This window comes from Ranitomeya variabilis, chromosome 2 (assembly GCF_051348905.1).
Source record: "Ranitomeya variabilis isolate aRanVar5 chromosome 2, aRanVar5.hap1, whole genome shotgun sequence".
NCBI classification, from domain to species: domain Eukaryota; kingdom Metazoa; phylum Chordata; class Amphibia; order Anura; family Dendrobatidae; genus Ranitomeya; species Ranitomeya variabilis.
In genome coordinates, this window is record NC_135233.1 from 187919911 (window position 1) to 187991999 (window position 72089).

The 72089-nt window shown below is 45.2% G+C and overlaps 1 protein-coding gene across 1 annotated transcript; it reads right to left on the reverse strand.

The window, feature by feature from the left end:
- Positions 1-13859: 13859 nt before the first annotated feature.
- Positions 13860-50456, reverse strand: ERCC6L (ERCC excision repair 6 like, spindle assembly checkpoint helicase). Its single transcript, XM_077283322.1, has 3 exons — positions 50253-50456; positions 19872-22443; positions 13860-15231 (listed from the first exon to the last, which is right to left on the reverse strand). Exons 1-3 carry the CDS (start codon positions 50345-50347, stop codon positions 13966-13968), a joined length of 3933 nt encoding a protein of 1310 aa, XP_077139437.1. The 5' UTR covers positions 50348-50456; the 3' UTR covers positions 13860-13965.
- Positions 50457-72089: the final 21633 nt, after the last annotated feature.

A 72089-nucleotide genomic window follows, 5' to 3' on the forward strand; every position in this document is an offset into this window, starting at 1 on the left:
AAAAAAAAAGTTAAAAAAAGTGAAAAAAATAAAAAAATATAAAAGTTTAAATCACCCCCCTTTCGCCCCAATCAAAATAAATCAATAAAAAAAAATCAAATCTACACATATTTGGTATCGCCACGTTCAGAATCGCCCGATCTATCAATAAAAAAAAGCATTTACCTGATCGCTAAACGGCGTAACGAGAAAAAAAATTGAAATGCCAGAATTACGTTTTTTTGGTCGCCGCGACATTGCATTAAAATGCAATAACGGGCGATCAAAAGAACGTATCTGCACCGAAATGGAATCATTAAAAACGCCGGCTCGGCACGCAAAAAATAAGCCATCAACCGACCCCAGATCATGAAAAATGGAGACGCTACGAGTATCAGAAAATGGCGCAATTTTTTTTTTTTTTAGCAAAGTTTGGAAATTTTTTTCACCACTTAGGTAAAAAATAACCTAGTCTTGTTAGGTGTCTATGAACTCGTAATGACGTGGAGAATCATAATGGCAGGTCAGTTTTAGCATTTAGTGAACCTAGCAAAAAAGCCAAGCAAAAAACAAGTGTGGGATTGCACTTTTTTTGCAATTTCACCGCACTTTTTTTCCGTTTTCTAGTACACGACATGGTAAAACCAATGATGTCTTTCAAAAGTACAACTCGTCCCGCAAAAAATAAGCCCTCACATGGCCAAATTGACGGAAAAATAAAGAAGTTATGGCTCTGGGAAGGAGGGGAGCGAAAAACGAAAAATCCCACGGTCATGAAGGGGTTAAAGTAACTTAATCAATAATGCTTAATCAGGTCCTCCATGCTGTCTGATTTTGCTTCCTGGTTCACTGTCAAGTTCACCCAAGACATGCAGGTTATCCAGACCCACCACACGCACTCCCTGGGGAAGTTGACTGCATTCTCCACAAAACATAGTAGATCGACTCGGCTTCTTAAAGAGGTAGACACAGGAACAGTTTTTATTTTAAATCTGGCTGGTTTATTGAAGTTCTCAAACCACATCACCAGAAAAATTAAATATAGCCTTCGTCTGCCACAAGGTGAAAAAAAAAAAGTCCACACAATAGCACTGGTTAAAGGGAACCTGTCACCCACAAAATGGAAGTGGAGCTAAGCCCTCCAGCATCAGGGGCTTATCTACAGCATTCTGGAATGCTGTAGATAAGCCGCCGATGTGTCCTGAAAGATGAGAAAAAAACGGATTACTTACCGGTAATGCTCTTTTATAGAGCTCACGACAGCACCCAGTGAGAGAGGGGATCCATCCCTAGGAACAGGAAACCTACAGATAGATAAAAAGGGGTGGCCCCCCTCGCTCTTCAGTTGTATTACAGAGAATAGGAGGAAACGCCACCAGGTTTTAGTTAACAAGTTCAATTATATACATATTTACAACCTTATTATATACAGTCTATCATCAACTCCTCACCACCATGTACCACGTGTTACTACAATAAGGTAGGGATGTGAGTGGGTGCTGTCGTGGGCTCTATAAAAGAGCATTACCGGTAAGTAATCTGTTTTTTTTCTATTCGTCACGACAGCACCCACTGAGAGATTTACAGAGACAATCACCTGGGTGGGACCACCGTGTCAAGAACTGATATTCCAAAGGCTAAGTCAGAAGAAGATGACAAGTCTAGCCTATAGTGCCTATAAAAAGTAGAAGGCGAAGACCAGGTTGCAGCCTTACATATAAGATCTATTGGCACATCCGCCATTTCTGCCCAGGAAGCTGACATTGTAGAGTGTGCTCCCACACACATTTGCTGGTGGATCTCGTCCTTTAGCTTTATATGCCAGTATTATGGCATCTCTAATCCAGTGGGATAACGTATTCTTCGGGACCTGGGCACCCTTCTTATTACCCTGGAATGATACAAAGAGAGCCCTGCTCTGCCTCCAGTCCTTGGTTCTAAGTAGGCCAAAACAGTTCTCTTTACATCCCGGGCATGATGTTTCTCCTCCTCTGGAGTCGAATGGTTCTCATAAAAAGTAGGAAGAAGGATTACTTGGGATCTATGAAATTTAGTAGCAACTTTGGGAAGATAGAATAGTATTAAAGACGGACCCGTCCTATCAGGTTTTATTAATAAAAATGGATGATCTATTGACAAAGCTTGGAGATCGCTCACTCTCCTAGCACATACCAGAGCTACTAATAATACGGTCTTTAACGAGATATACTTCAATTAGGCCATATGAAGAGGCTCAAAGGGGCTTTGTGTTAACGCTCCCAGAACTAAATTTAGATCCCATGGTGGGATCTTTAACGCGCGGCTTTGATCTTTGACACACGGATATAAAATGAGACACCCATCTATTACCTGCAATGTCATAATTAAAAAGAGCTCCCAGAGCTGAAATCTGAACCTTCAGAGTGTTTGCCGAGAGACCTAATTCAAGTCCCCTCTGCAGAAACTCTAATATTGGAAATATGGGTATGTCTGTAGATACCTGTACTGTATGAAACTCAAGAAATTTCCTCCAGACCCTGGCGTAAATTCTTGTAGTGGATGGTTTTCTACTTTTCATGAGGGTATTTATTAAATCTTCAGAGGACCCTCTAAGTTTCAATAATTGCCTCTCAAATTCCAGACTGTCAAGTTCATACCCTTGACTTGAGGGTGGAAAAAGGGGCCCTGTGACAGCAGGTCTCTGGACTGCGGAAGAAGATTCCATGGGGGAAAGGCATACGCCAGACTGAATGTCCATGGAATCTGCAGGGCGTCGAATACATCCGGATTGTCCTGCCTGCACAACGAGGCGAATGTTCTGACCTGTCTGTTGGATCTTGTTGTAAATAAGTCTATCTGAGGTACTCCCCACCAGTTAGTTATCATCTTGAATATCCGTCTGCTGAGCATCCATTCTCCTTGATGAAGGGTGTGGCGGCTGAGATAATCTGCATGAAAATTGTCTATACCCCTGATATGTATAGCTGACAGGGACAAGAGATGTCTCTCGGCTAGATTCATGGAGCTTCTTGTAACGTTCATGAGACTGTTTGACCGCGTACCTCCTTGATGGTTTAGGTAAGCTACTGAGGTAGTGTTGTCGGAAAGAATTCTTGTATGTGAGCCTCGTAGCTGCGGAAGAAAGTGGAGTATGGAATAATATATCGCCCTCAATTCTTTTACATTAGAAGAGTCACTAGTCTCTGCCTTAAACCATTGACCCTGAACTACCTCCTCAATAAAATGTGCACCCCAGCCCCATGGACTAGCATCTGTGGAAATTATGTTTGAAGGGACTACTATCCAAGGGACTCCACCCGAGAGATTTTCCCGGTCTAACCACCATATAATTGAGCGAACTACGTCTGATGAGAGGAATATTGTGCGTTCTAACTGTCCCTGCATTCGGATATCTTCCTCTAAGACCAATTTTTGTAGTTTTCTAGTATATAATTGTGACTAGCGTACTGCACGGATACATGAAGTTAATGAACCTAACAAAGACATGGCTTTTCTTAATGACATACTTTTTCAACAGCTATGCTCACTTTATTGATTATGGATGTCTTCTTTTCCTCAGGAAGCAGACATTTCTGGCTTACTGAGTCTAGGAGTCCAAGGAACCTTGGACATGTCAATGGCTGGAGTCTGGATTTTTCCCAGTTGATAATCCAGCCAAGTGTTTGCAAAGAAGAAATAACATCCCCCAACCTCTGTTCACATTGAAGGGGGGCTTTCCCTACTATTAGGAGGTCATCTAGGTACGGAATAACTAAGGCATCTTTAACCCGCAGTTAGGACATTACCTCTAATAATTATTTGTTGAAAATTCGGGGGGCCATAGCCAACCCGAAGGGCATTGCTCTAAATTGCAGATGACAAATCCGGCCTCCTATTGAAACGGCTGCTCTAAGGAACTGTTGATGTGATTGGTGAATAGATAGATGGTAATACACATCTTTAACATCCAAAACCACCATATAGCAGCCAGGAAACAGGTTTTTAATAGCTGAATGTATAGACTCCATTTTGAAGGTTTTAGATTTTAAAAAGGTATTTAATTTCTTTAAATTTATTATAGTCCTGAAAGAACCATCAGACTTGGGAATCAGAAACAAAGGAGAGTAAAATCCTCTTCCTCTTTGAGACATCGGAACTTCTATTAACCCCTTCCCGACATTTGACGTACTATCCCGTCGAGGTGGGGTGGGCCCGTATGACCACCGACGGGATAGTACGTCATACGCGATCGGCCGCGCTCACGGGGGGAGAGCGGCCGAGTGTCGGCTGCATATCGCAGCTGACATCCGGCACTATGTGCCAGGAGCGGTCACGGCCCGCCCCCGGCACACCGCGATCAAACATGATCGCAGTGTACCAGCGGTATAGGGAAGCATCGCGCAGGGAGGGGGCTCCCTGCGGGCTTCCCTGAGACCCCCGGAGCAACGCGATGTGATCGCGTTGCTCCGAGGGTCTCCTACCTCGCTGCAGGTCCCGGATCCAAGATGGCCGCGGCATCCGGGTCCTGCAGGGAGAAAGGTGGCTTACCGAGCGCCTGCTCAGAGCAGACACTGGTAAGCCTGCACCGATGTAAGTGAGATCGGTGATCTGACAGAGTGCTGTGCACACTATCAGATCATCGATCTGTAATGTCCCCCCCTGGGACAAAGTAAAAAAGTAAAAAAAAAAATTTCCACAATATTATTCCCATAAATACATTTCTTTATCTAAATAAAAAAAAAACAAAACAATAAAAGTACACATATTTAGTATCGCCGCGTCCGTAACAACCCAACCTATAAAACTGCCCCACTAGTTAACCCCTTCAGTAAACACCGTAAGAAAAAAAAAAAAAACGAGGCAAAAAACAACGCTTTATTACCATACCGCCGAACAAAAAGTGGAATAACACGTGATCAAAAAGACGGATATAAATAACCATGGTACCGCTGAAAACGTCATCTTGTCCCGCAAAAAACGAGCCGCCATACAGCATCATCAGCAAAAAAATAAAAAAGTTATAGTCCTGAGAATAAAGCGATACCAAAATAATTATTTTTTCTATAAAATAGTTTTTATCGTATAAAAGCGCCAAAACATAAAAAAATGATATAAATGAGGTATCGCTGTAATCGTACTGACCCGAAGAATAAAACTGCTTTATCAATTTTACCAAACGCAGAACGGTATAAACGCCTCTCCCAAAAGAAATTCATGAATAGCTGGTTTTTGGTCATTCTGCCTCACAAAAATCGGAATAAAAAGTGATCAAAAATGGTCACGTGTCCGAAAATGTTACCAATAAAAACGTCAACTCGTCCCGCAAAAAACAAGACCTCACATGACTCTGTGGACCAAAATGTGGAAAAATTATAGGTCTCAAAATGTGGAGACGCGAAAACTTTTTTGCTATAAAAAGCGTCTTTTATTGTGTGACAGCTGCCAATCATAAAAATCCGATATAAAAAACGCTATAAAAGTAAATCAAACCCCCCTTCATCACCCCCTTAGTTAGGGAAAAATAATAAAATTAAAAAAATGTATTTATTTCCATTTTCCCATTAGGGCTAGGGTTAGGGCTAAAGTTAGGGCTAGGGTTAGGGTTGGAGGTAAAGTTAGGGTTAGGGTTTGGATTACATTTACGGTTGGGATTAGAATTATGGGTGTGTCAGGGTTAGGGGTGTGGTTAGGGTTACCGTTGGGATTAGGGTTAGGGGTGTGTTTGGGTTAGGGTTTCAGGTAGAATTGGGGAGTTTCCACTGTTCAGGCACATCAGGGGCTCTCCAAACGCGACATGGCGTCCAATCTCAATTCCAGCCAATTCTGCGTTGAAAAAGTAAAACAGTGCTCCTTCCCTTCCGAGCTCTCCCGTGCGTCCAAAAAGGGGTTTACCCCAACATATGGGTTATCAGCGTACTCGGGAAAAATTGAACAACAACTTCTGGGGTCCAAGTTCTCTTGTTATCCTTGGGAAAATAAAAATTTGGGGGGCTAAAAATCATTTTTGTGGGAAAAAAAATATGTTTTATTTTCACGGCTCTGCGTTGTAAACTGTAGTGAAACACTTGGGGGTTCAAAGTTCTCACAACACATCTAGATAAGTTCCTTGGGAGGTTTAGTTTCCAATATGGGGTCACTTGTGTGGGGTTTGTACTGTTTGGGTACATCAGGGGCTCTGCAAATGCAACGTGACGCCTGCAGACCAATCCATTTAAGTCTGCATTCCAAATGGTGCTCCTTCCCTTCCGAGCTCTGTCATGCGCCCAAACAGTGGTTCCCCCCCATATATGGGGTATCAGCGTACTCAGGACAAATTGGACAACAACTTTTGGGGTCCAGTTTATTCTGTTACCCTTGTAAAAATACAAAAGCTGGGGGCTAAAAAATCATTTTTGTGAAAAAAAAAGACTTTTTATTTTCACGGCTCTGCGTTATAATCTGTAGTGAAACACTTGGGGGTTCAAAGCTCTCAAAACACATCTAGATAAGTTCCATAGGGGGTCTAATTTCCAAAATGGTGTCACTTGTGGGGGGTTTCAATGTTTAGGCACATCAGGGGCTCTCCAAACGCAACATGGCGTCCCATCTCAATTCCAGTCAATTTTGCATTGAAAAGTCAAATGGCGCTCCTTTCCTTCCGAGCTCTGCCATGCGCCCAAACAGTGGTTTACCCCCACATACGGGGTATCAGTGTACTCAGGACAAATTGTACAACAACTTTGGGGGTCCATTTTCTCCTGTTACCCTTGGTAAAATAAAACAAATTGGAGCTGAAATAAATTTTGTGTGAAAAAAAATTAAATGTTCATTTTTATTTAAACATTCCAAAAATTCCTGTGAAACACCTGAAGGGTTAATAAACTTCTTGAATGTGGTTTGAGCACATTGAGGGGTGCAGTTTTTAGAATGGTGTCACACTTGGGTATTTTCTATCATATAGACCCCTCAAAATGACTTCAAATGAGATGTGGTCCCTAAAAAAAATGGTGTTGTAAAAATGAGAAATTTCTGGTCAAATTTTAACCCTTGTAACTCCCTAACAAAAAAAAATTTTGGTTCCAAAATTGTGCTGATGTAAAGTAGACATGTGGGAAATGTTACTTATTAAGTATTTTGCGTGACATATGTCTGTGATTTAAGGGCATAAAAATTCAAAGTTGGAAAATTGCTAAATTTTCAAAATTTTCGCCAAATTTCCGTTTTTTTTCAAATAAACGCACGTTATATCGAATAAATTTTACCAATAACATGAAGTACAATATGTCACGAGAAAACAGTGTCAGAATCGCCAAGATCCGTTGAACCGTTCCAGAGTTATAACCTCATAAAGGGACAGTGGTCAGAATTGTAAAAATTGGCCCGGTCATTAACGTGCAAACCACCCTTGGGGGTGAAGGGGTTGAACACCTGTTTAGCCAAGAGAGATTTAATTTCTAGCTCTAATGCCTCCTGCTGTGCCTGAGATTTTAAGGAAGTCAAAAGTAAGGAATCCAGACGTCTCCGGATAAGGTCAAGCCGGATGATACGATATTAATGGCCCAGGAATTAGCCGTTACTTTTTCCCATTGGCGACTGAAATGTAGCAATCTACCCCCTACTAGCAGGGAAGAACTAGCGGGATATATTAGCAGGTTTGAAGGGACGTCTATTAAACAGGTTCCCCTTCTGTCTGAAATCTTTGTTATTCCAGCAATCTTTAAAGTCTTTTCTTCTGCCAAATGCCAGCTTCCTGAATGCCCTTCTGTAGGAGGGAATTAAAGGATTAGGAAACCCTTTTTTCCTCTCACCTGCTTTAGTCAGGATATCGTCAAGTACAGTCCCAAAAAGGTACTCACCCTGACAGGGTATCGCACAAAGCTTAGACATGGATTGGGCATCACCTTTCCAATTTTTTGCCAGTTTGTTCCATTCTCTTTTAACCAGATCTTTTAATAGTCTGAATTACAGGGAAAACGCGACCTTTCCACTGGGAGAGACCTGCAAACATAACCTCTTGAGGAGTCTGGGGTTCCTTAGATTCTGATAGACCCATTGTGTCTCTTACAGATTTAATTAGATTATTAATAGCATCTGTTGGAAAACATACATAGTTCTCTTAATCTGAAGAAATCGAAGCTTGTGAAACATCTGAATCTATTTCCCCACTCTCCGAAGATGTTTCTGCTCTGGGTGGGGATCTTTTACTAGATTTCTTCTCTAATTCATGGAAGGGTTTCTAAAGGACTGTAGTTCCTGCCGGATCATTAGGCGAATGTCCTCCATTTTGACCAACCCCTCTTCCTGCAAGGTACTACTTATAAAAAACTGACAATCTTTTAGGATAAGTATCAGGCAAAGGTTCAGAACATAACGCACACTGCTTATGCTTGGTCTTCCCCGTTTTTTTGGCCTATGAAACTAATAGGAACAAATAGGCGACCATGAGCTCAGGGACTGCCCCCCGAAGAAGCCCGCAACGCAAAACGCGCGTCGGGGCATGCTGTATACACGGTGATTGCGCTATCACCCCCTGACATGGGTAAGTGAGTACTATAATCTACCATCGCTGCATTGCACAAATTGCACTTTTTGTACTGGCACTTTTTTCCCTTGGATAAGCATGTGAATGATTATGTGCAATTGGTAGTGGCCAGATGTCTGCAGATATCCGGGCTGTCCACCCGGTCTGCAAATATACTTCCTTTTCTGACTTCTGGTCTCTTGGTTAATTGAAATGGGTTTGGGACCAATATTATGGTTACAAGGATTTTTCCCTGACCTATTTTTTTAGGTGATTTGTTAGCAAATACCGTGTATATTGTGTCTTTTTGTTCCTTATCCCCTCTGTGGATACTCGTCCATAATACTTTCTGTATGTATACTGGGTCCCCTTTTTTTCTTTTTGTATGATGTTGTATATGTTTGAATAAAGATTATACATTTTTTAGTAATGCTTGTTTTGACCTCAGTAATTGAATGGGTCCCGTACTCCTTTTTTCTTATGTAGGAAATAGACCATGAGCTCAGTGTAGTTTTAAAACAAACTTACCCGGCTGTATGACCGTATAAAATACCGATTGAAGGGATGTCTGCTTAGCCTGGGGTGTGGACCGGGATGATTTTCTGTCTTTTCCCCTGATTTCTCAGTGGAATCACTCAATTTAGAGTGTCCACTACCTTTTTTGCTAGTATCACGTGCCGGTAATATTAGCTCCTCCAGTGGGCGCTCCATACTGTCACCTGGGGATGACATATTGGCGCACACACTTCCGCATCTGAGTGACTTATATAGTGGAGGTGGACTCATACGCCCACACCTGCACACCCCCTATTTTTATTTTTTTTTTTATATTACCATAGCGAATCCCCTTCTGGATAGGACCGCTTTGGAACCGCCGCGCTGCATCCAGTAGGATATCATTTTTAAAAACAATTTTTTTTTTACTTTTACCATGCTTCAATAGCCTCCATGGGAGACTAGAAGCTGGCACCACTCGATCGGCTCAGCTACATAGCAGCGATCTGATGATTGCTGCTATGTCTGTAGACTGAGCCCTCGTGGGCAGGGTCCTCTCTCCTCCTGTATTTGTGTGTGCCTTGTTTTACTCCTGTTTATTGTACTTGTCTATATTTGCCCTGTTCACATGTAAAGCGCCATGGAATAAATGGAGCTATAAAAATGTATAATAATAATGTAGCTGAATTGCAGGCTTGCTATGAGCGCCGACCACAGGGTGGCGCTCACAGCAGGCCGGCATCAGTAACCATAGAGGTCTCAAGGACCTCTATGGTTACCATCCTGATGCATCACCGACCCCCGATCATGTGACGGGGGTCGGCGATGCGCTCATTTCCGGCAACGAAGCGGTAGTTAAATGCCGATGTCAGCGTTTGATAGCAGCATTTAACAGGTTAATAGCAGAGGGTGAATCGCGATTTCACCCGCCGCTATTGCGCGCACATGTCAGCTGTACAAAACAGCTGACATGTCGCAACTTTGATGTGGGCTCACCGCCGCAGCCCACATCAAAGGGGGAGACATGACATGCGCAGCACTAAAATGGCGCGTGTCAGGCTGTCCATGGGCTTGAATATCAGTACTGACAATCATAGGGATCTATGATGCTGTTAGTTCAGTTTGGTAGATTTACAGTCGAGCCAAGACTTGAAGATGCAATATGGATGATAAAATGTATCTGACTCATGGCCAGCTGAATGAGGCCTCACACTGAGCGTCACCAAGTAGGACAGCCTTTATATTCATTACCCCAAAGGGAATAAGTTACCAGGTTTCTGCTACCTACTGAGAAAAGACAGACTAAATTCAGCTCTGAGCATGCTCAGATGTTTAGCAACTGGGCATGCTCGTATATCATGTCCGAGTCTCTGCGGCTCCATAATTTGTGGCTATTAGACAGCCTCAACACATGTGGGGACTGCATAACAGGCGATCCCCACGTGTTCAGGCTGTCTAGCAGCTGCAGCAGAGACTCGAACATAATATACGAGCACGCATAGGTGCTCGGATAACACTCGAGTGTACTCGGATAAGACATTATCCAAGAACGTTCACTCATCACTATTACTGGACCATGCTGTAGTTCTCATATCAATTTTATTTGCATTTCTCAATAATGAGCTTGCACTGGTTGACTGGTTGATGCCTACACTGGACACATTAAAAAAAACCTGCCAACCAAGCAGGCCACATAGCAAGAGCTTATCACTGAGAAGACTAGCAGCGTTGCATCATATAAAACAGTGACCAAAACTACAGCAAAAATCTCCATAATTGATACTACTTTGTGCTGTCCTCAGGTGGCGAGGAATAAAGCTGGTGACAATCTTGCACGACAGCACCTTCACTGTATGAGAGGACTTCAAAGCAGGAATATTTCAATTACAAAGGAGAAATAGGATCAAAAGGACAGAAAGCAACTTTAGAGCCTTACCAGTACCAGTAGAGCTTAAGAAGGACCCATATAGTAGTGGCCTGTACGCACTTTCATGAGAATTAACCCCTTAGTGACCTAAACCTACAACATAATGCACAACTCAAGATTATATTCAACAAGATTCCTTTATTAACAATCATAAAAAATGCGATGTAACATGTATAAAAGGGAAAACAAAACACAAAAACCAGGTGGAAAAAAGTGCGGGACCGCAGAGACCAATGATGGTATATCTTGTAACTAATAAAGGCAATATTATATCCAAATACAACGTTTATAAATGTTAGATTATGAGTATACAATATTTCTCATATTTTATATCCACAAAATAGAAAAAAATAGTACATTTATTAAATGGATACCTATGTGCTGAAGTTATGAGTCAGATCACTTGTTCATGTGTCACAGAGTATCTCTATCAGTACACCAGTATAGTATGATTCGTTCATGTGACAACATAATGTTTGAATATAATCACAACATAGTGAGACTATCAATGCACCGGCACATTGCAAATGGAACATAGCATAGTTTTGCATAGTCAATAACATGCTCAAATATTTGTAGATTCAAAAGTCCATGTAACAGATTAAAAAGTAAAAAGACTATGTAGAGAAATAGGATACTTAACCATATAAGAGGTCCTGTGACAGGCCGCACCTGCCCGACGCGCGTTTCGCCTGAGCTTTGACGAGGGAAGTGATCTGACTCATAACTTCAGCACATAGGTATCCATTTAATAAATGTACTATTTTTTTCTATTTTGTGGATATAAAATATGAGAAATATTGTATACTCATAATCTAACATTTATAAACGTTGTATTTGGATATATTGCCTTTATTAGTTACAAGATATACCATCATTGGTCTCTGTGCGGTCCCGCACTTTTTTCCACCTGGTTTTTGTGTTTTGTTTTCCCTTTTATACATGTTACATGCCATTTTTTATGATTGTTAATAAAGGAATCTTGTTGAATATAATCTTGAGTTGTGCATTATGTTGTAGGTTTAATTCATATTTCTAATGCATACTTTATACTTACTTTTGTATATATGTGTATCCCTTAGTGACCTAGCCACATTTTTCAAATCTGACTAGTGTCACTTTATGTGGTAACTCTAGAACACCTGGACGAAGCTTTCCTTAGCAAAACATGCGTCGGGTGTCGTGGGTCCCTGGCTGGTGGTCTATACTGGGTAAATATGTCCCCTTTACTTGCTTTTTTCTAATGCTACTATTATATCCTCTGATGCTTCGGCTTACAATGATTCTGAACCCTTAAAAACGTTTCCATTTGTTGATACTTATATTTATTCTTAGCTGGTACTTTGCACTTTATCTTTATATAAACTATTATTTTATCATATATATGCACTGGCTTTGGGTTCATTGTCATTGACGGCTGTGGTATCAGGTGTATTATTAATGTTTTATATACAAGTCCTTTGAATATGTGATTACTTTGCTGTCATTAGGATGATGCTGATATTGTGAAGGTTACTCCATATTGACTGTTACCACTTTTTCCAGCCATACCTTGTGGTTTTTCTGTATTTTTTGGTTCCCCTTGGTTATATATGGTATTTACTTGATTGATTTTATTGGTGTTATAATAAAATTTATATATTTTATTATTTTTTCGCTTAGTGCTTTTTCTTTGGTGTATTTATGACTACTTGTCTGGCGTAATAATGATTTAGGTGCGGTTTAAATTGTTTTTTTTCGTGACACATTGTATTTTTTGCTAAATTTGTTGATATTTTCTTCTTTAACTTATAAAAACATCAGAAATTTGTCAAAAAAAATTCTAAAAAAATTGCAATTTTCAAACTTTGAATGATTACTGATGAGTGAGTGTACTCGTTGCTCGGGTTTTCCTGAGCACACTCGGGTGACCTCCGAGTATTTATGACTGCTCGGAGATTTAGTTTTCATTGCGGCAGCTGGATGATTTACAGCTATTAGCCAGGCTGAGTACATGTGGGAGTTGCCTGGTTGCTAGGGAATCCTCACATGTAATCAAGCAGGCTAGTAGCTGTAAATCATTCAGCTGAGGAAAACTAAATCTCTGACCAGTCATAAATACTCGGAGGTCACCCGAGTGTGCTCAGGAAAACCCAAGCACGGAGTACACTCGCTCAACACTAATGATTATCCCTTTAATTCAGACAGTCTTGCCACTTAAAATAGTAATTAGAAAACATATCCCTCATGTCTGCTTTACATCACCACCATTTTTAAAATATCCTTTAATTTTGTTAGGATGTTGGAAGGTTTAAAACTGTAGCAGCAATTTTTCAGGGAAATTTACAGAACTTACTTTTCTAGGGACTTATTCAGTTTGGAAGTGACTTTGGAGGACCTATATGTCGTAAAATCCCGAAAAGTGAGACCACTTTAAAAACGGCACCCCTCAACCTATTCAAAACTGCTGTCAGGTAGTTTATTAACCCTTCAGGTGCTTTTCAGCGATTAATACAAATTGACATGATAGGAAGAAAACATTTTTATTTTCACCACCTAAATGTGGCCGACTTCTGAACAGGCCGCTATAGCCAGCAGACCAAGACCGTTATTTGGCTGTGAATTGCCATGGCAAACATCAGGACCACACAATCATGATCTCAGGGTGCCCCCCACACTGTTAACCATTTAGATACCGTAGTCACTATTGACATCAGCATCTAAGGGGTTAAAACGCCATGATTGGTGCCAAAACCAATTAAGGCTGATACAGCAAGATGTTCGCTATAGTGTACAGTGGACAGCTGATGCATTTTCACCAGGTCGAGGATGCCATTGTCTGTTATGGGAGGTCAGTAAAAAGATGTATTGGTGGTCACTAAAGGGTTAAATGAAAACCAATACATTATTAATGAGATCGCTCTTTTGTGGATGAAATTAAAGAAAATGGTAAAGACACAAATATATAGCAATGTACATAAATTAATACATTGATGCAAATAAAGCTTCAAAAACAGTTTATAATTTGACAATAAATTTACAAAGCACGGCACAAATTCCCTTAATGACTGCTAGTGTCTTTACCGATAACTAGACACTGTGAACCCTAAGATAGCTGCCTGTACAAACTCAAAGTAATCATCATAACTTCAGGGTCTCCCGACCGAATATCAAGTGCCTTCAAGAAACAGTCTAACGCTTCCTTCACATGTCCACAGTCTTTATACTCCTTGCCACGATTCACCAGTACAGAGTAGAGGTCTTCTTGACCAAGTTCTTTTGTTTGATTTGTTTTTATTTCTGGAGCCATATAATCCACTTGTTCATCAGAAATCAGTTCTACTTCACCAGTAGACTCCTCAGATAGTTCTTCGCTAGAAGACGATTTTACCACAAAGCTATCCGCTTCATCGTTCTCTCCTGAGGGTAGACTGTAATCCAGCGCGAGCGTTTCTCCAGCTTGCTCGTCTGTCATCTCATGCTCCTCTTCATCGGCTTCCTGAGCTTCAGTAGATAGCAGTTTTTCTTCCTCCCCTTGGTCACTGTCTTCATCTCCGTCATTAATATTTTCTTGAATGTCTGTTGCTTCTTCTACAGCTACATGAACTAGAGACCTTCTTGAAGCAATAGACCTACGCCTTCCTAGACTGCTCCTCTGAACCAACTTATCAGACAAACGTTTGTCTAACTTTGGAGTTGAGGCGCTCAACAATTTGACAGAGGGGCTGTTCAAAGGGGAGAACAACACCTCGTTCTCATCATTTACGAACAGTGAGCTTTCCACCTCACTTTCAGAATCAATTCTCTTCGTAGCTTTACGACGGATAGAGAAAACCTCTTCATCGCTCTCCTCTGAATCAAATATACCAACTTCACTCTTGCTATTTTCCTGACAAGAGTTTAATATATCCATTTCATTCTGAAAAGTTTCTGGAACGTCAGGACCTTCACATCTGTGCTTTGGATTCTCCATGTCCACACTTCTTCCAAGTTCCATGGAACGTTCCAAGCTGTTGCCTTCTTGGCTCAAATTGTCAGAGTCATCGAGAACTAGTAGAGCGTCTGTGACGGGAGCTAAGGAGGTTTCCATTAAACTCTGCATTTCGTTCTCCGACGCAGAAAGTTTATCATTATCCATCGAATCTTCTAGGACTAGGTTGAAGTCACATTGTAGTTGAGACTTTGATAGAGACAAGTTGGGGTCTTCCTTTAGACTTCCATTATTACCCATCAGGCGTGGCTGTTCAAGCTTTGCTGCCTTGAAGATACAACTTTGCAAAATGTTTTGACTTTTCTTAATGTCTGAACTGTTAGCTGTAGCAGCAATATCCTTTATTCCAGAATGTCCATTTAATAAAGAACTTCCTGCTCCCTGCAAAAAGAAAAAGACAAAAAAAAAAAAAAATTCATGTAGTTGGAAAATCATTTTACATAACTAATTTAATGGGGTTGTCCATTACTAGGACAATCCATTCTTTATCTAAATGCTTGCCCCCAATAAAGCTTATACTCCCCTCCCATGCCAGGACTTGTGTTCCTGCGGTTGTGAAACTTGATATGGGTGCTCAACCAGCGCTGAAGTAACGGGCCCCACCTTCGTAGGAATTCAACATGAAGAAAAAGTCAGATCAGCCGTAGCCCTGACTTCCTTTCCAAGTTCAATTCATGAAAAGTCAGAACCAGTGATGCCAGTGCTGATTAGCACCAGGATCAAGTGTCACAACAACCGAACGAGAGTCCCGGGACCACGAGTGCCGACACTGGAGGAGAGTATAAGCTTTTTTTATTTTGTCAGGGCCAAACATTTAGATCAAGAAGGGGTTGTCCTAGTAGTGGACAACTAGTTTATGCAAACATCCATATTGACAATGGCATGAAAAAGGAATACAAGAATTTGGTTTGGTGAATTTTCTGAGGCTCATCTTTTTTTGTTCCCCCTGGAGATAAGTTTTTCTGAGGCGTCTCGGCTGTCTCAGAGCACACAGCAGCATTCAGCCAAGTGTTTCTGGAATCAGCGCTGATTAGAAGAACAAGGCGAAAACAGGACTCAGCGTTCAGTAGCCGCATAGAGAAAGGACCACAAATCAAGCATGCATTACAGGGATAAAAGTTCTTAGTCCTGCCAATCATTGTGTGTCCCAGCAGTTGGACTCGCACTAATCAACAAGTTATCACCTATCCACAGGAACGGCTTTTCACTGGACAACCCCTGTAACTCTATTCATGCTCGAAAGCATTGTTATATATAACATAGAATTGTGACTCAGTCCGAGCTACGATGAGACTCGAACAAGCGGCCATCAGTCAGGATCTGCCCAGAAACCTGAAAACTAAGGGCCAACACTGGAAATACTGAGCCTTCACATATTGGTCACTGCAAGAGTAAACCCTTACGAAATGTTTATAGTTGTACTTCAGTAATCATAGAAACATCTGATTATTAGGCTGTGTGCACATATAGCAGATTTGTCACATTTTTTTCGCTATAAAACCGCAAAAAAAACACTCACATTAAGCATCTTATTTAATAGAATGCAATCTGCATTTTTTGTGCACATGCTGCGTTGTTTTCCTGAGCGGAATCGCATTCCAGAAAAAAACGCAGCATGTTCATTAAATTTGCGGAATTGCGGGGATTCCGCACACCTAGGAATGCATTGATCTGCTTACTTCCCGCATGGGGCTATGCACACCATGCGGGAAGTAAGCAGATCATGTGCGGTTGGTACCCAGGGTGGAGGAGAGGAGACTCTCCTCCACGGACTGGGCACCATATAATTGTTAAAAAAAAAAATGAATTAAAATAAAAAATAGTGATATACTCACCTTCTGATGGCCCCGGAGTCTTCCCGCCTCTCAGCGGTGGTGCACACGGCCGCTTCCATTCCCAGGGATGCTGTGTGTGAAGGACCTGCGATAACGTCGCTGTCACGTGACGTCATCGCAGGTCCTTCACACACAGCATCTATAGGAACGGAAGCCACTGAGGAGATCCGGGGCCATCAGAAGACGAGTATAACCATTTTTTTTTTTTTATTATTTTTAACATTCTATCTTTTATTATTGATGCTGCATAGGCTGCATCAATAGTAAAAAGTTGGTCACACTTGTCAAGCACTATGTCTGACAAGTGTGACCAACCTGTCAATCAGTTTTCCAAGCGATGCTACAGATCGCTTGGAAAACGCTAGCATTCTGCAAGCTAATTACGCTTGAAAAACACTAGTTTTTAGCTGGAATATGCATGCCAATTCCGCATGCGATATACCCGCGGCAGGAGTTGCAGAATCTTAGCCCAAGATTGGAAACAAGAGCAGCAAAAATGTGAAAACCAAAAATTCTCAAGGTTTTGTAAAATTAAGGGATTAGTCGTCTCCTCTGACTTTGATGCATCTTTGCCTGTCATGACAACAGTCTCATGAAAGTTTATAGACTGATTTTTGCTGTACTCTGCAATACTGTGGTGTAGCCGAGTATTGTACAAGCGGCAATGAGACGATCACAGGTTTAAGTCCTTTAAGAGGACTACAAAGTGCAGTAAAAAAAAAAAAAAAAAACACGTGTATCTCCATGTCAATAAAAACCTGATCAAAATATATTAACCCGATCAGTAAACACTAATGAGAGAAATAAGAAATAAAAAGCGTCTAAAAGCCAGAATTGTGTGATTCAGCTGTGCAACAACGCAAAGAAAAAGATGCAACAACGTGATCAAAACCTGTAACATAGCCCATAATGGGATCAATAAAAACTAGGAGTTGGGGGTGCACTCATACCTTCTATGCAGCCTACTTAGGCTAAGTTCACACTGGCGTTTTTTATGCTAATTTTCAGCTGCGTTTTGCAGTACCAGCAAAGTCTATGAGATTTCAGAAATCTCATGCACACACATTGGTTTTTTGTGTGATCAGTATTTTGGGCTTTGCAGCGTTTTTTTGACAGAGCATGTCACTTCTTTCAGCTTTTTTAACCCACTGACTGTTACATCTAGATGGCAGGCTGCGTGATGCGTCCATACAGCCTGTCATCCAGCAGAGCGGACCCGACCCCCATTCACTTGAATGGGGGCCAGACAATACAGTGTCTGACACACGGCCATATGCATGACAGCACGGCAAACACCGCCTCTGATCCGCGGGGAAACCATCCTCGCCGGTCAGACAGCCACGGTTCCCACACTGTTAAAACACAGCAAACGCTCAGCTGCGATCGGAGGTATAAAGATTACCTCCGGTCACTGGTGTCAGCTGATGGAACTACTACTCCCATCATCCAACACCTGCTGCTGCTAATTACAGTGAGAGCGGAGGATGGGAGTATTCATCAGCTGCTCCTGTGCTGTAAATAACCTCTGAGATCCCCGCTAGCATCGTGAGACAGTCGCACGGTGCAGAGGCGAGGTCACCAGACTTTCACTGCGGTGTACTCGCCTCTACACCATGTGACTTTCTCACGGTGCTAGCGGGGAATCTCACAGAGGTCACCGCAGTTCATCCCGGCCTCAGTGAAGTCACCGCCGGTCACTGAAGCTGCGCTCGCAGCAGCCCATTCACCAGTGGTTTTCAGCCAGGATGGTTGCATCTTAGCACTGTCCAGGTTGAAAACGAATTATCCCCCAGACATGGGTTACAGTGTGGGACACAACGATGGACAGGTATGGTATAGTGAGTTTTTTTATTTTACTTTTATTACAGGAGATCGAGGGAGTTTGTGAATTAGGCCAGGACGCAAGTATGGTTTAACTTGAGAATATTAAAGGAGTTTGTGTCATTTTTTTCAATTAAAGGACTTTATTCTTGGTGTCTTTTCTTACAATGTGACAATGGGGTTAGTAATGGGGGCGTCTTGACGCCGTTCGATTACTAACCTCGGGGCTTGATGTCACCGGACAATACAAAGGTGACATCAACCCCACATATTAAAGCCATTTGCCACCGCTACAGGGCAAGTGGGAAGAGCCGGGCAAAGTGCCAAAATTGGCGCATCTTAGAGATACGCCTTTTCTGGGATGGCTGAGAGCTGATGTTTTTAGCAAGGGGGGCAGTATCCATGGCTTCTTCCCAGGCTATCATAATATCAGCCCACAGCTGTCTGCGTAGCCTTTTCTGGTTATTAATTATAGGGGACCCTACGTCTTTTTTTGGGGGGGTACTAATTGTATTTGTCACTGACATCTAGATATCTACCTATTCTACGTGTATTTACTGTATGTAATCCATCTCTTCTATCCTGTCGGCTGCTGCATTGATTTTACAGTACACGGCAGATGAATTGCCAGCTATTCTATGTATGTAATATAAATACATATATACATGCATACACACACATTATATATCCATGTAGTCTATGTGTATATATCGATTCTATTCTAACCTGTCACACTGTGATTATACTGATCGCGGCACATGAATTACCGGCTTTATCTATATAATATATAATGTATATAATATATATACATAGATCTATAGATGTCAGTGACCCGCATATCTATTCTCTATAAAGCCTCTCTATTCTAACCTGTCAGTATGATTTTACTGTAGCGGCACATGAATTGCTGGCTTTTCAAGGGATCTAGAGGTATGGTTCTACAGGAAGTAGTTTTTTTTTTTTCCTCTGGGGGCACTCAACTTTATTAGCATGCACAAAGAGACAAATTAGCCCCAAAAACACATGAAAAAAACAAAACAAAAAAACCACACACCAAAACATGTTTTTGCCGCAGCTTCTTTCCTGCCAAGAAATCAGGTTTTGCTGCAGAAAAAAAATGCAGCAAAAACGCCCAGTGTGAACTTACCCTAATACGAGCAGGCAATATTTCAGCTTGGCTCATCTCTACATCATATTACCTCCATCTACATTTATATATTTAACAAAGCATGAGTATTAATTCTATCCAATAATTAACTATTAATCTTTAGTATCCTTGCCATAACGGCCATGACGTGTGCATGTAGTAAAGCTGGTTAGATTAAGTTTCAAAACGGTCTTCAGAGCACTATATTTTTTACCTACCATGCTGGAAGACGACGTTTTTGTAAAAGGTATCGGAGCTGCATCCTCTTCACTGAGATCATCCTCTGGTATCAAGTTGGCTGTCTGGTCCTCTCCCTTTATCAGAAATTCACTTTTAAATGAAGCCTGGAGCCGATTCTCTCCGAAAGATCCATCATGAACCAAATCTTTTAGGTGATTGCTTTTATTCTTTGAGGTTTCACAGTTAGGGGGGGCAGGAGGTGGTCCCTCATCTCCACTTGAATCTTCAATGATTAGACTACTTACGTGACTAGTGAAATCATTCTGTGGTTCCTTTTTAAATGAAACAGGGTGAAGATCCTCTTCATCAGACTCTATGAGCAGACTGGTCATTTGACAACTTACATTTGCAATTTCCTGCTCAGTAAGATCTACAATCTCAGGAGGAGAAACTGGTTTTTTAACAATAGGTAGACTTCTTTGTTTAGGTTTTTCAGGGCCAACATTCGGTCTAAACCATGCTCCATCTGAAACCTTTAATTGCTCATTCAGTTGAGACTCCATCTGGACTAGTTCATGAGCCTTCTGAACCCTTTCTTGAATGTACTGCACTTCTTGTTCAGTTTCATATTCATTGTCTTCTTCTTGGGAGGAGATCTCATGTGCATAGATGAGGTCATGGTCTGAGATTCCAAAAATTGGTAAAGTATGCAAATAAGCGATGTGTTCATCTAGATGGGTGTCAGTTTTCCTCTGAGAGGAATGCATATTTTGAAGCTGAATCTGAGTGGAAGAGGTTTTGGTGTCTTCCAGAGAAAAAAGCTCTTTTAATTCTTGCTTTGAGAAGTAACGGAAAGGGTTTTTCTTATCACCGGTCGTTTGTCTTATTAAAGAGTCTTTGAAGATTTGCCTCCTATAGATTTTCTCCTCCACTGTGCCACAGGTTATAAGTCGATAGATTACTACATTTGCTTGCTGCCCTATTCTATAAGCTCTGTCAACTGCTTGTGCATCAGTAGCCGGATTCCAGCTCGGGTCAAAAATCACCACACGATCTGCTGAAGTTAAAGTCAGTCCAACGCCACCAACTTGTGTTGTTAGCAGCAATACAGAGTACCTCTGGTTAGTCTGAAAAATACTTATTCTTTTTTCTCGATCTAGGAGAGAAACTGTGCCATCAATGCGCATGATCTGAAAACCTTGGTTATTCAAGATACGATCGACCATATCAAGCATTTTTCTTGACTGTGAAAAAACCAGAGTTCGGTGACCTTCTTCTTTGAGTTTATTAAGGAGCGCAATCAAAAGACCAAGCTTTCCAGACTCCTCTATGAGAACTTCATCAGAAAGATGATCAAACTTTGTAACAGATTCGATGTAATTCTCTTCTGTGCCATCTCCCTCCAATCCAAGCTGGACACAGGCTCTTGCGGACAGAAGTCTCGGGTGATCACAGAGCTTCTTCAGAATGGTTAGTTCTGCTAGAGGAGACCTAGTGGTCATCAGCAATTCCTTGATTTGATCCAACGATATAAACTTTCGATACACCTCTTCCTGTATTGATGATAAGTAGACCCATATTATGAAATCATTCTTTCTTGTAAGAGAAGGCATTGTGCATAATTTAGTATTTGACTCAACGGCTGCCTGTTGCCCAGAAACCTTTTTATGCTGAACGTCATTCTTTGTCCGCCTCAGAAAATAGGGCTGAATTATTTTCATCAGGTTTTCAGATATCTTTAGACCAAGAGCTTTTTCACCTGGCGTGGCGTCTTTCTCTCTGGCTCTAGTTATTGGATTTTCATACTCCATTTTAAAAGTCTTAGCTGTTCCCAGGAGCGTTCCTTGACAAGCAAAATCGAACAAAGCCCACATCTCCCGTAGGTTGTTCTGGACTGGTGTGCCCGTTAGAAGAATACGATTCCTAGCTGGAATGGCTGAACAAGATTTGGCAGATTTTGTCGATGAGGATTTAATTTTATGAGCCTCATCTAAAATGATGTAATCCCAGGCAAAATCTCTTCCATTGTATGAGGAGAGCTGCTGCCAATTATTAATTAACATTTGGTAGGTGGTAATGAGAATCCCACCCTTTCTCTGGATTTTCTCTAGATTTCTGCTTCGCTCCTTTTTGCTGGTGCCATGAAATTCATTTACTCTCATGCCTGGAGTCCACTTCTCAAACTCTTTCACCCAATTACTGATTAGCGTTGTCGGCATTATCAATAATACATTATTAGTCAATTCAGCATCAAACATTCCAGAAAGAAAGGCAATAACCTGGATGGTCTTTCCAAGCCCCATGTCATCTGCCAAAATGCCGCCTTTTCTTCCATCCCTGTGAAGGCTGTACAAAAACGCAACACCTTCCTTTTGGTGTTCGAACAGTTTACTGTACAGTTCTTTGTAGAGCATCAGCCCGCTACCCAACACATCCACAAATTCATCGTCTTCTTCATTTTGGAGATCGAGCTGCTGGAGAGCCTCTTCCAGTTTTGCAATGCGACCTTTCAGCTTTTCACTCGGATGTATTTTGTCAGCTTTTTGGAAATATTCTATTGACTTTGGTAAGTTTCCATTCTTAGCTTCTTGCTTTGCTTTTTGAACATACCTGCGGGGAAAAAAAAAATACATTGATGAATCAACATAGTTGTGAATTTTTGCCCTCTACCTTGTACAGACTTAGCAGCCAATTGCCAGATACCAACAAATGATGAATGTTCCTATCTCACTGCCAGAAGTAGGTGCACCAGGAGCAGGCCACGCTATCCCCTATAGTTTCTGCACACATCTATTTAAAAGCGACAAATGGCGGCCGCAGTTCTAACGGATCGTACTCATGTTATTATGCTTCACTGTGCAAATGACCAAGTGGTTAAAGGGAAGAAACAAACCAAAATCAGACCACACGTGGATGACATCTGGCTAGTCAGTTACACTGACCTAATGGAAAAGGAGAAGAAACTTTTTTCCTTTCCATTTCGCTTCTTTCAGGGTCATCCAGACAAAATGCGAAGAAAAAAAAAGTTGTGGTATGGAGACACGACACGTTCACTTCCATCTGCTCTGGTGGTCCCTTTCATCATATGTGACTACTGATATGTCGCCATTTATAAGATCTTATGTTTACATTGGTTTTAAGCTATTTAACGGGACAGTGTCCTAAGGGCGTAAGATTGCGCCTGCACTTTAGTATTGCCATCATGGATAGAATTACCCTTCTCAGATAGGCGACTTTCTGTGTTTCTCTTCTTTACTGTGTAGCATCCAGGTGTCGAGCTAATACTAGGAGGCGTTTGTCTTGTTTTTTTTCAGATGATTGCTGCTCTTTTCACCTGATCAGATATTGCACTTGCATTTTGAATACTTCTATGCAGATTTTGACATTTTTGGAAAGAAAACGTAAGTAACCTCACGTGTCATTAATATTTCACATACTGCATATCCCTGGATCTATACCATCATACTTTTTTATTGATGCCAGTTTCTCCTTTTGTTGGAGGTTTTGCCTTGTCTTTTTATAAACTATTTGAATTTGTGTGTGTTTTAGCTTTTTTGACTTGAATAAGTTCTATTTTAATTCTACTGATTGCTAGAATCTCTTTCTATATGCCTCAGTATATTCATGGTCTGATAGGGATATTAGGTGTATACACATCACACGGGCCAGATTCTTCTGTGCGGCAGTCACCTGACCACAAGTATGTGATTTGCGTACATGTCGTCACGTGGCGACTAGACGTGCTCGGTCTGTTTTACTGTATTGCGTTAATTACTTGTTCACTGGTAACGCCCCTTTTTATGTAATCTCTGGAGGCAGATTCTCAGGGAGATCTATGTCCAGCCCAGAGATCTTAACATTTACATATCAGACAAATGTGGATTTCTCTGAAATAAGGCATCAGATCTTAAGGTGTCATGTTCTTCAGGTTCCTATGACCTACATGCACAGACTGCTTAGAAGGGACAATCCTACTGACAGATTCCCTTTAAAAGTGGTTTCAAAAATTGGGTTACGTTTTGGTGGTTTGCATTTTAGCACCTAGGGGCTCTGGTAAAGAAGCACTGCCACATTATATAGCAATGTGTGTATATATGCATGTAGTGTGTGTGTGTGTGTGTCAGACGTGGCTTCTACAGTGGAAGCCTGTGGAGCGTCAGAACCTTGTAACAGACTAGCCAGCTGGCCGCGACTGCCGTGACATCAGAGCGGAGGCCGGAGAATATACTAATACACACACTACATGCACATATTCATTAGAAAATAAACCAAACATGGAGTGCTTCTTTAAACCCTTAACACAGACAATTTCTGCTTTTTCCGCACATCCTTCCTTGTCCCACAACTCTTATTTTTCTGTCCACACAGACACATCGGGTCTGGGGGGGGGGGGGGGTTTCAGGACAAGTAGTACTTTTGGATGTCTCCATTCATTTTCTCATGATGTACTGAAAAATAAGAAAAAAAACAAAAACCCAGCAATGCGGATATTGTTTTTATTGTGAAACTTTTGTGGTAAAAATAACCTGGAGACACGACTCTGCTCATCAGTATGATTACAGTGATGTTAAACAGGTACAGTGTTTACTAATTTAGCAACGAAAAAAAAAAACCCAAAATGTTGGGGATTGTGTCGCCAGTTTACGAGGCCCGGATCAACGATAGCTGCTCCTGCGGAGGTGCCATTTTCAGACTGATTTATTTTTTAATTAATGTATACCATCAAATAAAAGAATTAATCCCTTCACAACCTCAGCCGTACTAGTACTGTGGAGGACACTTCCCTCCCTTTCATGAGGGCTCTGGCGGTGAGCCAACATCTTTCCTGGCACATGTCAGCTGTTCAAAACAACTGACACGTGCCCAGAACAGTCGCGAGTGAATCGCGATCCACCAGCACGCATTAACCCCTTAAATGCCGCTGTCAAACGATGACAGCAGGCATTTAACAGGCGCTCCCGGCAATAGCGCCAGAAATCCGCCCATCGCGTCGGAAATCTGCTCACTGCTGACCCCGGTGATCATTGCCTGTATATAGCAGAGCTGATCGGGTGATGGCAGCTTCTAGTCAAAGGCTACTTTTACACTAGCGTCGTGCGCTGCACGTTGCTATGCGTCGTTTTGGAGAAAAAAACGCATCCTGCAAAAGTGCTTGCAGGATGTGTTTGTTCTCCATAGACTTATTAACGACGCATTGCCACACATCGCAACAGTCGTGCGACGGTTGCGTCGGACCGTCGCCACCAAAAAACGTTACATGTAACGTTTTTTGGTGCGTCTGCAGCATTTCCGACCGCGCATGCGCGGCCAGAACTCCGCCCCCGCACCTCACAATGGGGCAGTGGATGCGTTGAAAAACAGCATCCGCTGCCCCCGTTGTGCGGCGCTTCCACACTATGCGTCGGTGCGCTGCAACGTCGCATAGCGACGTGCAGTGCACGACGCTAGTGTGAAAGTAGCCTAACATGGAGACTATTGAAGCATGGCAAAAGTTTAAAAAAAAATAATAAAATTGTTTAAAAAATTAAAATATATACACAGTACAGAGCAAAAGTTTGGACACACCTCATTTAAAGATTTTTCTGTATTTTCATGACTATGAAAATTGTAATTTCACACTGAAGGCATCAAAACTATGAATTAACACATGTGGAATTATATACTTAACAAAAAAGTGTGAAACTGAAAATATGTCTTATATTCTAGGTTCTTCAAGGTAGCCACCTTTTGCTTTGATGACTGCTTTGCACACTCTTGGCATTCTCTTGATGAGCTTCAAGAAGTAGTCACCGGGAATGGTCTTCCAACAATCTTGAAGGAGTTCACAGAGATGCTTAGCACTTGTTGGCCCTTTTGTCTTCACTCTGCGGTCCAGCTCACCCCAAACCATCTCAATTGGGTTCAGGTCTGGTGACTGTGGAGGCCAGGTCATCTGGCGTAGCACCCCATCACTCTCCTTCTTGGTCAAATATCCCTTGCACACCCTGGAGGTGTGTTTGGGGTCATTGTCCTGTTGAAAAATAAATGATGGTCCAACTAAACGCAAACCAGATGGAATAGCATGCCGCTGCAAGATGCTGTGGTAGCCATGCTGGTTCAGTATGCCTTCAATTTTTAATAAATCCTCCACAGTGTCATCAGCAAAGCACCCCCACACCATCACACCTCCTCCTCCATGCTTCACTGTGGGAACCAGACATGTAGAGTCCATCCGTTCACCTTTTCTGCGTCGCACAAAGACACGGTGGTTGGAACCAAAGATCTCAAATTTGGACTCCTCAGACCAAAGCACAGATTTCCACTGGTCTAATGTCCATTCCTTGTGCTCTTTAGCCCAAACAAGTCTCTTCTGCTTGTTGCCTGTCCTTAGCAGTGGTTTCCTAGCAGCTATTTTACCATGAAGGCCTGCTGCACAAAGTCTCCTCTTAAGGCCGGAGTCTCACACAAAGTATAAAAATACGGTCCGTTTTTGATGGCCGAGATACGCAGAAAATTTCCAGAACATTGATCCGTATTCAATGCGTTGATGCGATTTTTTTCTCTAAAAATTATCCGTGTATCATCCGTATGGCGAGATTCTCTCGCCGGCTTGCAAAATGGACATAGAATGGCCTCTAATTTTCGTAAAAACACACACACATATATATATATATATATATATTTATTTAATACCGCGCTAGATAGCAGAAAAGCCAGTAATTCAATTGCTGGCTTTTGCCATCTCCTTCCCAAACCCAACAGGATATGAGACATGATTACATACAGTAAACCATTTCATATCCTTTTTTTTTTTTTTTTTTACATATTCCGCACTACTGTTAGTAGTGTCTGTGTGCAAAATTTGGGGGCTCTAGCTATTAAAATAAAGGGTTAACTCACAGAAAAAAATCTGTCATCTCTTATAACACTTGTCATCTCGACCTCACATCTGTCATTTTCCGATCACTCCACTATTTTCACCTCACGCCTCTCATTTTCACCTCAGTATATACATGTTTGTCATCTCCCTTATATATAGTATACACCTGTATGTCACCTCCTGTATATACCTGTATGTCATCTCCCCTGTAAATAGTATATACCTGCCGTACGTCATCTCCTCCTGTATATTGTATATACAGTCATGGCCAAAAGTATTCACACCCCTGCAATTCTGTCAGTTACTACTCAGTTTCTTCCTGAAAATGATTGCAAACACAAATTCTTTGGTATTATTATATTCATTTAATTTGTCTTAAATGAAAAAAACACAAAAAGAATTGTTCTAAAGCCAAATTGGATATAATTCCACACCAAACATAAAAAAGGGGGTGGACAAAAGTATTGGCACTGTTCAAAAAATCATGTGATGCTTCTCTAATTTGTGTAATTAACAGCACCTGTAACTTACCTGTGCCACCTAACAGGTGTTGGCAATAACTAAATCACACTTGCAGCCAGTTGACATGGATTAAAGTTGACTCAACCTCTGTCCTGTGTCCTTGTGTGTACCACATTGAGCATGGAGAAAAGAAAGAAGACCAAAGAACTGTCTGAGGACTTGAGAAACCAAATTGTGAGGAAGCATGAGCAATCTCAAGGCTACAAGTCCATCTCCAAAGACCTGAATGTTCCTGTGTATACCGTGTCATCAAGAAGTTTAAAGCCCATGGCACTGTGGCTAACCTCCCTAGATGTGGACGGAAAAGAAAAATTGACAAGAGACTTCAACGCAAGATTGTGCGGATGTTGGATAAAGAACCTCGACTAACATCCAAACAAAAGAGAAAACAAGGGGTTGGCGCAAAGTAATCCTAAATACAGGTATTTGCTGCAAATATCCCTGACGAAGGAGACCGTGTTCTCCGAAACGCATTGGAATTTGGTCCTCATCACGCCTCGTACCCTCGCCGGGTCACGTGACTATTATGTCACAGAAGCCCTGTCGGCTTTTCTCTTCACCGCGGACTTCAAACACAGGCTTCTGCACGCTTGTGCACCGGCGGGTAGCAGGCTTTGGGGAGCGTGGGTCACCGGCCGGGACCGCGCTCCTGTCAGTATATATATTTTTTCATTCGATTTTTTGGCTGCTACACTTCATCGAGAGTGACTTCATAGTGTGAACTCAGCACAGACTCCAGGACTTTTCTTCAGAGGTAATCATTATTGCCTTATTGTCTATATTCATATGTAGCTGTCTTGGATAGAACTAACGTGGCGGACTTCATATAAAGTTAATGAACTTGGATTTTTACATTCTCTTATTTGTCATCATGCGGCTTTTACAACTGTGGTGATAGGTTTATTTTAAATGTGTATGGACTTTGTAATAAATTTGTTAGGTCTTTTTATAAGGTTTTTGCGCAAACTATGTTATTTAACATCCAAACAAGTTCAAGCTGCCCTGCAGTCCGAGGGTACAACAGTGTCAACCCTTACTATCCGTCGGCGTCTGAATGAAAAGGGACTGTATGGTAGGAGACCAAAGAAGACCCCACTTCTGACCCTGAGACATAAAAAAGCCAGGCTAGAGTTTGCCAAAACTTACCTGAAAAAGCCTAAAACGTTTTGGAAGAATGTTCTCTGGTCAGATGAGACAAAAGTAAGAGCTTTTTGGGCAAAGGCATCAACATAGAGTTTACAGGAGAAAAAAAAGAGGCATTCAAAGAAAAGAACACGGTCCCTACAGTCAAACATGGCGGAGGTTCCCTGATGTTTTGGGGTTGCTTTGCTGCCTCTGGCACTGGACTGCTTGGCCGTGTGCATGGCATTATGAAGTCTGAAGACTACCAACAAATTTTGCAGCATAATGTAGGGCCCAGTGTGAGAAAGCTGGTCTCCCTCAGAGGTTATGGGTCTTCCAGCTGGACAATCACCCAAAACACACTTCAAAAAGCACTAGAAAATGGTTTGAGAGAAAGCACTAGAGACTTCTAAGGTGGCCAGCAATGAGTCCAGACCTGAATCCCATAGAACACCTGTGGAGAGATCTAAAAATGGCAGTTTGGAGAAGGCACCCTTCAAATATCAGGGACCTGGAGCAGTTTGCCAAAGAAGAATGGTCTAAAATTCCAGCAGAGCATTGTAAGAAACTCATTGATGGTTACCGGAAGCGGTTGGTCGCAGTTATTTTGGCTAAAGGTTGTGCAACCAAGTATTAGGCTGAGGGTGCCAATACTTTTGTCTGGCCCATTTTTGGAGTTTTGTGTGAAATGATCAATGTTTTGCTTTTTGCTTCATTCTCTTTTGTGGTTTTTCATTTAAGACAAATTAAATGAAGATAATAATACCAAAGAATTTGTGTTTGCAATCATTTTCAGGAAGAAACTGAGTATTATCTGACAGAATTGCAGGGGTGTGAATACTTTTGGCCATGACTGTACCTATGTGTCATCTCCTCCTGTATATAGTATATACCTGTATGTCATCTCCCCTGTATATAGTATATACCTGCTGTAAGTAATCTCCCCTGTATACAGTATATACCTGCTGTAAGTCATCTCCCCTGCATACAGTATATACCTGCTGTAAGTCATCTCCTCTGTAGATCTATGTGTCATCTCCTCTTTTATATAGTATATACCTGTATGTCATCTCCTCCTATATATGGTATATACCTGTATGTCATCTCCTATATATAGTATATACCTGTGTGTCATCTCCCCTGTATATAGTATATACCTGTGCGTCATGTCCTCCTGTATATAGTATACCTCTGTATGTCATCTCCTCCTGTATATAGTATATACCTGTGCGTCATGTCCTCCTGTATATAGTATACCTCTGTATGTCATCTCCTCCTGTATATAGTATATACCTGTGTGTCCACCACCACACTGAAGGACCCTCCCAGCTGCGCCATCCTCACCACCACACTGAAGGACCCTCAGGACAGTGCCATCCTCACCACCACACTAAAGGACCCTCCCGACAGCGCCATCCTCACCACCACACTGAAGAACCCTCCCGACAGCGCCATCCTCACCACCACACTGAAGGACCCTCCCGGACAGCGCCATCCTCACCACCACACTGAAGGATTCTCCCAGACAGCGCCATCCTCACCACCACATTGAGAAATAATGGTGAAAGACGTGTCCTTTTAGCTCAACATACAGTAGAAAGAATTTTAGATTTTCGCTGGACTTGTTTTGGATACAGAAAACCCAAATGTGATCATTATTTAAATGTATTTTTGGACATGGAAAATGAGAGATGAACTTTTATAGAAGAGATTTTTAAAAACTATTTTGAATTTAGGCAGCACGGCGCTACGCAGTCGGCCCCGCACCACAGTCGCTTCACGCTCCGCTCACTCCACTCTCAAACACCCCCTGCTGAATCACATCAGTACCAATGTAAAGCAGAAGCAGTGCCCGCCACTTCCCACAGCGCTGCCCACACTGTTGGCTCCGCTATTCCCGGCAGGTCACATGACACATGTTTTGGGCTGCCGCAGCCTTAAGGCTGTGTGCACACGTAGATTGAATCTCTGCAGATTTTTCCGCACCTGTTTTGGTAAATCCGCAGGTAAACTCCACTGCAGATTACCTGCGGAATTACTGCGTTTTCTTTGCAGATTTTGGGCGGATTCTGTGACGGGGTGTACGGCAGAGCAAGAAGGGACAACAGGCCAAGGGATGATTCCGCAGATTTATTATCAAGAACGCTGGAACAACACATGCAGGTAGATCTACAGAGTCCACAATTAGTCCAAAGGAACCGGTTCGGGGGCACCTCCCGATAATCCTTGTGCCAGCTAACAAAACAATAGTCCACACGAGTCCAAGCGATCACAAAACAATCCCTCGAACGACGAGATATGTCCTCAGCTTAAGTCTCGCCCCGTTCGCTTCCACAGTCACAGATGTACGTGGGGTCTTGCCTCAGCTAAAGGCCCCGTCTCACATAGCGATTCACCAACGATCACGACCAGCGATACGACCTGGCCGTGATCGTTGGTAAGTCGTTGTGTGGTCGCTGGGGAGCTGTCACACAGACCGCTCTCCCCAGCGACCAACGATCAGGGGAACGACTTCGGCATCGTTGAAACGGTCTTCAACAATGCCGAAGTCCCCCTGCAGCACCCGGGTAACCAGGGTAAACATCGGGTTACTAAGCGCAGGGCCGCGCTTAGTAACCCGATGTTTACCCTGGTTACCAAAAAAAACAAACAGTACATACTCGCCTTTCGGTGTCCAGGTCCCTTGCCGTCTGCTTCCTGCTCTGACAGTGCCGCCGTACACTGAGAGCAGAGCGCAGCAGTGACGTCAGCGGTGCTGTGCTCTGCTCTCACTGTACGGCCGCACTCAGTCAGAGCAGGAAGCAGACGGCGAGGGACCTGGACACCGAAAGGCGAGTATGTACTGTTTGTTTTTTTTGGTAACCAGGGTAAACATCGGGTTACTAAGCGCGGCCCTGCGCTTAGTAACCCGATGTTTACCCTGGTTACCAGTGAAGACATCGCTGGATCGGTGTCACACACACCGATTCAGCGATGTCAGCGGGACCTCAACGACCAAAAAAAGGTCCAGGCCATTCCGACACGACCAGCGATCTCACAGCAGGGGCCTGATCGCTGGTACGAGTCACACATAGCGAGATCGCTACTGAGGTCGCTGTTGCGTCACAAAACTTGTGACTCAGCAGCGATCTCGCTATGTGAGACGGGGCCTTAAGAATCCCCACTCCTTCTCCTTCCAGCATCAACTCACATCTGATCTCAAAATAAGAATGGATTGTCTGAGCTCCTGGGATCCGCCCATGAAGGGGGGTACGGGGTCACACCTTCTATTCAATGGCTGGGTCCAACAGAAGATTCCAGACTAGTCGACTCCGTAGTATGTACATTTGACTAGCCACCTGCTGTGAGGAAGAATGGCTATTCCTTCCTAGTGATGTTGACAAAGCTTAATTACATTATAGCTTAGGGCTGCAAGTATTGGGGGAAGGAGACATTTTGTTACAGATTAACTCAAAGCACAAGAAAATACATATATTACAGCTAATAGAAACCAGAGAACAGTTATATACTTCAAATGGCATACTATTCAAATACAGGTCAGGGCAAAAGTACATATCATGACAATCCCTTCCCCTCCCAATTTGTGCACGTACCAGGGACCTCTACAGGTCGCTGGTTAAGTACACACAGGCAGAGCGTAACGTACAGGTGGCTTCATGCAGCCACGAATTGGCATCGTAGCTCTCCCACATCATTGCCCAGGAGAACATCTGCAGGCAGACCTCCCATCACCCCAACCACACATCGCCTGACCCCAAAACCAAAGTTCAGATCCACAGTGGCTGTGGGAATAGTCCTCCAATGTCCACCAGCCAGTTCAATAACAATCCCAGGTCCTCTATGGATTGCCTCAGGCCGAACCACTCGGGGATCAGCCAGTGTGAGGAAAGCCCCCGAGTCACAAAATCCAATAAGTCTCTGTCCATCCAGCACGACCTCCTGCAAGTGCTTACCTCGATGAGCAGACATCATCGTAGCTGCAGGTCGCACACCATAAACTCCTAGTGGTGCAACATGGGTGGGTGAGGCACTAGGCCAGTCCTCACGTAGTGGTGACACGTCTTCCTCCATGGCACTTGGCTGTACATAATTAATAATACGACTGGGTATAGGATCAATCCTCATTTGAACAGCTGGGCAGGAGGCTTGCAGATGCCCCGGCTGCCCACATCGATAGCATCTGTGCTGGGTCTCACTCCATCCAAGGCGTCCTCTTGCGTGAGGGGTAAGGGAACCTGGAGGCCGGCCCCCACCTGAAGGTGCTGTAGGGGATTGAGGACGACTCCTCCATGAGCTGGCTGGGCATGAGGCCTGCAGATGCCCCGGATGCCCACAACCATAACACCTGCGCTCTGCTACTTCCTCTCCTCGTCGTATTCCAGAAAACGCAGTAGAAGCAACTGGACGGACATTTACACGGGTATCGGCATGAGGTGGTGGCTTAGAGGAACGGGGAACAATGGGGACAGAAGAACTGGGGGCCACCGGGGTTGTGGGGCTGGTAGGCCTCTCTCGATCCTCTAACAGAACCCTCCACTGAGGCTTGATGGTGAGAACCTCATCAGCGAGAGATGCAGCTTCCTCCACAGTGGCTGGTCTCCTCTCACGCACCCATTCCCGGATCTCAGCAGGGCACTTGAAGTAAAACTGCTCTTTTAGGATAACCTGGAGAAAGGTCTCCCAGGTTAAGGCCTCCTCTGCTTCCAGCCAGCGATTACATATTTGTTTGAGTCTGTGGGCATACATCTTGAAAGACACTTCCTCATTGCAGGCTAAAGTACGGAACTGAGTCCTGTAAGTGTCTGGCGTCACAGCATAATGTTCTAGAATAGTCAGTTTAATCTCCGCATACTCCCAGTTCTCTCGAGGGCCCATGGCTCTATAGGCTGCGGCAGCTCCACCCTCTAAGAGCCCCACCAGATGTCGGACTCGCTCCCTGTCCGGGACTTCCATTAATCGACACTGATGCTCAAAGTCCTGGAAGAAGCTCTCAATGTCGCCTGCAGCCTCATTAAACGGCTTGAAGTCTTTGCGGGACACTCTGGGGAGTTCCCTCATGGTGGGTGCTGGGGTTATAGTCTGTCTGGAGCTTCTAGCTGCTTCCAAAGCGATCTGCCTCTCCAGCAATGCCATCTCCTGAGCTCTGTGAATGGCCTCTCTCTTATCGTCTATTGTGGCCTCCTCTCCCAGCAATGCCAACTCCTCCTCGTACCACACAACCCACTGACTCTTTGGGGTATTTACCTCCGGCTGCAGTCTTTCCTCCATTTGCTGCGAGGATCCTTCCTCAGCGTCATCTTGCAGGCGAACTCCTTCCAAAGCCTCAATTAGCTGCTCCTTGGAGAGTCCTTTAAAACGGACTCCTGCTTCACGGGCCTTTGATTGTAGGCTCCCCAAAGTCCAGTTCTTGTACTCTGCGGTGCTGGTTCCCGATGTTGGGCCATTGTCCTCCATTCCTTCTGCTCTGATCCCGCTGCTTGCCACCAGTTTGTGACGGGGTGTACGGCAGAGCAAGAAGGGACAACAGGCCAAGGGATGATTCCGCAGATTTATTATCAAGAACGCTGGAACAACACATGCAGGTAGATCTACAGAGTCCACAATTAGTCCAACGGAACCGGTTCGGGGGCACCTCCCGATAATCCTTGTGCCAGCTAACAAAACAATAGTCCACACGAGTCCAAGCGATCACAAAACAATCCCTCGAACGACGAGATATGTCCTCAGCTCAAGTCTCGCCCCGTTCGCTTCCACAGTCACAGATGTGCCTCAGCTAAGAATCCCCACTCCTTCTCCTTCCAGCATCAACTCACATCTGATCTCAAAATAAGAATGGATTGTCTGAGCTCCTGGGATCCGCCCATGAAGGGGGGTACGGGGTCACACCTTCTATTCAATGGCTGGGTCCAACAGAAGATTCCAGACTAGTCGACTCCGTAGTATGTACATTTGACTAGCCACCTGCTGTGAGGAAGAATGGCTATTCCTTCCTAGTGATGTTGACAAAGCTTAATTACATTATAGCTTAGGGCTGCAAGTATTGGGGGAAGGAGACATTTTGTTACAGATTAACTCAAAGCACAAGAAAATACATATATTACAGCTAATAGAAACCAGAGAACAGTTATATACTTCAAATGGCATACTATTCAAATACAGGTCAGGGCAAAAGTACATATCATGACAATTCCACCTGCGGTTTTACACCTGTGGATTCCTATTGAGAAGCAGGTGTAAACCGCTGTGGAATCTGCACAAAGGATTGACATGCTGCGGAATATAAATCGCTGCTTTTCCACGCGTTTTTTCCCGCAGCATGTGCACTGCGGATTCTGTTTTCCATAGGTTTACATGGTACTGTACACTCATGGAAAACTGCTGCGGATCCGCAGCGTGTGCACAGACCCCTAGGGTCTGTGCACACGTTGCAGATTTGCCTGCACTAAATCTGCAGGTCTTGGCAGAAAACGCAGGTGCGTTTTTGATGCAGTTTTTGAGCGGCTTTGAGGCGTTTTTTGATGCGGTTTTGTATGCGTTTTTGAAAGCTAAATATAGATGTATTATTGAACAAAAAAAAAAAAAAGAAACAAGTATTTGTGATGTCATGTCTTGTCCAACCTTCCATTTAACATTTGTCCAACCCACACTCCATTACACACAGATAGATCGACAGATACATAGACAGAAGGAATGAGATAGATAGATGTAGATAGATATATGGATAGTTAGGCTACTTTCACACATCGGGTTTTTGCCGTCAGGCACAATCCGGCGAGTTTGGAAAAAACGGACCGTTTTTTTTTTTTGTGAAATGATGAATCCGGTTTTTCATGAATTTTTACCATTTAAATCATGCACATTTTCCGTTCTCTCTCTCTAAAAAGGTATCACTTGCATCAGTTTTTCACTATTTGCAACGGATCCGTTTTTCCACAAATTCACCGGATCCTGCCTGATGGAAACAAACTGTGTGAAAGTAGCCTAACTATCCATATATCCATCTACATCTATCCATCAGGCAGGATCCGGCGAATTTTTGAAAGAACGGATCCGTTGCAAATAGTGAAAAACTGATGCAACTGATCCGTTTTGTTTTTTTTTTTTAGAGAGAGGGAATGAAAGATGTGCATGATTTCAATGGAAAAAATGCATGAAAAAACGGATTCGGAGGCCGGATTCATCATTTCACATCTCAGTTTCAAACATTTTTCGCCGGACAGAAAAACCGTTCTTCTGTACTTTTTCTCCATCCACCAGAAACAGCTTTTCTGAAGGATCCAGCAAAAAAACGGATGAAACGTGTGGCCATCAGGCGTAATCCGGCACGAATACAACTCTATGAGAAACAAAGGATACGGTGGAAAAAAAAAACATCAGATTTTTTCAAAACTTGCCGGATCGTTGATGGCAAAAACCTGATGTGTACAAGCAGCCAGATATATGGATAGATACATCTAATAGAAAGGCCGATGTTTCTTAATGAGCGATTTAAAAAAAAAAGAAAAAAAAAGCGTGGGCTCCCGCGCAATTTTCTGCGCCAGAGGGGAAAAGCCGACGGCCAATATTTGTAGCCTGCTATGAATATCAGCCCGCAGCTGTCTGCGTAGCCTTTACTGGCTATTAAAATAGGGGGACCCCAAAAAAAAATGGCTTGGGGTCCCCTAAGGCTGATATTCATAGCCTAGAGAGGGGCCATGGATATTGCCCAAACCCCCCCAGCTACAAATACCAGTCCGCAGCCGCCCCAGAAATGGCCCCTCTCTTCCCACTCCCGAGTAGCGGTGGGATATGGGATAATAAGGTGACATTAAGCCCGGTTAATAAGGCGTCAATAAGACGCTTATCCATTATTAATCCTAGAGTAGTGAAAGAGTTAAAAACAAAATAAAGACAGTCAGAAAAAAGTATTTTATTATTCTTAATTTCACCATACTTACCATACTTCAGCGCCTGCAAAAAACGTAACATAATAAACCGTATACTACCTGTCCACCGTAGTCCAATTAATAACGAGTGTCCCACGACGATCTCCCCTATAGAACAGTGACATCGGGTGATGTCACTGCTCTATAGGACCTCCAGTGACACACTGACAGGAGACAATGGCTCCTGCAGTGCATCACTGAGGTTACCTGAGTTCAGGGTCTCACTTTATGCCATTGCTGCGTGGGAACTTTCTCACACAGCAGTGCCACAAGTGAGACTAGGGACTATTTTTTACAGTGGCAGGGGGAATACAGTGCGGAAGGATACCTCCCTCCCGTCATTGTATTCCTGGAGCCCCTGGAGATCGGTCACATCAGCTCATCAGCTGATGCTGCTGCGCTCCACGAGATCGTCGTGGGACACTTGTTTTTATTGGATATCTGCGGATCAGGGAGTATAGTGTTTGTTTATTTTAATATTTTTTAAAGGTGACACAGGCTTCGGGGATCAAAGTGACAAGTGATGGTGAGTATGTACTCTATGTTATATGTATGTATTGTATGTAATGTATGAATGTAGTATGCACGCACGCACGTATGTTGTACGCACGTATGTATGTATGTACATATGTATGTATATAGTACGTATGTGTGTGTTTGTTTGTTTTTTTACATTCAACACATTAGCCGGATGATGGGCCTACTACTGTCCCATCAATGGCTAAAGTGTCAATCACTGTCAGTGTAGCAGGCAGAGCCCGATGGGACTTGTAGTCCCATCGGACGATGCCTGCACACACACAAAGACCCCTGAGAGGCCCGCACAGACCCCCCCCCCTACAAGCCTGCACAGACACCCCGGCAGGCCCGCACACACAGACACGCAGTCTCCACCCACACTCTTCCCCCCTCCCGATCTGCAGCATTTCACCCACAGCTAAGGCCTCTTTCACACTAGCGCCATGCACTGCACGTCGCTATGCGTTGTTTTGTAGAAAAAACGCATCCTGCAAAAGTGCTTCCAGGATGCGTTTTTTCTCCATAGACTTGCATTAGCGACGCAGTGCAACGCATTGCCACACGTCGCAACCGTCGTACGACGGTTGCATCAGACCGTCGGCACAAAAAAAACGTTACATGTAACTTTTTTTGTGCGTCCTTACAGTCTTTTCCGATCACGCATGCGCGGCCGGAACTCCACCTCCCCGCACATCACAATGGGGCAGCGGGTGCGTTGGAAAACTGCATCTGCTGCCACCGTTGTGCGGCGCTTTCACAGTTTGCGTCGGTATGTTTGCAGTGCACAACGCTAGTGTGAAAGTAGCCTAAACCGCAGATCTTTTTTATATCTGCGGTTTGGCTGCGGAAGTGCCCGACTCAATACAAGTCAATGGGTGCAGAAACGCTGTGGAATCCGCACAAAGAATTGACATGCTGCGGAAAAAAAGCAGCGTTTCAGAACGTTTTTTTCCGCAGCATGCGCACTGTGGATTTGGTTTTCCATAGGTTTACATGGTACTGTACAACGCATGGAAAACTGCTGCAGATCCGTGGCAAAAACCACAACGTGTGCACATGGCCTTATTACTCTTTTGGACGTTGGCTTCAATGTAACATGGATGAGGTGAAGGAGGCGGTACACCGGGGTCTATTCTGTACGGGCCCGGCCTGATTCCGCACGCTTCTCGGCCGTGGATGGACGGATACGGAGGGAAATCGCCCCCACCTTCCAACGTGAAAATAACCACCAGCACCCGGCTGTGTCTGAAGGCAGCGCGGAACCAGCAGCATCTCCACCACCGAAACCACACAAGCTCATACCGGATTCAAGTTAGTCTGCAGTTAGCTATTAGATATTAGTTAGTTATTCGATTTTCATGTATGGCAGTTAGCTATTAGTTATTAGTTAGCTATTCGATTTTCCATGCATGGGGAATTATACATAGAGTGGATATTGTTTGGGTAAAATTTTGATCAGGACTTTGAGATGTTTATTTTGCCTACTTGTGGTCCTGGGTTATTCACATAAATCTCTTTTGTCGCACATAATCAAACATACTCAATCGTACGTAAGTTCAATTTGAAAATAGGTACCCTGGACTACTAGCACTCAAAATGACCAGCTCAATGTCCTGAACAATATTTGCCAAAAAAAATATCAAGTCTATGTGTAGTTCAGAAGTTATTCACGTAAATCGCTTATGTCGCGAATAAACAAACGCACTCAATCATACGTAAGTTCAATTTGAAAAGAGGTACCCTGGACCACTAGTACTCAAAATGAACATATCAATGTCCTGAACAATATTTACCAAAAAAAATATCAACTCTATGTGTAGTTCAGAAGTTATTCACGTAAATCGCTTATGTCGCGAATAAACAAACGCACTCAATCATACGTAAGTTCAATTTGAAAAGAGGTACCCTCAACCACTAGTACTCAAAATGAACATATCAATGTCCTGAACAATATTTACCAAAAAAAATATCAACTCTATGTGTAGTTCAGAAGTTATTCACGTAAATCGCTTATGTCGCGAATAAACAAACGCACTCAATCGTACGTAAGTTCAATTTGAAAATAGGTACCCTGGACCACTAGCACTCAAAATGACCAGCTCAATGTCCTGAAAAATATTTGCCAAAAAAAATATCAAGTCTATGTGTAGTTCAGAAGTTATTCACGTAAATCGCTTATGTCGCGAATAAACAAACGCACTCAATCTTTCCTTATTTTCAATTTGAAAAGAGGTACCCTGGACCACTAGCACTCAAAATAACCAGCTCAATGTCCTGAACAATATTTGCCAAAAAAATATCAACTTTATGTGTAGTTCAGAAGTTATTCATGTAAATCGCTTATGTCGCGAATAAACAAACGCACTCAATCTAACAAATTTTGCCCCCAAAATTCAGAACTCTATGTATTTTTGAAGAATTATACAAAATATGCTAACTCCACATGTGAAACATTTTATCGGTACCTCACTGTTTGCTATCACAACTTACTTGAAGTTTCCATAAGGGCTTAACCCACTAATCTATGGTTAATTCAAGGGTTGTTGAACAGATGCTAAGTTTGTGTGTGAAATTACACTTAATAAAGTTTTATGTCATCAAATTATTTATATGTAATTGTATCGTCATTCTTAACCTTTTTTTTAACTTTACATAGTGGTTCTTGTGTAGACACGGGGGTCAGTGGGTGCTGTCCGCTTTCCTGACCGCCTTTACAAAAACAGCATGGACCATGGCTCATCCCAACTGAACGCCCGACCTCCTCAACAGTGGGTGGAACACTACTCAGACAACACAGGGTGAGGGAATCACAATATTAAGACTTTCTGGGATCTCCAAACAATTAATGGCATATATCACACAACCAACAAAACACAAAATGTAACAGGCAACAGTTTCTCACCCTTCCACTGGCTCACCAGGGAGTATAATATCCGTTCAACAGAGCTTCCAGGGCTACTTACTCCAAGCCAGCAGCACCCCGCTTTCGGCGGGCACCCACCGAGAACGGAATAATGCCAGATTTAGGAAGCTGACTGAGTACCGCAAATTCTGTAGTCAGGTGACTGGATTGTCCCAAGATGGATACCATCCTTATGTAGTCTTTGATCTCTCATCCGAATCCTTGCATTCGATGCTAAAGTCCATTTAGTCTTATAATCCATGTTCGGTTATGGCCTGCCAATCGGATCCGCAGATCAAAAATTGGTACCATGCAGCAAGAGAGAGTTGGTCACTGGACAGTCCTTCTATACCCCTGAGCTCTCAATTCAGACTTGGGGCTTCATGATTGGTGGAATAAGAGTGTGCTAGATTGGCTAGATTCCAAGCCGCAAACATAATATCCTTAGTACTAATGGTGTCTAAGGGTACCATCACACATTGAAATTTTCATCGCTGAGACGGCACGATTCGTGACGTCGCAGCGTCGTATGATCATCGCTCCAGCGTCGTAGACTGCGGTCACACGTTGCAATCACGGCGCTGGAGCGATGCCGAAGTCCCCGGGTAACCAGGGTAAACATCGGGTAACTAAGCGCAGGGCCGCGCTTAGTAACCCGATGTTTACCCTAGTTACCAGCGTAAACGTAAAAAAACAAACAGTACATACTCACCCGTCAGTGTCCTTCAGGTCCCTCGCCGTCTGCTTCCTGCTCTGAGTGCAGCCGTACACTGAGAGCAGAGCGCAGCACCGCTGTGATCTGCTCTCACTTTCAGGCCGGCACTCAGAGCAGGAAGCAGACGGCGAGGGACCTGAAGGACACTGACGGGTGAGTATGTACGGTTTGTTTTTTTACGTTTACGCTTGTAACCAGGGTAAACATCGGGTTACTAAGCGCGGCCCTGCGCTTAGTTACCCGATGTTTACCCTGGTTACAAGCGAAGACATCGCTGGATCGCTGTCACACACAACGATCCAGCGATGTCAGCGGGTGATCAAGCGACGAAAGAAAGTTCCAAACGATCTGCTACGACGTACGATTCTCAGCTGGGTGTCTGATCGCAGTAGCGTGTCAGACACAGCGATATCGTAACGATATCGCTAGAACGTCACGAATCGTAACGTCGTAGCGATGGAAATTTCAATGTGTGACGGTACCCTAACAGAGATGAGATAGAGTCAGCTAATTTACATAGAATCGAGCAATACAATGAAAGGTTAGCATAATTGATTTATACGAGTCTGTGACCTTCCCTGGCAAAGGTAATTACATGAGTCAACAGGAACTGTAAACCTAGACTCCTTAAGCCCCCGTCTCACTAAGGCTACGTTCACATTTGCGGTCAGCGCCGCAGCGTCGGGCGCCGCATGCGTCATGCGCCCCTATATTTAACATGGGGGCGCATGGACATGCGTTGTGCTGCGTTTTGCGCCGCATGGCCGCAAGCGTTGGACACAAGAAACGCTTCAAGTTGCATTTTTTTTGCGTCCAACTTTCGGCCAAAAAGGACGCATGCGGCGCAAAACGCAGCGTTTTAGCGTGCGTTTTTGTTTGCGTTGTGCGCTGCGGCGCCGGCGCTGCGGCGCACAACGCAAATGTGAACGTAGCCTAAGCGAGGTCGCTAGCAAGATCGCTGCTGAGTCACAAGTTTTGTGACGCAACAGCGACCTCAGTAGCGATCTCGCTATGTGTGACACGTAGCAGCGACCCGGCCCCTGCTGTGAGATCGCTGGTCGTGTCGGAATGGCCTGGACCTTTTTTTGATCGTTGAGGTCCCGCTGGGTAGCACACATTGCTGTGTTTGACACCTTACCAACGACCTCGTTGACGACTCAGACACTGAATCGTCATAATAGCTCCCATGTGACATCGTTGTACAGGTCGCTACAGGTCGCTGGTGAGATGTCAAACAGTGAGATCGCAGCAGCGATCGTTGGGAAGATCTCACTGTTTGACATCTCACCAGCGACCACATAGCGACGCAGTAACGATCCCTGACAGGTCGTATCGTTGTCGGGATCGCTTTAGCGTCGCTAAGTGAGACGGGGCCTTTAGAGTCTTGTAGAAACAATGAGGGGCTTATCACATGGTAATAAACAGAATACCATCATGTGTGACCAAATTTTAAGAAACTCAACCAATAGTAGGCATTGAAAGAGTCCATGTCATCACTGAGCTATTCTGATGTGATACACTCACTTGGAAGCCATCGAAGTATGCCATAGAGTGGCCCTACATGGAGGATTGTCTGTGAACTTCATCTGTACATGGTAAGGATTTGTGTTGAATTGGCATACTGAAGTTAACTTACACTGTAACCTCAAGTCTGAATTTCAGTGTTGTTGTGTTTGTCCTGTTTGAAAGTTAAATTTATATTTGGGTATATAAAATTTTTAATATTTTTAAGAATAAAAGTAAATGATGAGATCAGTCTCAACATTTTACTTACAAATGTACTTGCTTAATGTAAATTTTTTGAATCATTTTTGCTTTGATATCTCAAAAAGGTTAGACATTGGAGGTCTTGCTTTAAAATGTTTGTCTTAATACGAAACTGCTACAGTGTATGTATAAATATTGTTGACAAGTATCATCTTGTCAACTAGTGTGCAAGGAAGTAGTGCTTCAACTAGATATTCATACTCTATGCATTATAGGCACAAAGTATGTGAAATTAAATTAATTGATAATAATATTAGAAAGTTTACATATTATAAATGTTTATTATATTCATGTCACTGACAATAATTTCAAAATATGTGGATTATTAAGTTTTATGTACCTGATCAAGGTTGTTGATTTAGTAGTATGGTTTTAGTAAACTGATTATTAGACATAAATTTTAGTTGTTACCAATCCTTGTAATATCTATGAAATGCAACTAAAGTGAGTTGTGTCATTGTGAAAAGTGTAACATTCATGCATTTTAAATACAGTGGATAATTTTAATGCGCATACAATTTTTAGGTTGTTGGCTTAGGAATGGTTTGATGTACGAAGAGCAGCGATAGTCACATTAAGATTTTTAAAAGGCAGATAAGAGACATTAGTTATGTCTCAGTGGTTGAGTCTATACCCATCGTTGAACTAACAGGTTTGAGTTTATGAAACGTTACAACGTGCATGTTAGCTCTTGCAGGGCGTAAATTTGTGTGGCTATCTTGCATCAGGGTTGTATGATTGGCGCTCTAGTTGGCTTAGGCCTGAAAATATGTGTGGTCTGTTGTCATGTTTATAGTCTTTGTGATAGGGAATGTTGTCCATTGTAAAGGTGACGTAATATTACATGCACTTACATTTAAATTATAACCCTAATGTGGCACACTGAGCACTTAAAAAAAACATTACATACACTTACATTAAAATATTAAATACCTATGCCACTCTGAACACGTAATAAAAATATAAATCACCTGGTAAGCTTGGTAATACAACATTGATATTTCATGAATACAAATTAAGTGTTGTGTCTGTCATTGTCCATTTCCTAAGTAACCCTAGTATGTTTCCATGAAAATGATAAATGGCACAGAATAATAATCTTTGGGTCTCAATTGGTCATTTGTGAAATTAATTCATTTGACTTATTTCATAGGGGAAGACAGTACAATCTGCTTTCTATGTTATATGTTAAAGGCTATACCTTATATCACAATTTATAAAATTGCCCAAAGAGGAGAGTGTTATTCATTTGGAAACATACTTGTTTTTGTTTTCTATCAATGTTAAATGTAAAAATAACCACACCACGCCATGACATCTAATGTCTTCTTATAGACAAATAAGCTCACTGTCCATTGCACTTCCGACAGTGATGTTTGTTTCCAGCATTCCGATACTGCAAAATCGTGTAGCGGCCGATATTCGCTGTATCGGAGTTCTGATACTGAGTTCCAATACTTTTACAATATCGAATACCGGAATCAGAAGTTCCCATAATGCAATGAGCTAGTTTTATTCTATTCAGCCAATGAGAATCCTAAGAAGTGTGGGCACATCCTGTTAGGCATGTTAGCCATGTTAACTAATGGCATGGCTGAGATTGGCTGCTCAAATGATGTCAAGATGCACTATAATGGAGTGTGGGCGGTGCGTGGGCGGAGACTGCATGTCTGTGTGTGCGGGCGGGGTCTGTGTGTGACCGTCGGGGGTCTGTGCGGGCCTGCTGAGGGTCTGTACGGGCCTCTCGGGGGTCTTTGTGGGCCTGCCAGGGGTCTGTACGGGCCTCTTGGGGGTCTGTACGGGCCTCTCCGGGGTCTGTGCGGGCCTCTCCGGGGGTCTTTGTGTCTTTGTTCAGCCATCGTCCGATGGTACGACAAGTCCCATCGGCTATGCCTGCTACAATGACAGTGATTGACACATTAGCCAATGATGGGACAGTAGTAGTCCCATCATCTGGCTAATGTGTGGATTGTAAAAAAAACAACACAAACATACATACTACATACATACATACAACATACTACATACATACATACTACATACAACATACTACATAAATAGAACATACATACAACATAAATACAACATACCACATTCATACAACATACATACTACATCCAACATACTATATACTACAAACATATTACATACATACATACAACATACTACATACATACATACATGCTACATGCTACATACAACATACATACAACATACTACATACATACAACATACCACATACATACAACATACATACTAGATACATACTACATACATACAATACATTCATACATTACATACATATAGACATACAGTACATATAACAGAGTACATACTCACCATAACTTGTCACTTTGTTCCCCGAAGCCAGTGTCATCTGTAAAAAAAATATTAAAATAACAAACTAACAATATACTCCCTGTCCGCTGAAATCCACGAGTGTCCCACGACGATTTCCTGTGGAGAGCAGCAGCATCAGCTGATGAGACCGCTCTCTAGGGGCTCCAGGAATACAATGACGGGAGGAAGGTATCCTTCCGCACTGTATTCCTCCGCCACTGTAAAATCTAGTCCCTAGTCTCACTTTTGGCATTGCTGTGAGAAAGTTCCCATGCAGCTTTTGCCATAAAGTGAGACCAGTGAACTACAGTAACCTCTCAGTGATGCACTGCAGGAGCCATTATCTCCTGTCAGTGTGTCACTGGAGGTCCTTTAGAGCAGTGACATCACCCGATGTCACTGTTCTATGGGGGAGATCATCGTGGGACACTCGTTATTAATTGGACTGCGTCGGACAGGGAGTATACGGTTTATTATTTTACGTTTTTTGCAGGCTCTGAAGTATGGTAAGTATGGTTAAATTAATAATACTAAAATACTAACATTTTTCTCGCTGTGTCTTTATTTTGTTTTTAACTCTTTCACTACTCTAGGATTAATAATGGATAGGCGTCTTATTGACGCCTCTCCATTATTAATCCGACTTAATGTCACCTTACAATAGCAAGGTGACATTAACCCCTTATTACCCCATATCCAACCGCTACTCGGTAGTGGGAAGAGAGAGGCTAAGCACCGAAATTTGTGCATCTCACAGATGCGCCATTTATGGGGCGGCTGCGGGCTGGTATTTGCAGCCAGGAGGGGCCAATATCCATGGTCCCTCTCTAGGCTATGAATATCAGCCCGCAGCTGTCTGCGTAGCCTTTCTGGCTATAAATTATAAGGGGACACCAACGTCATTTTTTGGGGGGGTCCCCCTATTTTTATAGCCAGTAAAGGCAAAATATACAGCTGCGAGCTGATATTAATAGCCTGGAAAGATCTATGGGTATTAACCCCTTCCCAGGCTACAAACATTGGTCCCCCAGTCGCTGGCTTTCCCTCACTGGCACCAATTTTTTTTTTTTTTTCATTTTTTTTAAATTAAACATATTTCTTTCAAGGCTGGGGTCCCACTTGCGAGAAACTCACACGAGTCTCTCGCCTCAATACCCTTCACTACCGCCGGCACTCGGGCCTGGAGCGTTCAGCTACATAGAAATACATGCAGCCGCACACTCCGGTCCCGAGTGCTGGCGCCAGTGTCGGGTATCAAGGTGCGAGACTCATGCGAGTTTCTTGCAAGTGTGACCCCGGCCTAAAGGTACCGTCACATTTAGCGACGCTGCAGCGATCTAGACAACGATCCCGATCGCTGCAGCGTCGCTGTGTGGTCGCTGGAGAGCTGTCACACAGACAGCTCTCCAGCGACCAACTATGCGAAGTCCCCGGGTAACCAGGGTAAACATCGGGTTGCTAAACACAGGGCCGCACTTAGTAACTCGATGTTTACCCTGGTTACCCGGGGACCTCGGCATCGTTGGTCGCTGGAGAGCGGTCTGTGTGACAGCTCTCCAGCGACCAAACAGCGACGCTGCAGCGATTGGGATCGTTGTCTGTATCGCTGCAGCGTCGCTAAGGCTGTGTGCACACGTAGCATATTTTTTGCGTTTTTTTCGCGGTTTTTCGCTATAAAAACGCTATAAAACCCGCAAAAAAAACGCTAACATTAAGCATCCTATGTAATAGAATGCATTCCGCATTTTTTGTGCACATGCTGCATTTTTTTCCTGAGCGGAATCGCATTCCAGAAAAAAACGCAGCATGTTCATTAAAATTGCGGAATCGCGGCGATTCTGCACCCATAGGAGTGCATTGATCTGCTTACTTCCCGCACGGGGCTGTGCACACTATGCGGGAAGCAAGCAGATCAAGTGCGGTTGGTACCCAGGGTGGAGGAGAGGAGACTCTCCTCCACGGACTGGGCACCATATAATTGGTAAAAAATAAAAGAATAAAAATAAAAAATATCGATATACTCACCCTCGATGTCCCCCGCAGTCTTCCAGCCTCTCCGCTGCACGCTGCCGCTTCGGTTCCTATAGCTGCTGGGCGGTGAAGGACCTGCGATGACGTCAGTGTCTTGTGATTGGTCGCGAGACCGCATGTGACCGCTCACGCGACCAATGACGTCATCTCAGGCCCTTCACCGCACAACAGCTATAGGAACGGACGGCGCTGAGGTCTGCAGGTGAGTATAACCATTTTTTATTTTTTTTTAATTATTTTTAAACATTTTATCTTTTACTATAGATGCGGCATAGGCTGCATCAATAGTAAAAAGTTGGTCACACTTGTCAAACACTCTGTTTGACAAGTGTGACCAACCTGTCAGTCAGTTTTCCAAGCGATGCTACAGATCGCTTGGAAAACTCTAGCATTCTGCAAGCTAATTATGCTTGCAAAACGCTAGTTTTCTGCGGGTATATGCATGCTAATTCTGCATGCGATATTCCCGCGGCAGGAGGCGCAGAATTGCCGCGGAAATTTCCGCGGCAATTCTGCAACGTGTGAACTTAGCGTTAATGTGACGGTACCTTAAAGGTACCTTCACACTAAACGATATCGCTAGCGATCCGTGACGTTGCAGCGTCCTGGATAGCGATATCGTTGAGTGTGACAGGCAGCAGCGATCAGGATCCTGCTGTGATATCGCTGGTCGTTGAACAAAGTTCAGAACTTTATTTGGTCGTCAGACCGGCGTGTATCGTCGTGTTTGACACCAAAAGCAACGATACCAGCGATGTTTTACACTGGTAACCAGGGTAAACATCGGGTTACTAAGCGCAGGGCCGCGCTTAGTAACCCGATGTTTACCCTGGTTACCAGTGTAAAATGTAAAAAAAACAAACACTACATACTCACCTTCGCATCCCCCGGCGTCCGCTTCCCACACTGACTGAGCGCCGTAAAGTGAAAGTGAAAGTACAGCACAGCGGTGACGTCACCGCTCTGCTGTTAGGGCCGGCGCTCAGTCAGTGCAGGAAGCGGACTCCGGGGGACGCGAATGTAAGTATGTACTGTTTGTTTTTTTTACATTTTATGCTGGTAACCAGGGTAAACATCGGGTTACTAAGCGCGGCCCTGCGCTTAGCAACCCGATGTTTACCCTGGTTACCCGGGGACCTCGGCATCGTTGGTCGCTGGAGAGCGGTCTGTGTGACAGCTCTCCAGCGACCAAACAGCGACGCTGCAGCGATCGGCATCGTTGTCGCTATCGCTGCAGCGTCGCTTAATGTGAAGGTACCTTTAGGAGTCTAGGTTTACAGTTCCTGTTGACTCATGTAATTACCTTTGCCAGGGAAGGTCACAGACTCGTATAAATCAATTATGCTAACCTTTCATTGTATTGCTCGATTCTATGTAAATTAGCTGACTCTATCTCATCTCTGTTAGACACCATTAGTACTAAAGGTACCGTCACACTAGGCGAGGTTGCAGCGATATCGCTATGTTTGGCACGCAGCAGCGATCTGGATCCTGCTGGGATATCGCTGGTTGCAGGGAGAGTGGACGAATTTTCTTTCGTCGCAACTCTCCCGCTGACACCGCTGGATCGCCGTGTGTGACGCCGATCCAGCGATGTCTTCACTGGTATCCATGGTAAACATCGGGTTACTAAGCGCAGGGCCGCGCTTAGTAACCCGATATTTACCATGGATACCATGGTAAAAGTAAAAAAAAACACTACATACTCACCGTCTGTTGTCCGTCACGTCCCCTGGAGCTTGCCGTACTGACTGTCTCAGCGCCGTCCGGCCGTAAAGCAGAGCCCAGCGGTGAACCTGCAGTAACAGCGGTTCACCGCTGGGCACCGCTGTTACGGCCGGCCGGCGCTGAGACACAGTCAGTGCGGCAAGCGCCGAGGGACATGAAGGACGACAGAAGGTGCGTATGTAGTGTTTTTTGTTTTTTTTTACATGGGGACTTCGGCATCGCTGAAGACAGTTTCAGCGATGCCGAAGTCGCTTGGTCACTGGAGAGAGCTGTCTGTGTGACAGCTCCCCAGAGACCACACAGCAACTTACCAGCGATCACGTCGCTGGTCGCGATCGCTGGTAAGTTGCTTAGTGTAACGGCACCTTAAGGATATTATGTTTGCGGCTTGGAATCTAGCCAATCTAGCACACTCTTATTCCACCAATCATGAAGCCCCAAGTCTGAATTGAGAGCTCAGGGGTATAGAAGGACTGTCCAGTGACCAACTCTCTCTTGCTGCATGGTACCAATTTTTGATCTGCGGATCCGATTGGCAGGCCATAACCGAACATGGATTATAAGACTAAATGGACTTTAGCATCGAATGCAAGGATTCGGATGAGAGATCAAAGATTACATAAGGATGGTATCCATCTTGGGACAATCCAGTCACCTGACTACAGAATTTGCGGTACTCAGTCAGCTTCCTAAATCTGGCATTATTCCGTTCTCGGTGGGTGCCCGCCGAAAGCGGGGTGCTGCTGGCTTGGAGTAAGTAGCCCTGGAAGCTCTGATGAATGGATGTTATACTCCCTGGTGAGCCAGTGGAAGGGTGAGAAACTGTTGCCTGTTACATTTTGTGTTTTGCTGGTTGTGTGATATATGCCATTAATTGTTTGGAGATCCCAGAAAGTCTTAATATTGTGATTCTGTCACCCTGTGTTGTCTGAGTAGTGTTCCACCCACTGTTGAGGAGGTCGGGCGTTCAGTTGGGATGAGCCATGGTCCATGCTGTCTTTGTAAAGGTGGTCGGGACAGCGGACGAGAGCACCCACTGACCCCCATGTCTACACAAGAACCACTATGTAAAGTTAAAAAAAGGTTAATAATGACGTTATAATTACATATAAATAATTTGATGACATAAAACTTTATTAAGTGTAATTTCACACACAAACTTAGCATCTGTTCAACAACCCTTGAATTAACCATAGATTAGTGGGTTAAGCCCTTATGGAAACTTCAAGTGAGTTGTGATAGTAAACAGTGAGGTACCGATAAAATGTTTCACGAGGAGTTAGAATATTTTGTATAATTCTTCAAAAATACATAGAGTTCTGAATTTTGGGGGCAAAATTTGTTAGATTGAGTGCGTTTGTTTATTCGCGACATAAGCGATTTACGTGAATAACTTCTGAACTACACATAGACTTGATATTTTTTTTGGCAAATATTGTTCAGGACATTGAGCTGGTCATTTTGAGTGCTAGTAGTCCAGGGTACCTATTTTCAAATTGAACTTACGTACGATTGAGTATGTTTGATTATGTGCGACAAAAGAGATTTATGTGAATAACCCAGGACCACAAGTAGGCAAAATAAACATCTCAAAGTCCTGATCAAAATTTTACCCAAACAATATCCACTCTATGTATAATTCCCCATGCATGGAAAATCGAATAGCTAACTAATAACTAATAGCTAACTGCCATACATGAAAATCGAATAACTAACTAATATCTAATAGCTAACTGCAGACTAACTTGAATCCGGTCAAGCTCATAGCACCGGGACCGAGCAGAGACTGGGGTCACCGGGGGACCCCAGACGGCCATCCGCCGGTCACACGCCCCTCATCCCCCCCCCCCGGGCAAATCAGCGGCCATTATTTCTATGGCTGGAGTCATCAGCCCGAGCAGCGGGGCTGCGAGATAACTTAATCCCGAGAGCCGCAGCCACACACATATATGACCACAGAGGTGCGCGATCACGGCCCCGCTTACTTACCGCTCGTACTTCTCCGCCAGCTCGGGATCTTCCTCCATCCGGGACACGGTACCGAAGTCATCGGAACACCGGGGCCTTGTGTCCTCGAACTCCATAGTGCCTGGAACCGCCGGAGAGGGCGACAACAACGACCGAACCGCCGAGAATTCAAAACCTCTCCCCAGAAAGCACTGCGGGGGGGCGGGGCTAACAACTCTAGTCTCCTCCCCAGAGTCTGCTGTACGAGGAATCTGTCCCTGTGTTCTGCGCCTGCGCGAGGTGCTCGTGCACCGTCCGACCGTATACAGCTGTTTTGCTGCGTACGGTCGTATATACAGGTGTCGTGCTGTGTACGGCCGTATATACAGGTGTCGTGCTGTGTATGGCCATATATACAGGTGTAGTGCTGCGTACGGCCGTATATACAGGTGTCGTGCTGTGTATGGCCATATATACAGGTGTAGTGCTGCGTACGGCCGTATATACAGGTGTCGTGCTGCGTACGGCCGTATATACAGGTGTCGTGCTGCGTACGGCCGTATATACAGGTGTCGTGCTGTGTATGGCCATATATACAGGTGTAGTGCTGCGTACGGCCGTATATACAGGTGTCGTGCTGTGTACGGCCGTATATACAGGTGTCGTGCAGTGTACGGCCGTATATACAGGTGTCGTGCTGCGTACGGCCGTATATACAGGTGTCGTGCTGTGTATGGCCATATATACAGGTGTAGTGCTGCGTACGGCCGTATATACAGGTGTCGTGCTGCGTACGGCCGTATATACAGGTGTCGTGCTGCGTACGGCCGTATATACAGGTGTCGTGCTGTGTATGGCCATATATACAGGTGTAGTGCTGCGTACGGCCGTATATACAGGTGTCGTGCTGCGTACGGCCGTATATACAGGTGTCGTGCTGCGTACGGCCGTATATACAGGTGTCGTGCTGTGTATGGCCATATATACAGGTGTAGTGCTGCGTACGGCCGTATATACAGGTGTCGTGCTGCGTACGGCCGTATATACAGGTGTCGTGCTGCGTACGGCCGTATATACAGGTGTCGTGCTGTGTATGGCCATATATACAGGTGTAGTGCTGCGTACGGCCGTATATACAGGTGTCGTGCTGCGTACGGCCGTATATACAGGTGTCGTGCTGCGTACGGCCGTATATACAGGTGTCGTGCAGTGTACGGCCGTATATACAGGTGTCGTGCTGCGTACGGCCGTATATACAGATGTCGTGCTGCGTACGGCCGTATATACAGGTGTCGTGCTGTGTACGGCCGTATATACAGGTGTCGTGCTGCGTACGGCCGTATATACAGGTGTCGTGCTGCGTACGGTCGTATATACAGGTGTCGTGCTGCGTACGGCCGTATATACAGGTGTCGTGCTGCGTACGGCCGTATATACAGGTGTCGTGCTGCGTACGGCCGTATATACAGGTGTCATGCTGCGTACGGCCGTATATACAGGTGTCGTGCAGTGTACGGCCGTATATACAGGTGTCGTGCAGTGTACGGCCGTATATACAGGTGTCGTGCAGTGTACGGCCATATATACAGGTGTCGTGCTGTGTACGGCCATATATACAGGTGTCGTGCTGTGTATGGCCGTATATACAGGTGTCGTGCTGCGTACGGCCGTATATACAGGTGTCGTGCAGTGTACGGCCGTATATACAGGTGTCATGCTGCGTACGGCCGTATATACAGGTGTCGTGCAGTGTACGGCCATATATACAGGTGTCGTGCTGTGTACGGCCGTATATACAGGTGTTGTGCTGTGTAAGGCCGTATATACAGGTGTCGTGCTGTGTACGGTCGTATATACAGGTGTCGTGCTGCGTACGGCCGTATATACAGGTGTCGTGCTGCGTACGGCCGTATATACAGGTGTCGTGCTGTGTACGGCCGTATATACAGGTGTCGTCCTGCGTACGGCCGTATATACAGGTGTCGTGCTGCGTACGGCCGTATATACAGGTGTCATGCTGTGTACGGCCGTATATACAGGTGTCGTGCAGTGTACGGCCGTATATACAGGTGTCGTGCTGTGTACGGCCGTATATACAGGTGTCGTGCAGTGTACGGCCGTATATACAGGTGTCGTGCTGCGTACGGCCGTATATACAGGTGTCGTGCTGCGTACGGCCGTATATACAGGTGTCGTGCTGCGTACGGCCGTATATACAGGTGTCGTGCAGTGTATGGCCGTATATACAGGTGTCGTGCAGTGTACGGCCGTATATACAGGTGTCGTGCAGTGTACGGCCGTATATACAGGTGTCGTGCTGCGTACGGCCGTATATACAGGTGTCGTGCTGTGTACGGTCGTATATACAGGTGTCGTGCAGTGTACGGCCGTATATACAGGTGTCGTGCTGCGTACGGCCGTATATACAGGTGTCGTGCTGTGTACGGCCGGTGTCGTGCTGTGTACGGCCGTATATACAGATGTCGTGCTGTGTACGGCCGTATATACAGGTGTCGTGCTGTGTACGGCCGTATATACAGGTGTCGTGCTGTGTACGGCCGTATATACAGGTGTCATGCTGTGTACGGCCGTATATACAGGTGTCGTGCTGTGTATGGCCGTATATACAGGTGTCGTGCTGCGTACGGTCATATATACAGATGTCGTGCAGTGTACGGCCGTATATACAGGTGTCATGCTGTGTATGGCCGTATATACAGGTGTCGTGCTGCGTACGGCCGTATATACAGGTGTCATGCTGTGTATGGCCGTATATACAGGTGTCGTGCTGTGTACGGTCATATATACAGATGTCGTGCAGTGTACAGCTGTATATACAGGTGTCGTGCTGTGTACGGCCGTATATACAGGTGTCGTGCTGCGTACGGCCATATATACAGGTGTCGTGCTGTGTACGGCCGGTGTCATGCTGTGTACGGCCATATATACAGGTGTCGTGCTGTGTATGGCCGTATATACAGGTGTCGTGCAGTGTACGGCCATATATACAGGTGTCGTGCTGTGTACGGTCATATATACAGATGTCGTGCAGTGTACGGCCGTATATACAGGTGTCGTGCAGTGTACGGCCGTATATACAGGTGTCGTGCAGTGTACGTCCGTATATACAGGTGTCGTGCAGTGTACGGCCGTATATACAGGTGTCGTGCAGTGTACGGCCGTATATACAGGTGTAGTGCCGCGTACGGCCGTATATACAGGTGTCGTGCAGTGTACGGCCGTATATACAGGTGTCGTGCTGTGTATGGCCGTATATACAGGTGTAGTGCTGCGTACGGCCGTATATACAGATGTCGTGCTGTGTACGGCCGTATATACAGGTGTCGTGCTGCGTACAGCCGTATATACAGATGTCGTGCTGTGTACGGCCATAAATACAGGTGTCGTGCTGGGTACGGCCGTATATACAGGTGTTTTGCTGCGTACGGCCGTAAATACAGGTGTCGTGCAGTGTACGGCCGTAAATACAGGTGTCGTGCTGTGTACGGCCGTATATACAGGTGTTTTGCTGCGTACGGCCGTAAATACAGGTGTCGTGCAGTGTACGGCCGTATATACAGGTGTCGTGCTGCGTACGGCCGTATATACAGGTGTCGTGCTGTGTATGGCCATATATACAGGTGTAGTGCTGCGTACGGCCGTATATACAGGTGTCGTGTAGTGTACGGCCGGTGTTGTGCTGTGTACGGCCGTATATACAGGTGTCGTGCTGTGTACGGCCGGTGTCGTGCTGTGTACGGCCGTATATACAGGTGTCGTGCTGTGTATGGCCGTATATACAGGTGTCGTGCAGTGTACGGCCGTATATACAGATGTCGTGCTGTGTACGGCCGGTGTCGTGCTGTGTACGGCCGTATATACAGGTGTCGTGCTGTGTATGGCCGTATATACAGGTGTCGTGCTGTGTACGGCCGTATATACAGGTGTCGTGCAGTGTACGGCCGTATATACAGGTGTCGTGCAGTGTACGGCCGTATTTACAGATGTCGTGCTGTGTACGGCCGTATATACAGGTGTTGTGCTGTGTACGGCCGTATATACAGGTGTCGTGCTGTGTATGGCCGTATATACAGGTGTCGTGCTGCGTACAGCCGTGTATACAGATGTCGTGCTGTGTACGGCCATAAATACAGGTGTCGTGCTGTGTACGGCCGTATATACAGGTGTTTTGCTGCGTACGGCCGTAAATACAGGTGTCGTGCAGTGTACGGCCGTATATACAGGTGTCGTGTTGCGTACGGCCGTATATACAGGTGTTGTGCAGTGTACGGCCGGTGTCGTGCTGTGTACGGCCGTATATACAGGTGTCGTGCTGTGTACGGCCGGTGTCGTGCTGTGTACGGCCGTATATACAGGTGTCGTGCTGTGTATGGCCGTATATACAGGTGTCGTGCAGTGTACGGCCGTATATACAGATGTCGTGCTGTGTACGGCCGGTGTCGTGCTGTGTACGGCCGTATATACAGGTGTCGTGCTGTGTATGGCCGTATATACAGGTGTCGTGCTGTGTACGGCCGTATATACAGGTGTCGTGCAGTGTACGGCCGTATATACAGGTGTCGTGCAGTGTACGGCCGTATTTACAGATGTCGTGCTGTGTACGGCCGTATATACAGGTGTCGTGCTGTGTACGGTCGTATATACAGGTGTTGTGCTGTGTACGGCCGTATATACAGGTGTCGTGCTGTGTATGGCCGTATATACAGGTGTCGTGCTGCGTACAGCCGTATATACAGATGTCGTGCTGTGTACGGCCATAAATACAGGTGTCGTGCTGTGTACGGCCGTATATACAGGTGTTTTGCTGCGTACGGCCGTAAATACAGGTGTCGTGCAGTGTACGGCCGTATATACAGGTGTCGTGTTGCGTACGGCCGTATATACAGGTGTCGTGCTGCGTACGGCCGTATATACAGGTGTCGTGCTGTGTACGGCCGGTGTCGTGCTGTGTACGGCCGTATATACAGGTGTCGTGCTGTGTATGGCCATATATACAGGTGTAGTGCTGCGTACGGCCGTATATACAGATGTCGTGCTGTGTACGGCCGTATATACAGGTGTCGTGTAGTGTACGGCCGTATATACAGGTGTCGTGCTGTGTATGGCCATATATACAGGTGTAGTGCTGCGTACGGCCGTATATACAGATGTCGTGCTGTGTACGGCCGTATATACAGGTGTCGTGCTGTGTATGGCCGTATATACAGGTGTCGTGCTGTGTACGGCTGTATATACAGGTGTCGTGCTGTGTATGGCCATATATACAGGTGTAGTGCTGCGTACGGCCGTATATACAGATGTCGTGCTGTGTACGGCCGTATATACAGGTGTCGTGTAGTGTACGGCCGTATATACAGGTGTCGTGCTGTGTACGGCCGGTGTCGTGCAGTGTACGGCCGTATATACAGGTGTCGTGCAGTGTACGGCCGTATATACAGGTGTCGTGCAGTGTACGGCCGTATTTACAGATGTCGTGCTGTGTACGGCCGTATATACAGGTGTCGTGCTGTGTACGGTCGTATATACAGGTGTTGTGCTGTGTACTGCCGTATATACAGGTGTCGAGCTGCGTACGGCCGTATATACAGGTGTCGTGCTGTGTACGGTCGTATATACAGGTGTCGTGCTGTGTACGGCCGTATATACAGGTGTAGTGCCACGTACGGCCGTATATACAGGTGTCGTGCAGTGTACGGCCGTATATACAGGTGTCGTGCTGTGTACGGTCATATATACAGATGTCGTGCTGTGTACGGCCGGTGTCGTGCTGTGTACGGCCGTATATACAGGCGTAGTGCCGCGTACGGCCGTATATACAGGTGTCGTGCAGTGTACGGCCGTATATACAGGTGTCGTGCTGTGTACGGTCATATATACAGATGTCGTGCTGTGTACGGCCGGTGTCGTGCTGTGTACGGCCGTATATACAGGTGTCGTGCAGTGTACGGCCGTATATACAGGTGTCGTGCTGTGTACGGCCGTATATACAGGTGTCGTGCAGTGTACGGCCGTATATACAGGTGTCGTGCTGTGTACGGTCATATATACAGATGTCGTGCTGTGTACGGCCGGTGTCGTGCTGTGTACGGCCGTATATACAGGTGTAGTGCCGCGTACGGACGTATATACAGGTGTCGTGCTGTGTATGGCCGTATATACAGGTGTAGTGCTGCGTACGGCCGTATATACAGATGTCGTGCTGTGTACGGCCGTATATACAGGTGTCGTGCTGTGTACGGCCGTATATACAGATGTCGTGCTGTGTACGGCCGTAAATACAGGTGTCGTGCTGTGTACGGCCGTATATACAGGTGTTTTGCTGCGTACGGCCGTAAATACAGGTGTCGTGCAGTGTACGGCCGTAAATACAGGTGTCGTGCTGTGTACGGCCGTATATACAGGTGTTTTGCTGCGTACGGCCGTAAATACAGGTGTCGTGCAGTGTACGGCCGTATATACAGGTGTCGTGCTGCGTACGGCCGTATATACAGATGTCGTGCAGTGTACGGCCGTATATACAGGTGTCGTGCTGCGTACGGCCGTATATACAGGTGTCGTGCTGTGTACGGCCGGTGTCGTGCTGTGTATGGCCGAATATACAGGTGTAGTGCTGCGTACGGCCGTATATACAGATGTCGTGCTGTGTACGGCCGTATATACAGGTGTCGTGTAGTGTACGGCCGTATATACAGGTGTCGTGCTGTGTACGGCCGTATATACAGGTGTCGTGCTGTGTATGGCCGTATATACAGGTGTCGTGCAGTGTACGGCCGTATATACAGGTGTCGTGCAGTGTACGGCCGTATATACAGGTGTCGTGCAGTGTACGGCCGTATTTACAGATGTCGTGCTGTGTACGGCCGTATATACAGGTGTCGTGCTGTGTACGGTCGTATATACAGGTTTTGTGCTGTGTACGGCCCAATATACAGGTGTCGAGCTGCGTACGGCCGTATATACAGGTGTCGTGCTGTGTACGGTCGTATATTCAGGTGTCGTGCTGTGTACGGCCGTATATACAAATGTCGTGCTGTGTACGCTTGTATATACAGGTGTCGTGCTGCGTACGGCCGTATATACAGATGTCGTGCTGCGTACGGCCGTATATACAGGTGTCGTGCTGCGTACGGCCGTATATACAGGTGTCGTGCTGCGTACGGCCGTATATACAGGTGTCGTGCTGTGTATGGCCGTATATACAGGTGTCGTGCTGCGTACGGCCGTATATATAGGTGTCGTGCTGCGTACGGTCGTATATACAGTTGTCGTGCTGTGTACGGCCGTATATACAGGTGTTGTGCTGCGTATGGTCGTATATACAGTTGTCGTGCTGTGTACGACCGTATATACAGGTGTCGTGCTGTGTACGGCCGTATATACAGGTATCGTGCTGTGTACGGCCGTATAAACAGATGTCGTGCTGTGTACGGCCAAATATATAGGTGTCGTGCTGTGTACGGCCATCTAAACAGATGTCGTGCTGTGTACGGCCGTATATACAGGTGTTGTGCTGCGTACGGTCGTATATATACAGGTGTCGTGCTGTGTACGGCCGTATATACAGGTGTCATGCTGTGTACGGCCGTATATACAGGTGTCGTGCTGTGTACGGCCGTATATACAGGTGTCGTGCTGTGTACGGCCGTATATACAGGTGTCGTGCTGCGTACGGTCGTATATACAGATGTCGTGCTGCGTACAGCCGTATAAACAGATGTAGTGCTGTGTACGGCCGTATATACAGATGTCGTGCTGCGTACGGTCGTATATACAGTTGTCGTTCTGTGTACGGTCGTATATATACAGGTGTTGTGCTGCGTACGGTCGTATATATACAGGTGTTGTGCTGTGTACGACCGTATATACAGGTGTCATGCTGTGTACGGCCGTATATACAGATGTCGTGTTGTGTACGGCCGTATATACAGGTGTTGTGCTGCGTACCGCCATATATACAGATGTCGTGCTGCGTATGGCTGTATATACAGGTGTTGTGCTGTGTACGGTCGTATATACAGATGTCGTGCTGTGTACGGGCGTGTATACAGATGTCGTGCTGTGTACGGTCATATATACAGATGTCGTGCTGTGTACGGCCGTATATACAGGTGTCGTGCTGTGTATGGCCGTATATACAGGTGTTGTGCTGTGTACGGTCGTATATACAGATGTCGTGCTGTGTACGGGCGTGTATACAGATGTCGTGCTGTGTACGGTCATATATACAGATGTCGTGCTGTGTACGGCCGTATATACAGGTGTCGTGCTGTGTACGGCCGTATATACAGGTGTTGTGCTGCGTACCGCCATATATACAGATGTCGTGCTGCGTATGGCTGTATATACAGGTGTTGTGCTGTGTACGGTCGTATATACAGGTGTCGTGCTGTGTACGGCCGTATATACAGATGTCGTGCTGTGTACGGCCGTATATACAGGTGTCGTGCTGTGTACGGCCGTATATACAGGTGTTGTGCTGCGTACCGCCATATATACAGATGTCGTGCTGCGTATGGCTGTATATACAGGTGTTGTGCTGTGTACGGTCGTATATACAGATGTCGTGCTGTGTACGGCCGTATATACAGATGTCGTGCTGTGTACGGCCGTATATACAGGTGTCGTGCTGTGTACGGCCGTATATACAGGTGTCGTGCTGTGTACGGCCGTATATACAGGTGTTTAAGTGAACGTTTTTTCGTACGTCTCGTCCGCCATTTTCTACCGCGCACGCGAGGCCGAAACTCCGCCCCTTCCTCCCCGGACTTTACACTGGGCAGCGGATGCGTTGATAAACTGCATCCACTGCCCACTTCGTGCCACAATTTTACAACGTGCTTCGGTACCTCGGCCCGACGCCTAGCGACGGTCCCGTACCGACGCAAGTGTAAAAGAGGCCTTAGAAGGGGACAACCCAAGACTCCCTAATGGTCCTTCAGGATGGAGTCGAACAGGCCATGTGCTTGCTGGGTGAGGATCGCAGCTCTGCAGGTATGCAGGGTCTTCACTATGGGGGGAATGGAAATAATGGATTGTTGTGGGTGCAGTCTCAAAGGCAAACATGCTCGCCTGAAGTCAGACGCAAGGTTATCGCTTCCTAGTGCAATGATTATAAGGTTATGTTTTAATAAGGCAAAAAAAATGTTTTCTATATATTTCAATAAATGCTGAGACCAACCTTCATTCAGTAAAAGGTATGATAGTTCTGGTGTTTTATTTCTGGGTTGTGGGGTGGGTCGCCACGTGTCACATGTTTTGTCATGTTCCAGCAGTCCTTATAAGATGTGGTAAACACGATATATAATGAAACCCAACAATCCAGATTTGTGCCTTATTTGGTTTCCATTGTCCCCTTTATACGCTGTGTGGTATATTTTGGAGTGGTCTGGAGAAGGGATCACTAATCACATCGCATTATACACATGATGGAATTTCACTTCAATAAAACCCTCCTGGTGAATATCCACAAGTATCCTGAAGAACGGGGCGCACAGCCCAGAAGTAGTCAGTACTTTGTTCCTCTTCTGATACTTAGGATCACAGTGATCCTTGCAGACTCAGTTGGGGCCACATGGACTTTTTGCAGTTCCCCTATTAGGCTACTTTCACACTTCCGTCGGTTCGGGGCCGTTACAAACCGTCGGCCCGATGTACTGATGGACGTTGTGCTAAATTTAGCACAACGTGGGCAGCGGATGCAGTTTTACAACTCATCCGCTGCCCATTGTGATGAGCAGGGAGGAGGGGGCGGAGTTAGGGCCGCACATGCGCGGTCGAAAATGGGGGATCCGACAGACAAAAAAAGTTACATTGAACTTTTTTTGTCACGACGGACCGCTAAAACACGACGCATCTGACGCAATCCGTCGTCCATTAAAGTGTATGGCAAAAAAAAAACGGATCCTGCGGGCACATTTGAAGGATCCGTTTTTTTGCCATAACGACGGATTGCGACGGAGGCAAAAAAGACGGAAGTGTGAAAGTAGCTTAAGTGAGCTTGGTCAGCAGTTGTGGGTCTTACACCAGCACTTAAACCATTGCCCACCAGTCTCCAGCTCTAATATTTGTGCACACATAGACTCATGACGCTTTTCTGTGTGATTTTCTCCAGTGATTTCTCATTAAGTGTTGAGCAGTAATTCTGTGTACGTGTTGTACAGAGATCCTGCAGAACAAGGTGCAGCTCCGCCCTGTGGTGACGTACGGCAGCACAGACTTCATACACGTACTCCGGCCCTTAGACTTGGGTCAGCCTGCAGCTCAGCGGTTACTTCTACAGCCTAACCAAGAACTTTCATTCCCCCAACCCTTTGGGGTTCAAAGCCCGCGGGCGCTACCTGGCCTTTTCTTTTTTTATTTTTCCCCACACTGTTACTTGTCATGAAACACCTATTTTTTCTGTGATGAAGGTTACTTATTCGTCCAGCTTCTTACTCTGGGCTGAAGTTGGTCACTTATTCATCCAGCTTCTTACTCTGGGCTGAAGTTGGTCACTTAATCGTCCAGCTTCTTACGCTGTGCTGAAGTTGATCACTTATTCATCCAGCTTCTTATTCTGGGCTGAAGTTGGTCACTTATTCGTCCAGCTTCTTACTCTGGGCTAAAGTTGGTCACTTATTCATCCAGCTTCTAACGCTGTGCTGAAGTTGGTCACTTATTCGTCCAGCTTCTTACGCTGTGCTGAAGTTGGTCACTTATTCGTCCAGCTTCTTACTCTGGGCTGAAGTTGGTCACTTATTCGTCCAGCTTCTTACGCTGTGCTGAAGTTGATCACTTATTCGTCCAGCTTCTTATTCTGGGCTGAATTTGGTCACTTATTCGTCCAGCTTCTTTGGAGCGCCCCACGGCTGTGTACTCGGTACCTGGTCCGTGGCCCTGGGCACCAACGTTAAAGGGGAAAGGTCTTTAATGGGGATAAAGTTTGTGTTCGTGACGCCACCTGTGGTGTTCAGTCAGTGGGGACCGACGCTGCTTTAAGGGGTCCACTGGGGTGATGTTATGGCAGCTAGATGGTATAACTTCCCACAGGTGAAGTGTATCCCCAGGGCTCCTGTGGTGTATAGATGGAAGATGGTGAGGAGTGCGGTAAAGAACAAGGACACAAGTTTGCAGTCTCTATACCTTGGTTTACTGAAGATTTCAGGCAGTCACAGTCCAGAGCACCAGATTAAAGGGCAGGCAGGGTCCGGCCGGCTTGAAGGCAAGTTAGGAATCCCTTTATCCGGGTGGAAATCAAAAGCCTTCCTTTAGCGCCATGGTGTAGTTTCTTACTGCTAAAAGCTCACATAAGGTCCTCACAGATGTTGTCTCTCTCTCTGTCCCCCGGTGTTATGACCTGGTGGTTAAGGAGCAACATGGGACGAGCTCTGAGGAGGTGGTATCTGTACTGACCGCAGTTCCTAATCCTAATACCAACACTAGAAGTAGCCGTGGGATGTTCCTGTCACTCCCTAGACACCTCGTCACAGCCTGAGAACTAACTACCCCTAAAGGTGGAAACAGAAAGCTATCTTGCCTCAGAGAAAATCCCCAAAGGAAAGATAGCCCCCCACAAATATTGACTGTGAGTGGAGTGGGAAATGACATACACAGAAATGAAAACAGATTTTAGCAAAGGAGGCCACTACTAATCTAGATAGACAGAATAGGAAAGGATACTGTGTGGTCAGTATTAAAAACTAAAAGTCCACGCAGAGGTTACAAAAATAATCTCCACACCGACTCACGGTTTGGAGGGCAAATCTGCTTCCCCAGAGCTTCCAGCTAGACTGAATATATCATACTGACAAGCTGGACAAGAAAAAACATAACATGAGCTGAGCGATTAAGTCCACAGCAAATGGACAACCAAAAGAACAAGCAAGAACTTATCTTTTGCTGAAATGGACAGGCCATAAGAGAAATCCACAGAGAGATCTGAATCCAACCCAGAAACATTGACAGCTGGCACGGACTGAAGACCAGAGCCAGGTTCAATAGCAGAGCCAGGAGAGACGATCAGTGGAAGCAGCTGCTAATGCAAAACCCAAGGAGCAGCAGTTCCACTTGAAACCACCAGAGGGAGCCCAAGGGCAGAATTCACAAAGGTGCCATTCACAACCACCGGAGGGAGCCCAAGAACGGAATTCACAACACCCGGGTAGGACAGGACATAACCCGTATGACTGGTGGCTTGAGGCTGTTTATCATGTGATCATGAGTAAGACTTCATAGTTGAAACGCATTGATCTTCCTCACTGGTGTGCCAGGTGTTTGCTATGCAAAGATTTTTTTGAAGAACGATGTGTCGTTTTAGTTGTTAAATAAAATCTCACAAACTCGCAACTGCCTCCACCTCCAGCTGGATAATTTATATTTTTTTTTTAAATCAAAAGCCTTCCTTTAGCGCCATGGTGTAGTCCCTTACTGCTAAAAGCTCCCATAAGATCCTCACAGATGTTGTCTCTCTCTCTGTCTCCCGGGTAGGACAGGACATAACCCGTATGACTGGTGGCTTGAGTCTGTTTATAGGGACTCAAGCACGCCCCGGCCTCTGAAGGGTGCCACCGTGCCTCCTGGATTTTAGGTCAGACAGGTAACGTGGAGTTCAGCTGTCCTGCCGGTCTCAGATGTAAGTCGTGGAGGGTCTTATGATCCTCGGTGTTCCAGCTACCGGGTTCTGCGCCTCAGAAGGAGGCAGCCTGCTTGGGGCTGGTCTCCCTCTGATATCCTCTCCTGTGCTTTGCTCTCCCGCACGCTCTCTGCAATCTATTCGGCTTTCTCAATGTCTCTTTCCAGGAACTGCTGCACTGGGGCTATGCAACTCCGTAAAACCTTCTGCTTTGCCTCAGACTGATCCAGTCTGTTCCGTGGCAAGTACTGTTCTGTTTCCCTTTCCGTACAGTCTATACAGACAGTCATATATATATACTAGCTGAAGAGCCCGGCGTTGCCTGGGCATAGTAAATATCTGTGGTTATTTATAGCACCTCACTTCTCTCATTTTCTCCCTTACACCTCTCATTCCCCCCTAACACTTGTCATTTCGACCTCACATCTGTCATTTTCTGATCACTCCACTATTTTCCCTCACTCCTCTCATTTTGCATTCACACCTTTTCATTTTCACCTCACATTTTCCCCTCAGTATATACATGTTTGTCATCTCCCTTATATATAGTATACACCTGTATGTCATCTCCTGTATATAGTATATACCTGTATGTCATCTCCTCCTGTATATAGTATATACCTGTATGTCATCTCCCCTGTATATAGTATATACCTGCTGTATGTCATCTCCTCCTGTATATTGTATATACCTATGTGTCATCTCCTCCTGTATATAATATACTCCTGTATGTCATCTCCTGTATATCGTATATACCAGTATGTCATCTCCTCCTATATATAATATTTACCTGTACGTCATCTCCTGTATATAGTATATACCTGTATGTCATCTCCCCTGTATATAGTATATACCTGTTGTATGTCATCTCCTCCTGTATATACCTATGTGTCATCTCCTCTTTTATATCGTATATACCTGTATGTCATCTCCTCCTGTATATAGTATATGCCTGTGTGTCATCTCCTGTATATAGTATATACCTGTATGTCATCTCCTTCTATATATAGTATATACCTGTATGTCATCTCCTCCTGTATATAGTATATACCTGTAAGTCATCTCCTCCTGTATATAGTATATACCTGTGTGTCATCTGCGCCTGTATATAGTATATACACTGTGTTCCAAATTATTATGCAAATTGGATTTAAGTGTCATAAAGATTTAATCGTTTTGTTTTTCAAATAAACTCATGGATGGTATTGTGTCTCAGGGCTCAATGGATCACTGAAATCAATCTTAAATACATGTGATAATTGGTTTTCCAGGTGATTCTAGTTAAAGGAAAACTCCACATTATTAAGCAGGCCACAGGTTTCAAGCAATATGGGAAATAAAAAGGATCTCTCTGCTGCTGAAAAGTGTTAAATAGTGCAATGCCTTGGACAAAGTTTGAAAACATTAGATATTTCACGAAAACTTACGAGTGATCATCATACGATGAAGAGATTTACGACTGAAACAGAGTTCATGCAGATAAAGGCATATTGAGGAAGGTTTCTGCCAGCTCTGGAAGGCTATTCTGACTTCATGCAAAGAAATACAAGCAGAAACTCTCCAAAAACTTACAAGTTTAATGGATGCAAGAATTGTGAGGATGATATCAAAGAAGGCTCCCATATTAACATGTAACTTGGCCTATTAGGATGTTTTGGAGTTAAATAGCTTTTTTGTTCAGTGAATGTGACCTCCTAATACTGCAAATTCCTCAAATGAGCATTTTCAGTTCTTTAAAACATATCAAATGTTTAGAAATTATACTGTGCCTAATAATTTGGAACAGTGCATTTTGAGTTTTTATTCATTTTAGAGATTATACTGTTATCATTGGGAGGTTTCTTCAATAAAATTCAATGTATACTCTATCCGGTGATGACTTTTATTAGACTGACTGTCATTTGCACCAACCATTTAGGACAATCAGAGAAAAATGTCATTTGCATAATAATTTGGAACATAGTGTACCTGTGTGTCATCTGCTCCTGTATATAGTATATACCTGTGTCATCTCCTCTGTATATAGTATGTACCTGTATGTCATCTCCCCTTTATATAGTATATACCTGTGTGTCATCTCCTCCTGTATATAGTATGTACCTGTATGTCATCTCCCCTGTATATAGTATATACCTGTGTCATCTCCTCCTGTATATAGTATATACCTGTAAGTCATCTCCTCCTGTATATAGTATATACCTGCGTGTCATCTGCTCCTGTGTATAGTATATACCTGTGTGTCATCTCCCCTGTATATAGTATGTACCTGTATGTCATCTCCCCTGTATATAATATATACCTGTATGTCATCTCCTCCTGTATATAGTATGTACCTGTATGTCATCTCCTGTATTAGGCCTCGTTCACACGTTATTTGGTCAGTATTTTTACCTCAGTATTTGTAAGCTAAATTGGCAGCCTGATAAATCCCCAGCCAATAGGAAGCCCTCCCCCTGGCAGTATATATTAGCTCACACATACACATAATAGACAGGTCACGTGACTGACAGCTGCCGTATTTCCTATATGGTACATTTGTTGCTCTTGTAGTTTGTCTGCTTATTAATTAGATTTTTATTTTTGAAGGGTAATACCAGACTTGTAACGCCCACAGGGCGTGGGGAAATATAGTGGACTCACTAGACCACTGATGGAGCAGTGGTAGCTGTATACCCGGTACACAAGAGACAGGAGAATGTGCTTCCAAAAAGCAAAGGTATTTATTTAAATGAAAAACAAACAGAAAGAGCTGCCTGAGGGAAGAACCCTCTGGACCACAACACAGAACCATGTAGTGGAGCACCGGGCAAGGTGTACCCCTATATAGGGATTCCCACGTCACAACACCAGATGGCCAAAATGCCGCAGTACCCGGACCAGAGGGACGACCCGTACAGACCGTATAAACAAGATGGTGGAACTCAGGCTCAGTCAATGAAGAGGATCCTGGAAGCTCTGTGAAGTTTTTGGAAAGGCTGATCCAGCTGGCAGCCAAATCTGGATGGTTCAGTGAGGAGCAGCTTAGCCAGCCTGGAGTGGAAACCGGAGAGTCCAGGGGAATCCAGAATAGAGAACTGCCAGCGGAGGATACTGAGGAGACAGAGGGATTAGCAACCAAAATTAAAACTATACTTAGCAGAGCAGAGCACAGCAGAGTGTGGCCTGAGCAGAAGGCCACAAACAATGGAATGAACACATTGCCCAAGCACCTCCCTTAAGGGGAGGGTGCTTTTTATGCACAGAGCATCACAACACAGACAGCCCTAATAACGAACAGGTGTCCTGCTGTTTCAAGTATGTGCAGGAAGCAGGGCGCGGCTCCTAAGAGCATTTCCAGGAGACCTGCCAAGAGGATGCAGGTTCCTAGCAGAGAAAGAAGCCGCTGATCGTCTGGAGCCACGGACAGGGTGAGTAAGGCTGTGTGATAGGCGCTGGTCTCCCTGCACAGCGGAGACTGGACCTGCGGCTGAGGGCATGACAGTACCCCCCCTCTTATGCCCCCCCTTCTTCAAACCTGTCAGGAACCTTCTAAGAAGAACTGGGGCATTAATGTTCTCCTCAGGCTCCCAGGATCTCTCCTCAGGACCGTATCCCTTCCAGTCAACCAGAAAGAGTGACCTGCCCCCTCTTTTCTTCATGGCCAGGATGTCCTTCACTTCATAAACATCCTCGGAACTGACAGGAGAAGGAAAATTACCTGGATCCTGGGTGAAGCGGCTGAGAACAACTGGTTTCAGCAGGGAAACATGGAAAGAGTTATGGATCCGTAAGGAGGCAGGCAATTTCAAACGATAGCACACATCGTTGATTTGGTGGAGTACTTCAAAAGGACCAATGAAATGAGGAGCCAGCTTATAAGAAGGGACTTTAAGTCGGATGTGCCTGGAAGACAGCCATACCTTATCTCCGGGATGGAAAGGTGGAGGATCCAGACGTCTCTTATCCGCATGTTCCTTGGTTCGAACCGATGCCTGCTCCAGTGAGGTCCTCGTCTCAGTCCAGACTTTTGTGAAGTCCTTGGCCAGGGACTCAGCTGCAGGATTGCCGGAAGCAAGAGGCAGTGGAGTCGGAATCTTAGGATGCTGTCCATAAACAATGAAAAATGGGGAGTTGGAGGAGGACTCACCGACATGATTATTGTAGGAAAACTCAGCCCATGGCAGCAGGTTGGCCCAGTCGCTGTGGTGACCATTCACGAAGTGTCGCAGATAGTTGGTGAGGACTTGATTCACTCTCTCCACTTGGCCATTAGATTGTGGGTGATAGGCCGAGGAGAAGTCCAGGGTGACAGCCAACAGTTTACAGAGGGATCGCCAGAATCGGGAAATGAATTGGACTCCTCTATCGGAAACAATGTGAAGTGGAAGTCCGTGAAGATGAAGGACATGCTGAATGAAGAGCTCTGCGAGTTTAGGAGCGGAAGGAAGACCAGACAGTGGAGTGAAATGTCCCATCTTGGAGAACCGGTCTATAACAACCCAGATTACTGTACAACCAGATGATGCTGGCAGATCTGTGATGAAATCCATGGCAATGTGTTGCCAGGGAGCAGACGGAATCGGGAGTGGAAGGAGGTGACCGGCTGGCAGTTTCTTGGGTGTTTTATTACGAGCACAGGAGGGACAGGCTGCAACAAAGTTCAGAACATCTTGGCGCAAGGTGGACCACCAGTAGTCTCGAGAAATTAGTTGTAACGTCTTCTTTTGACCAGTGTGTCCGGCAAGCTTAGAAGAATGACCCCAGCGTAAAACTCGCTTCTTGTCTCTTTCAGTTACAAGGGTCTTACTGGGAGGGAGCTGCGACAGCCTGACTGGAGCCACCGTGATCATCTTGGACGGTTCAATGATATGTTGAAGCTCCTCTTCAATGTCGTCTGACACGAAGGACCTGGAAAGCGCATCTGCTTTGATATTCTTCTCTGCAGGACGGAAATGGAGAGAGAAATTGAACCGAGCAAAGAATAATGACCAACGAGCCTGGCGAGGATTGAGCCTTTGAGCAGACTGAAGATAGGACAGATTCTTATGATCAGTGTAAATGATGACTGGATGAACTGCGCCTTCAAGCAGATATCGCCATTCCTCTAAAGCTAGCTTAATTGCCAGTAACTCTCTATCGCCAATTGAGTAGTTACGCTCACAGGGTGAAAATGCCTTGGAGAAGAAACCACAGGTCACCATCTTACCGGTAGGCAGTTTTTGTGTGAGGACTGCTCCGGCTCCGGATGACGAGGCGTCCACTTCAAGAAAAAACTGTTTGTTGACGATAGGCCGATGAAGAGCTGGTGCTGTTGAGAAGGCTTGTTTGAGAGAGGCGAAAGCTGATTCGGCCTCAGGAGACCAATCCTTAGGTTTGGCACCTTTACAAGTCAGGGCAGTGAGTGGTCTTACCAGAGAGGAGAATTGGGGAATGAATTGCCGATAGTAGTTGGCGAATCCAAGGAACCGCTGAATGGCCTTGATTCCCTCAGGTTTTGGCCACTTTAACACGGCAGAGACCTTCTCTGGATCCATCTCGAGACCTGTATCGGAAATAATATAGCCAAGAAAGGGTAAAGACCTCCGTTCAAACAGACATTTCTCAAACTTTGCGTAGAGACGATTCTCCCTCAATCTTTGAAGAACGAGACGAACATTCCTCCTGTGAGTTGGTAAGTCAGGAGAAAACACCAGGATGTCATCCAGGTAGACCACCACACAAACATAGAGCAGGTCACGGAATACATCATTGACAAACTCCTGGAAGACGGCGGGTGCATTGCTTAACCCAAAAGGCATGACCAGATATTCGTAGTGACCATCACGCGTGTTGAAGGCGGTTTTCCACTCATCCCCGGATCGTATCCTGATGAGGTTGTAAGCCCCACGGAGATCCAACTTGGTGAAAATCCTGGAACCTCGAAGCCGATCAAAGAGCTCTGGAATTAAGGGAAGAGGGTATCTGTTTTTTACCGTAATTAGGTTGAGACCACGGTAGTCGATGCATGGGCGAAGAGACCCATCTTTCTTCTTGACGAAGAAGAACCCAGCTCCAGCTGGGGAGGAGGATTTCTGGATAAACCCTCGAGCCAAATTCTCCTTGATGTAATCGGACATGGCTTGAGTCTCAGTAGGAGAAAGAGGGTAGATCCTACCTCGAGGCGGAGTAGATCCAGGGATTAGATCGATGGGGCAATCGTAAGGCCTGTGCGGTGGAAGTGTCTCGGCTTCCCTCTTGTTGAATACATCTGCGAAGGACCAGTAGGCAGACGGTAACCCGGGTAAAGCTGCCGGAGGCCGTGGGGTAGAACCAGGCCGTACTGATTTGAGGCAGTGTTCGTGACAAGACTGACCCCATCGAAGGACATCTCCAGACCGCCAATCCAGGACAGGTTCATGGAGGCGCAGCCATGGAAGACCTAGAAGGAATGGTGGAGAAAGATACGGTAACACATAGAAGGTAATTTTCTCCCTGTGGAGTGCCCCGATTAGAAGCTCCACTTCTTCGGTGATACTGATAATGGCATCTTTCAGGGGTCTACCATCTACGGAGGCAATGCGCCAGGGCCGCTGCAGTGGAACAATTGGAATCCCGAACCGCCTGGCCACAGCTTGCTGGATGAAATTTCCACCAGATCCAGAGTCCAGATAGGCCGTCTCGGAGAACCGCACCTTCCCGAAGACCACCTGTATGGATATGGTTAGTGGGAGAGAAGAGTAATTCTCATCTAGGGAGGTCTCCCTTACCTGTCCTAGGCGGACGGGTTTCTCTGACCTCTCAGTTCCACTGCATTGACCGGAAGTGGAGCGTCCACTGTAACGATATGGATTCCTAGAGGGAATCTCCTCCTGCTGATTCCTCTTCACCTTTACGCGGTCAAGCTCCACGGGCTCATCCTTAAAGACCGGAGCAGGACAAGGCGGAAACCGAGGTTTCGGTGAAGAAGATGCTGGATGAGGAAATTGCTTCTCGAGAAGCCTCTCTCTGGAGCGTTGCTGAAGACGCAGGTCAATCCGAATGGCAAGGGATATGAGATCATCCAGGGTTTCGGGTAGGTCCCTGCCTGCCAATTCATCCTTGATTCTTCCAGATAACCCTCGCCGGAAGACTCCGACCAGGGGCTCATTGGTCCACTGGAGCTCCGAAGCCAAGGTGCGGAAACGGATGGCATACTGACCGACAGAGAGAGAGCCCTGTTGCAAATCGAAGAGAGACTCCATGACAGATGTGGCACGACCAGGCTCATCGAATATCTTGCGGAACGTGACCAAGAATACCTGCAGATTAGACACGATGGGATCATTCTGCTCCATTAGGGGGTTGAACCAAGCTAAAGCCTCTCCCTCCAGATGAGAGGCAAGGAAAGCCACCTTGGCCATGTCTGTCTGAAAATGCTGAGGCAAAAAATGAAAATGCAGCAAGCATAAGTTGAGAAATCCTCTGCACAACTTGGGGTCACCATAGTAACGAGGAGGCTTGCAGAGACGAGGACAGGGTCTCATGGTGGGCTCAACCGTCGGATGCTGTACCTTAGTTAACCGGTCATCCACAGAGGTCATGAAGTCCAACAAGCGGGTCTGCATCTCATGTTGGCGATTGAATTCCAGACGGAGCTCTGCTAGCTGGGTCATGTTGGTGGACTCGGCAGCCTATAGGGTAGATAAGCGGGTATCCAGAGTTTGCATGAATGCAATTAGCTGATCCTGACTCTGACAAAGCGTAGCCAGCTCTCTCTGGACTGAGTATCGGGTATCAGCGGAGTCCATGGCTTGGGCAAACTGTAACGCCCACAGGGCGTGGGGAAATATAGTGGACTCACTAGACTACTGATGGAGCAGTGGTAGCTGTATACCCGGTACACAAGAGACAGGAGAATGTGCTTCCAAAAAGCAAAGGTATTTATTTAAATGAAAAACAAACAGAAAGAGCTGCCTGAGGGAAGAACCCTCTGGACCACAACACAGAACCATGTAGTGGAGCACTGGGCAAGGTGTACCCCTATACAGGGATTCCCCCATCACAACACCAGATGGCCAAAATGCCGCAGTACCCGGACCAGAGGGACGACCCGTACAGACCGTATAAACAAGATGGTGGAACTCAGGCTCAGTCAATGAAGAGGATCCTGAAAGCTCTGTGAAGTTTTTGGAAAGGCTGATCCAGCCGGCAGCCAAATCTGGATGGTTCAGTGAGGAGCAGCTTAGCCAGCCTGGAGTGGAAACCGGAGAGTCCAGGGGAATCCAGAATAGAGAACTGCCAGCGGAGGATACTGAGGAGACAGAGGGATTAGCAACCAAAATTAAAACTATACTTAGCAGAGCAGAGCACAGCAGAGTGTGGCCTGAGCAGAAGGCCACAAACAATGGAATGAACACATTGCCCAAGCACCTCCCTTAAGGGGAGGGTGATTTTTATGCACAGAGCATCACAACACAGACAGCCCTAATAACGAACAGGTGTCCTGCTGTTTCAAGTATGTGCAGGAAGCAGGGCGCGGCTCCTAAGAGCATTTCCAGGAGACCTGCCAAGAGGATGCAGGTTCCTAGCAGAGAAAGAAGCCGCTGATCGTCTGGAGCCACGGACAGGGTGAGTAAGGCTGTGTGATAGGTGCCGGTCTCCCTGCACAGCGGAGACTGGACCTGCGGCTGAGGGCATGACACTTGTGTGTGTTTTAGGCAGAGTTTCATGTGTCAAGTTGTGTGTGTTGAGTTGCGTGTGGCGACATGCATGCAGCGACTTTTGTGAGATGAGTTTTGTGTGGCGACATGCGTGTAGCAACTTTTTGTGTGTCGAGTTGCATGTGACAGGTTACTGTAGCAATTTGTGTGCAGCAAGTTTTACGCATGGCGAGTTTTGCGCGTGGCGAGTTTTATGTGTGGTGCGTTTTGAGTATGTGCAAGTTTTGTGTGATGCAGCTTTCGCATGTGTTGCAATTTTTCCATGCGTGCAAGTTTTGCGTGTGGCGAGTTTTCCATGAGATGAGTTTTGCACGTGTGACGAGTTTTGCGTGAGCCTAGTTTTGCATGTGGCAAGTTTTGCATGTGGTGAATTTTGCATATGGCGAGTTTTGAGCAGTGACTTTTGTGTTTCGACTTTTATGTGGCGAGGTTGGTGTATGTGTGGTGAAATGTGTGCTGAGGGTGGTATATGTGTTCAAGCACATGGTAGTGTGTGGCGCGATTTGTGTGTGTGTTCATATCCCCGTGTGTGGTGAGTATCCCATGTCGGGGCCCCACCTTAGCAACTGTACGGTGTATACTCTTTGGTGC

Bases quoted from the DNA above. Each gene is read 5' to 3' on its own strand.
- ERCC6L (XM_077283322.1), bottom strand. From the start codon at position 50,347: ATGGAGTTCGAGGACACAAGGCCCCGGTGTTCCGATGACTTCGGTACC. The intron at 22,444-50,252 runs GTAAGTAAGCGG...TTTTCCCCGCAG, and splicing joins CTGGCGGAGAAGTACGAGCG to GTATGTTCAAAAAGCAAAGC. The intron at 15,232-19,871 runs GTAGGTAAAAAA...TTCTTTTTGCAG, and splicing joins AAACGTCGTCTTCCAGCATG to GGAGCAGGAAGTTCTTTATT.